At 36.0% G+C, this 72089-nt stretch overlaps 1 protein-coding gene and 1 long non-coding RNA gene across 2 annotated transcripts; one reads left to right on the forward strand and one right to left on the reverse strand.

Annotated features, from left to right (window-relative positions):
• Window positions 1–22644: 22644 nt before the first annotated feature.
• Window positions 22645–23672, reverse strand: LOC110736226. The gene is made up of 2 exons (XM_021916397.1): window positions 23030–23672; window positions 22645–22936 (listed from the first exon to the last, which is right to left on the reverse strand). Exons 1-2 carry the CDS (start codon window positions 23521–23523, stop codon window positions 22774–22776), a joined length of 657 nt encoding a protein of 218 aa, XP_021772089.1. The 5' UTR covers window positions 23524–23672; the 3' UTR covers window positions 22645–22773.
• Window positions 23673–26521: 2849 nt separating this feature from the next.
• On the forward strand, window positions 26522–29440 carry LOC110736234. Its single transcript, XR_002514219.1, has 2 exons — window positions 26522–28033; window positions 28882–29440. It is a non-coding gene; the product is annotated as an uncharacterized LOC110736234 (long non-coding RNA).
• Window positions 29441–72089: the final 42649 nt, after the last annotated feature.

A 72089-nucleotide genomic window follows, 5' to 3' on the forward strand; every position in this document is an offset into this window, starting at 1 on the left:
AAAGCATGCCTTGCAAAGAGTAGCCATTATATTATATGAGATCTCTCTTTCAATTCAATTTAATTAATATCTTTAGTATGCTAAGTAATCAATGTTATGTTTGTAACTATTGTCTACTACCTCCTTTTATGAGGCAAATAAATGTTTAAATAAGTTATGAGAAATTATGATCAATTTATTTTACAACATATTTACACTTTAGGATCGGAATGGTGGTTCACATATAGACTTCGTTTGTTATAATAGAGAACAAATTTCATCAAAAATTATTTTTAAAAGTAAACAATTTTCAGTAGGGTTCTTTTTTGTTTGATTAAAGAAAAACTTATGAAGAAAAAGAAAAATGAAAATAAAAGCGAGGTGAAGGATATATATAGAGGAGAGAAATAGAAAAATGAAGTGTAAAGAGAAAAATATAACATATCTTCATAACAAAACGAAAAAAAAAAGGGTTTTCCTCATCTAAAAAGAAACTTTCCACCTGTGGGGAATTTGTTTACAACCCTATAACAAAACAAACAAAATAATGAAAATTGAGAAATGAAAGAAAACTATTTTCATGGAAAATGTTTCCACCAAAAGGGATCTTTGAAAGACAATTTTGGAGGTTCATAGTATGTCAATGGTCTTTTTCTTTGAGAAGGAATCAATGATACCCACCGTTAAGGGTATCGCATCACTTGAATGGGTGATTCAATTTGTGTTGTTAAGCCCTAACCGCTTTGTTTTCCTACCCCATTTACTTAATGTTATAGGCACTTGGTGTCCTTTTCAGCTCGTTAATATGTTTGCCATTTGTTTGTTCGACGTTCTCTATGCATTCTCCAAGTTCAACGGAAAGTTGAATACATAAATAGGATGGTGTGTTCCTTGTCGCATGCTCGAAGGCAAAGGTCAAATTATTTAAACCAGCAAGATCAAATATGGAAGTACTTTAATTTAATATATTCTCGATGTAATAGAGGAGATAGTAAGACTCGCAGGTTTTTTTTTTTTTTTTTTTTTTTTTTAAAGAAAACAGCCGAAAGAGGGTCAACTAACTTTCATTCATAGGAAGGTCCAAAGACAATAAATTAACAATACAAGAAGGAAAATGATCAAGCCAAATATGTCTACATACAGCCCAAGGCAAACAATGAGCAAGCTCATGGGCTACTTTATTACCCTCCCTACGAACAAAGCTCCAAGAAGCATGGTGCCATAATCAAAATATGGTGCCATAATCAAAATAAGAACAATTGTTTATAATTTCGATCTATTGCATGAGATTTTTAGATGAGCATCTGCTTGACTCTTTTCACAAATACCACATCAAAGTAGTTTTATTGATAAGTGTTAAGATAAGTTCGAATAGATTTAGATTATCAAGTTAAATTCAAACAAGTTTAAGGAAAAGTTTAGGTTGAAAAGATGTATCCTAAGTGTGGCAAGCAGGGGTGAGCATGGGACGAGTACCCGTACCATTACTACTAACGGTTCGGGTAACCAATAACCAATATCACTAAAAGTGATATGCATAAACCGAACCAATAAGTTCGGATATCCGGTGTTCGGGTACTCGTATTTTGGATCGATTATTGGGTACCCAATAAGATATCCAATAATGTTAATTAAACTTAATAATATAGTTATTTTGATATCATTTAACACTAATTAACAACAATACCATAAGATCTTGACCAAATTATTAATAATATTACTAATCATTGATATTCAAGTGATTATGAAGTAAAGTAAGAGTTTATATTTTGGAAAAATAGATTTAAATGTCAAAGATTCGGCAAACTCATACACCGTCCGGCCACTAATCTGACGGCCATCCACAACCCAATACCATTCGCCAAATGGGGCATGGACGATCTAGGTCTGTATACGCCTGCTACAGGCAGACGGAGGTATATCTTGGTTGCTGTTGACTACTTCACCAAATGGGTAGAAGCAGAGGCGGTCAAAGGCATTAAGACAAAGGATGTCATCTCCTTCATCTGGAGAAATGTTATCACCCGGTTTGGGGTACCTATGTCTATGGTCTTTGACAATGTCCCTCAGTTTGAGACGCCTACTCTCAAGAATTGGTTGGGAGACCAAGGGATCTCTCATTGCTTTGCATCAGTCGGTCGTCCCTAAGCAAACGACCGGGTGGAAGCCTTCAACAAGTTAATCCCTGATGGCATTAAAAAGAAAATTGAAAGAGCTGGTGGTCTATGGACGGATGAGTTGCCGCATGTTCTATGGGCCATCAGAACAACTGAAAAGGGTCGACTGGTGAAACCCCATTCTTTATGGTTTATGGTGCTGAGGCTGTCTTTCCCATTGAGCACTATGAGCCGAATCTTCGAGTCATGCTATGACGAAGAGGCTAACTGGGAGGTCATGCAGCTAACATTGGACTCACTCCCGGAACCCAGGGGCAATGCTGTCTTGTGTCATGAGATTTACCGTCTGAGAATGACGAGAGCCTACAACAAAAGAGTATACAAGCGGCCCTTGAAAGTAGGAGACTTTGTGTTACGGAAAATGGAGGCAACCAGTAGGCCAAAAGCAGGGAAAGCTGACCCCCAATTCGGAAGGCCCCTATCGGATCTATGAAGAAGTAAGAGGCGGCGCCTACCGCTTGAAAACACCAGATAACAAGCAGCTAGCCAGAATTTGGAACGTAGATAACTTGAAAAAGTACTACTTCTGAGCCTTGTAAAATTTTTTGTAAATAAAGGCACATCAATAAAAAGTTGCTATTTGTTTTCAATACTTTTTATGCATCCTCCCAACAGGAATGCCTTCTGTGCAATGTGCAGACGGCCTTATTTAACCCTATCATCTACTTCAACATGAGGAGATATAAGCTAAGTTCAATACTTAGCAGCTATTAATGAGGCTAATGGCCAGATGATATTTATGAGGCCAATGGCCGGATGATCTTTATGAGGCTAATGGCCGGATGATCTTTATAAGATACGTCCGCTTCAATATGAGAGGACGTCCGGCGACGTCCATCTGGGTGAATTCGTCGCAGAGTGCATCTCCCATTTGGGTGACACATTGCTCTATAAACTTAAAACAAACGGCCCTACCGACTGTCTAGAATAAGATAAGTTCAAAGCTGTTTGAATTGTCAAATGAGACTAAGTTAATGAAACTGCCGACTGTTTTAATACAAGCAGTACTCGGTTACCATCTTGGTCAGATATCGCCTGCTATTGCTCAGGGGCAATACAGACGACTAAATTTGAGGATGTAAGCTAAGTCCAATACTTAGCAGCTAATTGAAAAATAAGCTAAGTCCAAAACTTAGCAGCTAAACTTTAAAAGCAACTAGATGCGGCCACATGCCTTCTGCTTCTTGAATAAAACCCAAATCCGTCTACTCCAACATAAGTAGGCATCCGGTGACAAAGACTGAGTAACCTAATAAGGACTAACTCATAGTCATTTGACCTGAATAGCCTAAAAAGGAATCTAAACAGTACGAACAAAACCGCATGTCTCATTAACACCAGCCGGTATTCGGCCATTTTTCCCACTTAGGTTAATGAAACCAAGAAAACTAAAAGCTACCGCCTGTAATATAACAAGCGGTCGCTACCTTGGTTGGATATCCCGTTTGACCCCTGTTATTGTCCAGATGTAATACAAGAGGCCAATTTACAAATAATAAAATAAGCTAAGTCAAAAAACGTAGCAGCTAAGCATGGTTCGTCTTAGAACTATAATGAGGCCAATGGCGGGATAATATTGAGCGCTTACCCGCCTGTGCAATGGCCGATTGTCTGCCTAGTTTGGGGCAATCCGAAACATTTGGCGCCATCTGTGGGGAGAGTTACAACACCAAGACTGGACTCCGGACGCCTATACCTGCAAAACAATGGAGACTCCGATTGGGTGGAGTTCCGCCTCCGACGATCAAGTTAGTACGTGTTTGGAAGATAAAAAGTGCGAAATGTAAAGTGGGATCAGGTTTCTCTATGGTGAGAAATGATCATCCAGCTATCATAGACAACCTCAATATCTGAGCATTTACTCTCGTAATTCGTGTGTATTGAATGTATTTCCTCCATCCCGTTCCTTAAGGGGGAACATCTCCCTTTTATAGGGTCTCGAAGTGCGTGCCCATCCTGGGTTACGGAAACTTGGGACTGATTGGGCTGCCTAGGAGTTTAGGCCTTTGAAAGCCGCCTTTCCTAGTTGGATATCTGTCTGCCACGTGTCGTGCCCTGATTGATCCACTTTGGACTCCTCCATGGGTGACATGTGGCAGACTCTGGTTGGTTCACATGTCGGGGTAAAAATCCCCTAATCATTTGCCCTTCACAGGGGAGACGTGGCTTGTCACGTGGCGCCTGTGACATGTGTCACACGCAGATAGGCGAACGGTTTTTACCGTTTTTTTTTTGGAACATTTCTCAGGGATGCCCTTTGAAATTCTTACCCCCCTATATAAGGGTCATGCCCCAATCATTTTTTTCGCACATTCTCAAGATTTTCGGACATAGAATCTTTGAATTTTAGAAAAGAACTTGTCTTCTTCTGAGAAAAGCACCTGTCGCCTGTTACCTGACCGCCTGCTTTTCTCTCGTATTTTACTTTGTTTCTTTTCTTTTTGAAAATGGTTTCCCAAAAGCACACGGCACGACCTAGGTTAGTGATCAGCCGGTCACCGGGGACGGCTGAAGCTAGAACTAGGAGTGCCGACTGCCCCTTGCTGGACCACCCTTTGCAAACTTCTCCGAGTCCGATTGCCTCTATGTCTGTGCAGGACACCATGGCCAGAATTAAACAAACAACCAAGCAGCAGAACCCAGACGGCTCCTTTAGGGCGCCTGTTAGTGAAATCTCTGATGTGCCACCTAGCACCCCAAGTATCCCTAATGATTCTATTTTGCAAGAATCAAGGGAGGAGTTTGAGAGTGATGCTTCTGACTCTATTCTTCAGGCCCCTCAGGCGGACACTAGGTCCGACGGCTCAGGCAATGAGTCCGAGCCAAGTACTTCTGGCAGATCCTCCAATGACTTTGAGGAAATGCGCTCTCGGTTGGAGACAGCGAGAGAGTCCCTTTCTGTAGAGAAGGGCGATGGCTGGGCCGAGCCATCTGCTTCCCGCCGAAAGCAGTTTGTTGCTTACTATCATCATGTTCCCGTGGGTAGGCGTAAAACTATGGCTGACAAGGTGGGGAGTTTCAGAGCTGACCATGTCATGGGACATGGCTTTATTTTATGTGTACCGGATGTCGAGGACACCGTAATCTGGCCAGAAGGGTCCAGCTACGGGGACAAATGCTTTGGCTGTTATGAGGCGGCCATTCAAGCCGGCCTTAGATTCCCCCTCCATCCGGCCGTTGAGAGAATTTTGGACGGATACCAGCTGGGTGTCTGGCAACTGGCCCCAAACTCTTGGGTAAATATTCTGGGATTTGTTGCCGCCTGCGAAATGCTGGAGGTGGATCCCAGCTTCGAGGTGTTTTCCCATATGCATTATCTCAACCGGACCCCTAAAGCAAGCGGGTCTGGATGGTACAATTCGTCTAGCCACAAAGGCTATAGGATGACAATACGAAAGGAGAACAAGTGGAAGGACTGGAGAAGCAAGTTCTACATTTTCTCTTCTCCTAACAAAGTGAAGAACAAAAAATACAAACGGTGGAACCGAAACCCTCCTCTGTTATCAGGCGGATCTGAATTGCCGCCTGTACCCAGAAAAGCCAGGGAGGAGATCTTGGACAAGGGCCTCTTTAAAGTGACCATCTGGCCCAATGAGGAGATTGGGGTGAAGGAGGTCATTCCCCAAAGTTATATTCCCCGATTGACTGGCTGTCTGATGGGGATTATGTAATTCTAACTGGCTAATACAAGGGGGGGGGGTGAATTGTATTTGAGGAGAAGTCTAAAACTTTTTCGGAATTTAGCTAAATAAAACAGAGACAAGAGAGGATATAGGCTTTTCCAAATTTCCACTATGTAATCAAACTCTTTACAAGTGAAATTTCAAACCCGTTAACAAGTTCCACAAATTTGGAACTTGTTCCTAACTCTCATGGAAGACTTCGACTATGAAGTTTCCTTAACCTCACCGTTACAAAACTCACAATCCCAAAACCCCAAGTACTTGATTACAAATTGTAATTACAAATACCTAGTACACTCAAGAATACAAGAACAACTAGGAACTCTCTTACATTATTTTGTTTACTGGAATTATTGAAGCTCAAGAGATCTGCAATGAATAACTTCGTGGTTCTTATAGAGAAGAATTAATCCTCAACTTCCACATTAACCACTAACCCAGTCAGCACCCACTATCAATTAGTGGAGGATTGTGACAGTGATCAACATAGTGGAAGTTTCCTAAAACTTCTCCAATTACCACGTTAATAACTAATTGCTAAAGAATAGCTCATGATAACCATTTACTGAGATATTCATGCAACAAGAAACTGATTATTTGACTTCTTCAAATATTCTGTTTTTAAAAATATTTTCTTTAAAAAGATTTTATTTTGAAAAAGATATTTTATGAAATATTTATTTATTTTAAAAGCTAAGATAATGAACTAAAGTTAATTATCTTTATTCGAAATATTTATTTAGATAATTTTAACTTTTAAAATATCTTTTCCAAAAATAAATCTATTTATTTAAAAACAGTTTTATATAAATCTTTAAAACAGTTTTATTCCAGTAACATTATTTATAACGTAAGTCATCGAGTTCCTAACTAACTTATATTTTGAGTGCTTACATATAATAACTAGAACGTAAGATTTGCATGAGGCTTTTTAGAGAATGCTCCTCCGTATCCCTTGAATCAAGTTCCTACTCCGGAACGAACTTTGCTTGAACCCTTTATTCACCAAAGACTTAAAACGTTCATTAGTCAAGTTTGTTAGTTTGTCCATCAAAACCAAAAGGGTCGACAGGTTATCTGGCCGCCTGCGGTCTAAGTGTAGAGAGGCCGAGAGACCGACTGTGTTTAGATTTTTAGTAAGACTTAATTGTTTTGTCTCACTTACTTAACCATTTGAATCTTCTTATGCAGACAAAGCAATGGAGAGGCTCTCGTCCACCAAGAAACTAACCGCCTACTATCGCTCCTGTTTGGGCAAGCGGAAGGGCGAGGAGCCACAAGCTGCTCAGGCGCCCAAGGTGAGCCTTTCTTCAATTTGGCTAAGTTTTGATTTATTTTTCCCGCTTGCTTCTTACTCATTTTGGTTTATATGCAGAGCGGTTCATCTAAACCTTCTCTATCTTCACAGCCGGACTCGAAGCTTCAAAAGCAAACGGCCGGCGTGGGTCGACTCCTTGTAGACCCAGGAATCATGTGGCTCATAGGCCAGGAAAGACCCGTCCTCCGAAGTCCCCAGCCGGCCCTGAGAGTAGTCGACCCCAAAAGGAGAAGGAGGCGGCTGAAGGTATTACAAGCTTTAATCCTTTTCCTTACCCTTGTAGGGTTAAATTCAATCAGCAGTCGACCAGTACCTCTGAAAGCAGCCGGTCTATAGGTCGAATTTACACCAAGTATTTACAAAGTGTTGATTGTGCAGATGCCCCTCAAAGGCCGAATCTTCAACAACTAGCCAAGACTATGCTGAGGGCCACCTCCCTTGAGGACAAGGAGTCGGCTAGAAGAGTCGGCACCCTCAACCTTGATGCCATTCTCGCTCTTCTCGCTGAGGTATTTTAACTTGTAATTTTTTACTTTTTTCACGCAACTCTTTGAGCCGCTTGTACTAATGTTTTCTCCTCTTTGCCGAATGCAGTCTATGTTGCGAGTGCATGGACTTTGAAAACCAATCAGCGAGAAGACCAAAGAGGTAAAAGCTGCGCATGCTCGCTCCGTCTCTTCTTTAGACACGACCATGTTTCAAATTGCTCAAAATGAATTATTGACCACTGACATACTATATTCTCAGGCGACCGCCAATCTGCAGGTCAAGGCCGACTTGGACGCAGCAAAGAGGCGGGTCTCCAAGTTGGAGAAGGAGGTCAAGGACCTCAAGGCTAAGCTTGAGCCCCTAAAAAAGGCGGACATAGAAGCAGACGGCCTCTGTACTCGGGTGGAGAAACTCAAGGCCAGGCTGCAAAACCAGGAAGTCCAACTCGCCAAGAAGTATACTTCAAGGGATGAAGAGGAGAAGGAGGCCCTGGTTAAACAGATGGTGGAGGATTGTGATGTCATCATGGAGATGACTTGGGGGCTCTTTTCCCGGATGCCAGCTATGACGGCTGGAAGAATCAATTTGCCGCCTCCTCCACAGAATACAATGACAAACTCTTGAATCAAGCTTAAGAGGATGAAGAGGAGGAGGAGGAGTTTGATTCGACCGAAGGATCATCCGGGGGGTCCGATCAGGAGGAGGAGCAGGATGGCGAAAAAGACCAGGAGCCGATTGGGGAGGATAAGGATGCGGCTGTCGATACTGAGAAGCCCCCTCCTGAAGTTCAAGCCTTGTGTTTTTGCGGCCTGATGGCCATGTATTACTTTCTCCGGCCTGCGTGCCATGTGTTTCCTTGTATCTTTTCTGACTAAGGAGTCGGGTTATTTGACAATTTTTGCCGGTTGTACCGGTTAACTCTTTTTAGTCGGCCATGAGGTCGACTAAGTTTATTTATGAATCATCCGGCCATTTGGCCAACCATTTTGCAAGATGTCTTTGAATTTTTGTATTTCATAGATTTTAGCTAAGTATTTAACTTGCTTTTTCCTATGGATTTTTTTTTTTTTTTTTTTTTTTTTTTTTTTTTTTTTTTATTATACCGGCTGTTTTTGCCCCTGGGCGGCTGTGCGCCTGGTTTTTAAAGGTAAATTGATTGACTTAGAAATTTTTGATACTTTAGAGAGTATGACTGATTTCCAAGTCAATCAATCACTATGGTGATTGCCCCAAACTAGGCGGATAGTCGGCCATTGCACAGGTGGGTAAGCGCTTAATATTATCCGGCCATTGGCCTCATCAATAACAATATACTAAAAGACACACCAGTAATGACACGTGTCATCTTCTGGTGTGTCCTTAATTTATTTATTTTTTATTTTTTTATTTATTTTTATTTTTATTTTTATTTTTTTTTTGCTTAATGAAATTCAATTAAAGAAACAAATCTTATACAAAAATAATTCCCTAATCTTATACAATATAATTACTTAAAATAAAAAAAAATATTTGACATTGTTTAACACAAATATTTATATAGCTATAAAAAAATTATTAACATAATTTTAATCATTCTACGTCATTTTATATCTAATATATCTTTTGTAATCCTTTATTATAATCAAAATTTGTCAATTATATATTTAGCATGTTTATAAAAAAACCAATTATAATCGTAGTTTAATAATGGTTATTGAAAATTACCGTGCATGGCATGAGAACTAACCTAGTTATAGTTCTAAGACGAACCATGCTTAGCTGCTAAGTTTTTTACTTAGCTTATTTCATTATTTGTAAATTGGTCGCTTGTATTGCATCTGGACAATAACAGGCGTCAAACGGGATATCCAACCAAGGTAGCCACCGCTTGTTATATTACAGGCGGTAGCTTTTAGTTTTCTTGGTTTCATCAACCTAAGTGGGAAAAATGGCCGAATACCGGCTGGTGTCAATGAGACAAGCGGTTTTGTTCGTACCGTTTAGATTCCTTTTTAGGCTATTCAGGTCAAACGATTGTGAGTTAGTCCTTATTAGATTACTCAGTCTTTGTCGCCGGATGCCTACTCATGTTGGAGCAGACGGATTTGGGTTTTATTCAAGAAGCAGACGGCTTGTGGGCACATCTACTTACTTTTAAAGTTTAGCTGCTAAGTTTTGGACTTAGCTTATTTTTCAATTAGCTGCTAAGTATTGGACTTAGCTTATATCCACAAATTTAGCCGTGTTGCCCCTGAGCAATAGCAGGTGGTATCTGACCAAGATAGTAACCGGTTACTGCTTGTATTAACACAGTCGGCAGTTTCATTAACTTAGTCTCATTTGATCAATTTAAATGGCTGTGAGCTTATCTTATTCTTGACAGTCGGTAGGGCCGTCTGTTTTAAGTTTATAGAGCAATGTGCCACCCAAATGGGAGATGCTCTCTCCACTGCCGGATGGAGGGGGAATCTAAGGCCGGCTTGAATGGCCGCCTCATAACAGCCTAAGCATTCGTCCCCGTAGCTGGAACCTTATGGTCAGCCTACAGTGTCCTCGGCATCCGGTATACATAAAATAAAGCCATGTCCCATGACATGGTCAGCTCTGAAACTCCCCACCTTGTCAGCCATAGCTTTGCGCCTGCCCGCGGGAACGTGATGATAGTAAGCAGAAAACTGCTCTCGGCGGGAAGCAGACGGTTCGGCCCAGCCCTCGCCCTTTCTACATAAGGGGACTCTCTCGCTGTCTCCAACCGAGAGCGCATTTCCTCAGAGTCATTGGAGGATCTGCTTGAAGTATTTGGCTCGGACTCATTGCCTGAGCCGTCGGACCTAGTGTCCGCCTGAGGGGCATGTCGAATAGAGTTAGAGGAAACACTCTCAAACTCCTCCCCTGATTCTTGCAAAATAGAATCATTGGGGATACTTGGGGTGCCAGGCGGCACATCAGAGATTTCACTAACAGGTGCCCTAAAGGAGTCGTCTGGGTTCTGCTACTTGGATGTTTGTTTAATTCTGGCCATGGTGTCCTGCACAGAGACAGAGACAGTCGGATTCGGAGAAGTTTGCAAAGGGTGGTCCAGCAAGGGGCAGTCGACACTCCTAGTTCTAGAGTCAACCGTCCCCAGTGACCGGTTGATCACTAACCTAGGCCGTGCCGTGTGCTTTTGGGAAACCATTTTTTTTAAAAAAAAAGCAACAAAGTAAAATACGGGAGAAAAGCAGGCGGTTACCTTTAGGTTGAAGGTATTGTTGGCGCTTGGAAAAAGTCTTGGGCGGCTATAGAAACAGGCAGTCAAGTAGCAGGCAACAGGTGCTTTTCTCAGAAGAAGACAAGTTCTTTTCCAAAAGTCAAAGATTCTATGTCCGAAAATCTTGAGAATGTGCGAAAAAATGATTGGGGCATGACCTTTATATAGGGGGGTAAGAATTTCAAGGGGCACCCTTGAGAAATGTTCCAAAAAAAAAAGAAGGTAAAAACCGTTCGCCTATCCGCGTGTGACACATGTCACAGGCGCCACGTGACAAGCCACGTCACCCCTGTGAAGGGCAAATGATTAGGGGATTTTTACCCCGCCATGTGGACCAACCAGAGTCCGCCACGTGTCACCTAGGGAGGAGTCCAAAGTGGACCAATCAGGGCATGACACGTGGCAGACATATATCCAACTAGAAAAGGCGGCTTTCAAAGGCCCAAACTCCTAGGCAGCCCAATCAGTCCCAGGTTTCCGAAACCCAGGACTGGGCACGCACTTCGAGACCATATAAAAGGGAGATGTTTCTACCTAGGGAATGGGATGGAGGAAATACATTCAATCCACACGAATTACGAGAGTAAAGGCTCAGATATTGTGGTAATCTATGATAGCCGGATGATCATTTCTCACCATAGAAAAACCTGATCCACTTTACATTCCGCACTTTTATCTTCTGAACACGTTCTAACTTGATCGTCGGAGGCAGAACTCCACCCAACCGGAGTCTCCGTTGTTTTGCAGGTACAGGAGTTTGGAGTCCAGTCTTGGTGTTGTAACTCTCCCGAGGGACACAGAAAACCCCGAAACAATAAGAATATGATGTCAACAATAGATTTAGACGGGAAATTTTTTTACCACAAGTTGACATGTGTACAATTTAGAGAAGATATGATGTCAGTGATTGTTATTTTAGTACTCCGTAATAATTATTTATAGATAGATTGTGTTTAAAATTGACTGAGATTGAACCTAATATGAAGGTTGACTTTAATCATTAAATTAAAGTTATCTAAGCTAAACCAAAGTGCACCTAACATTACACATTTCATAAGCCATGTTCATCCCATTTTGAATTTTAATTGTTACGTTTGTCAATGCATTATTTTGACCATAAATTTCTTTAGTTGTATATTAAAACAAAAGTATAATAGTTAGTTGAATATTAAATAATATACTTGAGACGAATTAAAAAAGATGTAAATATTACTATGTTATGTTTCATACTAATATATTGAGAGTAAATTTAAGAGATTATTTCATCTTATGACTAGCTAGTGTCAGAATTTCAAATGGATGAACAAAAAGGAATGAAAGGAGTAAGAAATACGAGTGATTGTAAAAGATACTCCAATCAATTGTGATGCTTTAAATTTAGGTCTAAAAGATACTTCAATCAATTGTGATGCTTTAAGTTAGGTCATAAGCAGGGTCTTCTGATGTTTCTTTTTGTTGGCGGAAAAAAAATAAAAATAAAAATTTGGATAGACATACAGTGAAGCCCCTGCAGTACCTGATGATTTTCGCTTGATTCCCTCATCCATTAAATTTAACTCCAGTAATTCCACTTCAAGTGACTTCATATTCATCCTGACCAAACTCAGTACTGCAAATAATTGTTATGTTGGACATGAAATTTATACTGTAAACCATATGCTAAAAGAAATTGACTCAAAAGATCATATTCGAGAAAGCACATGCATGGGTTGTAGAAATTAGAATATATTGCCTCTTGCCCAAAATAAATTATTGAATTTTATTTTTATTGATTTAATGATTTGTCCAACTAGGAAAACGATATGCATAATTGCATATATAACCAACAAGATATTAAACAACTGTCATACACATGGGATTGTCCAAAATCTACGAGGAAGATGTTTCATTAACCAAAATGTGGATGTAGTGGATCCTTGATATACAACTAGAAATTGAAAATATCTATTGCTCATTGGAGGTGGTAATTGAGTATTTTGGGTCGGGCTAATTCAAGTTAGGTTATTTTTGGTATAACTCATTCATGGAAATTTTGGCTCAAGTCGGACTATTTCGACTTTATTGCCAATGTGATTATTTTAATAAAATAATCACCGAGTATTAGAAACATTGATTATCAGGTCGAATTGGGTATATATTAAGGAGAAACAGTAATTTCAGTTAGACGCGAATTCGCATCTCATGTCAGGTATTTCGGTTATGGTTTTGTTTTACTAGAACTACGATTCATCATGATATCATCAAAATATATCGTATACGTTATGATATACACCTATTTCTTTAATTTCCTATATTTCTCTCCACCACTTCAACCAAAAACTATCGATATTATACGTACAAAATATAACAACGTACGAGCATCTCAAATTAGTATATGTTACTAGGCGACTAGCGGGTTACTAAAAAAGTTATGAAACGTGATAAGATGGGAGAGAGTCTGATGGAGCATATATGTCTTTTACTGATAAAGCCGTTCAAATCCTAAAAAATTAATGGTAGATGAGTAAGATGACACAAAAGCCCAGTTAAAATTTGCTGTACTCAGATTGTGCATGTGATATATGAACAAAGAAGCACCACAACTTTGGGAGGGAATATACCTAACTGTCTTCCATACTACATTAAAGAATTAGTTGCTTTGCTCGTGTTCATCTTACAAACTTACATGTTACCTCAGATAGTTTACTTAAGGAGACATTTGTTCTTTGTCCTTCGTGTGTGTGTTAGTGGGTTTTTTTTTTTATTTTTTTTTAAACATCATCAGTTAATTGAATTTTGAATGGTGAAAATGATTAATTGATGGGAGTTGGATTTTAGATTTGATATTCGATCACTTATTCACGCCATGTTGAAAGAGTGTAAAAGATAGTGATGTAGAAATGATTTAACTATAGATTTTAAGTGTCATATTATATACACTTGATAACGAAGTCTAATTATAAAATGAAGTATGTTTAAGATGAAGTTTATTTTTTCATTGTTATAACCTTTTTAATTAATTAGATTTAAGTTTATTCTTGATTATAAAAAGAAGAATACTGTTAAATTGGAAATAGAATTTGTTGATTTGAGTATGTATATTGTTCCTATATCCCTATTATTACCTTTAAAATTATGAGTAAACTCTTATAAATAGTGTTGAGATGATTATGTCCTTAAAAATGTTTACATAGGTATTTACCCCTTTTAAAAGTATGGTCACACTTTTATGAATAGTGTTGAGATGATTATGTCCCTAAAATGTATATTTACATATCTGTCTCATTAATGTCTTTTTTTTTTTTTTTGGAAATCTTAAGAATAGTGTGTAAACATTTATACCCCTAAAAATTTCTGTTTATATAGTTTCCCTCATTAATGCTATTAGCAACTAAAGTTATAAAATAATGCTAAATCGAAAGAACTTCCCAAACATGACTAGGTATGACGTGCGCATTTGCCACCTAGTTATAACCAAAAAATAATATGAAAATATAAAGATCATGAAGAGTAAAAACTCTTGAGCACTCCACAACACATGTAAACAACATTAATTTCAATAGCTACATTGTCTCAATGTCCACATTACTTCGTACAATCTACAACGTAATCTAGATGAATACCTTTTAATTGTATATGTCGTTAGTGTAATATGAGTAGTTATCAATTTTCCTGCTTATTTTATTCTTAAAGAATAATTTTGAGCTCAAAACCTCACTAAATGTCCATTAACATAGTACACTAATAACACAATTTATACATCTAAAATTCTCCTATGTGAGCAATTAAACAAATAATTATCCAATATATCTACATTTTCTTTAAAAGAGTTTGCGCTCTTTCAGGATTTCTCACATGTCAGCTTGACCTAAATATCGATAGATATTTTAGATTTCCTTTTCTTGCTTGCAATTAAAGTAAACAAAAGTGAAAATGTAAGTGTCACGCCTTAACTCCACTTTTCACGACAATGATTGTCCCACTTATATGTGTTTTTGAAGCTTATTATTGAAACTCCTTATTTAGTGGTACAAAACTACAAATAGTCATTTAGCCACATTCTCAAAGCAAGACTGCAAAGACGTTTAGGCTGATCTTATTGGACTGGGCCAGCCAAAGTCCAGGACGTGAAGAGGCCCAGTATATCAGACCCAATTTAAACCCGAACTTGAAACCAATAAACGATCCAACCCAAACAAATACCCAATTTGTTATCAACCCTCAGCAGTGTATAGTTGTATCTTGTATACAGTCTAATGATTTAGAATTATATATATTACCAAGTATATATATAAATAAATACATATAAAAATATAAATTTGCTACGATTCGTTGTATATTTTCTAAGTGTATTAGTTTAATAAATATATTTAGTGCTATAATGGAATTTAAAGGTTGGAGACTTGAAGTGTTGGGTTTAGGGAGATGGTTTGATTAGGAAGAGCGTTTGTAGAAGGGAACGATCGTGGGGTTTGATAGCATGATCATATGAGGTGTTGGAGGCTTGTTAAAGCATGGAAGCAAACTACACGATTATGTAAGTTTGAGGTACATAAACATAACCGTGTACCCTGACGCTAGAGGGAAGTTGCAACTTGCAAGCAAGACTACGACACGACCATTTGGTGTAAAATAGTGTACTATACATAGTCGTATAGTGGTATATCTCTTTAGAAACACGCGGCTAGTTGACTATGGTTAGGAGACTGTTATACCCTAATTTAAGTAGCCTATTAATTGCACAATTTATGAGTCCCCTGATTCTAACACGAAGAACAACTTGGGCTTCAAGTGTTAGTGATATAATTATGGATCATATGTTCATTATAATCTTCTTGAAGTTTTGGAGTTCTCAGTTTTATTGTATTTTATTTTTAATGATGACAACTTAAGTGGAACAACTAATAATGGGAATATTACCAACTAGATATTACATTAATATTATTTCTAGTAGATGAAGCATTATCAATGTTGACTATTTCACAAGATTTTAAGGGATGCTCCCATATGAATTGAATATAATTATATCATTATATGGTATAATTCCACATACTCCGGTATGTATTATTGGCTTAATTAATCGAAATTGTGAAGTCAACATCATTCCCAAATAATTTCAATTAACTGTTCCAAAAAATTATCATGTCTTCAATAACGTTTCCCACAAATTATACCCATTAGGCCACTACACAATAAACGATTTTAGGCCATATAATTATATAAATATAACAATACTTGTAAACACATATAAATAGAAATATATACTACGTATTTAATTTTTTTTTTGGTGAACACAAATATAAATTTAATGACTTTAGCTTTCTAGTCAGATAGTTTGACTTTCATAGTCAGGGAATTGATATATCCCTACCGTTAAAGGAAGATGAATTGAACTAAATTTTAAAACTCAAATTTCAAAATTCAGTGTTCAAGAAACACAAGGAATGTGTGATGAACTAAAAATTTTGTTGAGTATACTACTCTTACATACCAAAGAAATTAAAAATAGTCTATAAAAGGTAACAAATTGAATGAATTAATAGTAATTCTAGTAAACAATAGGAACATGGAAAATAAATTTATGGTATTACCCCGCCAACCCGCAGCCCAAATTTAATTGTCGCGTTAATAATTTAATTTAGATTAGTAATGCGACAACTAATTCTGGACATATTAGACATACAAAAAAAATAATACATCAACGATGTCAAGAACAAGCAACAATCATGGACGAATTCGTATTATAAACAGCCGTGTATGCAACAGCAACAGCCCAAGTTTTCAAGTGCTTCTTCATAGCATCACCATCATTAATACCTTCAACGTTACATGTAATACTCTGTCTTTGCAACAAGCTTTTCTTAACTCTTCGCTTCATCTTAGACAATCTATCCGCCTCTCGTCCCACCTCCTTCGCTCTAAGGGATTGATGATTATCGATATCGTGGATACCGGCATTGTCGGCTTTGCTAGGAATAATCTTTCTCACGGAAGAGGAAATTTTTGGTGAGTTTGATGAGGGTGTTTCTAAATTTGGAATGGTATGGTTTGAATTTTGGTTGCTGGTGATGGGTTTTTGTAAGAAAGACGAAGATTTTCGAGGATTTTTGGATGGTAGGATGTTGGAGAAGAACCAGAGTGAGTCTAAGTTTTGGATGACATTCTCTGGTTCAATGCTATCCATTATTGGAGCCTTGGAGGAGCTGAGAGAGCCTAACGGGAAAATACGGCAAATGCTCCGAATTTAGAGGACTAGAAAAGTGCACATATATATACTTGTATTTTTCTTTCTTTCTTCTTTTTTTTTTTAGAATGAAATGACCAAATTGCTCTTGCCTTTTTTGGTGGAACTTTATTATTATTATTATAAGACACAGTCATACAACCTACAAAAATTATTATTATTATTAATTAGCTCGCCACTAACAGAAGTACTTAACGTCAGGTTAACGGCAAGGGCATGTGAGTTAAAAAATTAAAACTGATGGGTACCATGTGTAATAGGGAAAAACAGTGGACACAAGGAAAAACCACTTACACAAAGGCACTATGTAGAATTTTGTTTTGTTTTTTTTTTCCTTTTTTAGAATTAAAAATATTTTTTTTTAAATTAAAAATAAAAATTGGCCAATAAGGAAGTGCCACGTGAATGGTAACCTGTAATAAAGGGTTGGGTGACCTACTAGGGTTGCTGGGAGAAATTAAATACAAGTAGTAAACTTAGGATTATTCAAATTTAATCAAACGGCAGGTTGAATTATTTTAGAAGAATGGAGTAAAGGTTGGATTATTATTATTAAATTTTCCAATAAAAAATTATGAGACGTATATGAATAAAGCTTACTCTTAATTGACACCCTATTTAATTATAGGTTACAATTCATTCTTTTCTCATATGTAAGTTTTATTTATAATTTGATTTTTGACTTTAAATAAATATAGTTTGAATTAATAGCATGCATATCAATTTGTTACACACCCTTTCTTTTATAAATTTGACATATTTTTTCCAGTTATCCTTACCTTTTAAAAAGTATAAGAAAATACTTATGAAAAGGGTGAGGACAATTATATCCTTAAAAATGTTTGTTTACCAATACGTCCCTATTAATATGATGTTAATTGCCTTTAAGCCTTTCATTGTTTGATTTAATGATTTACTCTTATGAATAGTATTTAGACAATTATAAGTTTATAACCTCTAGAATGTTTATTTACTTATTTGCCCTTATTAATGTTAATTAATTTTGTTAATTCTTAAGAATAGTGTGCGGACATTTATATCCATAATTTTTTTTAATCTATTTTTCCTCATTATGTTGCCAACAACTAAAAAAGCTCCCCAAATTTGGCTCGCATCGCACGTGTTAGCCACCATAATTTATGAAAAATTAGTATCCAATTGTAAGATGCCATTTATTTGTTTCTATATCAATAAATGCAATCATGATTTTGCTATTCTATATGAATTATGTTTATTGTTTTTTTGTCTTCCTTTTACGGAAATTATGTTTATTGTTTGAAACATCAATAATTGTATAAAATTTGCTAAATAAATGTTGATTTTTTTAGGAAATTTTGTATATTATCACATAAATAACACACATTTTGATATTACCACCCAAAAAAAATTTATTTTAAATTACCACCCCATAAATTAAATAAAAATTTAAATCACCACCTTTTGCCTCATTTTGGTCTTTTTTCCGATTGGGGATTCAAGCTAGAACCGCAGTTAGTAGTAGTGGTTCTATTTAAAATAAAAATTAGTGGTTCTATTTAAGCTAGAATCGCAATTAGTAGTAGCGGTTTAATACAGGCAAGGATTAAAAAAAAAAAAAAAAAAAAAAAAAACTGAACCTCGTAACCGAGCTGACGTGGACAGTACGGTGGGAATTATTTTTTAAACCAACGTATATACGGAATTAATTTTCTTTTTAACATTATCTACGGAAATCACTCGTGGTAATTGATTTTTTGGGTGATAATATCAAAATGTGTGTTATTTACGGGTGTTAAAATACAAAAATTCCTTATTTTTTTTTATTTATTTTTATTTTTTATGTTTACTGTTTGAACATCAATAAGTGTTGTTTTTCTTTTTTTTTTTGTTTTTTTTGGGTGATATATATGTTGCATGTTGATTGGCTATTGACCATTGGCAATGGGCCCACTTTGTTACATTTCGGATTTCCATTCGTCATTTGAAATGTGGTATGCATACCCGCTCGTAAGCATGTTGATCTTGCTATATATAGTGTGGGTGGGTAGGTGCTTGAGAGAATAAACAATGCATGAATATGTATAAATTTATAATTGGTTCACCATATAAACATGAGTTGTATACTTGTATACCTTATTGTTTGAAAACCGACCACTTCTAGGTTAGTGATCTAGGCAACGGTCAAATAAGTCGTAACATTTGATCTTTGGTGGCATCTAGCTTAGTGATAACAATTAACAAATCGACCAACTATGATAAAAACTAGATGAATTATAGCAACGTAATTGATTCTCTCTAATAACAACACTTAAGAACAGTGAGAATAGAATAGGAAAAAAAAAAATAAAGTTCAGTTATAATTGGAGATCATGAATATTTATAATATCTTGTGAAGCGCAAATTTTAAGGTGAACCATGGTGCACCTTCCTCTACATGGTCCAGGTATAAAACGACATTGTTTTAAATATCTTTTTTTGTCTCTCACTTTCTTTTTTAATTTGATCGAAATTACTCATCTAATTGATCAACGAATTTGAATCGGCACCGATACAAACAAGCGAACTGCTCGTAAATTTCAACGCAGAGATTCGAAGCTTGATTTTTGGAGTATGTGATTCATATTTTGGTGGAAATGCTCCCATTTTTTTATATCTATAAATTTATTTAACAATCAATTGGTTGTATTGAATAGGAGAGAGAAAAATGGAGGAAAGAGAAATTGAAGGACAATGAAAAGAGAAAAATGGAGGAGAGAGAAAATTGCTAGTTTCTTTTCTTTTCGTCCTTCGTGAAATTGTACATTTTTTAATCTTAATAGATGAGAGTAGATTTTGGATATAATTTAATATGATTAGGTACTATGTCAGTTTGTTATACTATGTATTTAGCCTTTACTATTTGAATCTGAAAACATAAAGCTATTACGAAATGAACACGAGTACAATATTTACAACATGTAGTTTTAGAGTGAACATTGTTCAATTTAATTTGAACATTGTATCATGTAGCTGTAAAATGAACCACATACAATTGGTATATGGGTGTGTATATCAACCAATTTAATTTTCCTTGCCTAATAGTTTAATTTATAGGAAAATTGCTTTAAATAATACCACATTTCACCTGTCCGTTAAAAAAAGTCGATCTTTTGATTATCTTTAAATAATACCACCTTTGGGAGGTGTCAGCTTTAAACAAGTTGTAACATGTTAGTATCAATTCCTGACATGGTATCAGAGCCTCTACATTCTAAACCCTAACCCTAAAAAGAAACTCTAATCGACATGAATGACGAAGGTAAGATTGATCCTTCTTCTTAAACTATTTTTGGTCAAGAGTCACCATTTTCTAAACTTAATTAATTAGGATAATTTGGTTTTGTAATGAATGGTTATGATTATCTACCTTTATTCGTAGGAAACTACATACCGGTTACACACTCGCCCGATCGGGAGAATAAACTGACAAAAGTGAAACTTCACTCTACCCGCGCCCAATCGAGCCTTACAAGTTACAATCATCAGAAAGCATGTTTGGGTTAATGTCTTACAAGTTACAACCATCACGAGATTTTGGGTGTGCGCCTAATCAGGCTACGATCAAACTATTTGTATTCTAAATATGTGGCGCATCCATTTGTGGTCAAAGTTCTTAGTTTGGCTTCTGTTAAAATTTGATCACGCTCCAAATATTTAAATTTATACACTTGTTTCAAGTTATAGTTCTTTTATTTCACCAATACGAGACTTCCTTCCCAACATTTGATCAAGTTAAATAGAATAAACTAACTTCTTCTATATAGACTAAACTGTATAAACCAATTTCTAATGGTAGACTTATTTCCCATCAATAACTAACTACATAATGCACTTATTATGAAGACTACTCTAACAAGTCAGGCACTTGTCCCAATAATTAAAAAAACTTTAGCAAATTACTCTACTTATTAGAAGCGGGCGTTGAGTCAGCAGATCGAGTCAAGCAGCTCAAGCGACGTGTGATTGAAGTTATCGGAGATGGAAGATACTATACTCGTATGACTTATGATGCGTTATATATTTAGCAATATCCACGCACTTGCATTTGTTGATTATTGAAGAGCACATCTGTATACAAATGGGCAAATGGGAGAAGGAATATTCTTGTACTAGTCAATTTATGGTTTAGTTGAGCATATATAAAGCCCCGAATCCATGTCATAAAGTCACAACCACACTTAAACCAAGTAGTGGACCTTGATTTTTCTGCCACCCAAATCCTTATCTTTTAATAAAACACCAAATTTTTGTAATGAGTATGAGAACACTACTAGATAGAAATCAAGAATCCAAAGAAATTAAGTGGACTTTTGAAAGCGACTTTCCATGATTATAATAGCTTAGGTGGCATCTTGTTGGCATGGAATTCTCTAGAGAATTAGACACTTTAATTTGAACAAAGAAAATATAAATTATTTTTGAAGCTTATCTATAATGTGAAAGTTTGAACAAATAAGGGTGAATTGTAAAACACAATACTCAAAAGAATTGATACTTTATATGCTTAGTATGGAGTAACAGATATGTATATACAAACATGGATTTAAAACGTTTATATACTTTCATATAACGAGATTAATCACACCAAATTTCATATATAGACAACTTAATTAACACAAGATGACAAGACCAATTGTGCATGCTTGCCTGCATGGCAGTGATGCACACAATCTAGACTAGCACATGTTTAGTGCCTAACATATAAAAATGACTTGTATGGAGTGCTTTCTACATGTTACCATATGGGGGGAGACTAATGTGTTTTGTGTATAGTGTCAAAGTGAAATTAATGTGATAATACATAACAATATCATAGTCACTTCATTACGAATCCAGATCACGTATACAATGTACAACTCGCACAATGGTACATGTATGTGAAGTGTATATATATAGAAGCAAGTTTATAAGACACACCACATTTGCCTACTTCCGGTTAATGAGGCTTAAAATTTGCAGTAAGAACAAAGTCAATGTAAGGATGTATTAGGTACTAATATAGTTATAAATATACTAAAAAAAATGGCTAATTACAAGCTGCTGAGTTAAGAAATTTATATTAATTTTCAGCTCAACTGCTGCATGGTTCACAAGCTTGTCGTCTAACAATTGTTTTTAATATCCTTCATCAGTTATGGTCAACCAATTATATTGGAATATTTGACAATTTTTCTTGCATATGACTCCTATCAAAACTATTGACCAATCATTTTAGCAGACCTTGACTTTTAAACAAAGAAATTTCTAAATTAGGAAGGTAAAAATTCAGTTGAATCCCCTTAAGAAAATGAAAACAAAGATTGCATTCCTCTATTTAATCTTACTTTTTGATCATCGAAATAATTTAATATTAATTCAATACGCGCAGAGAAAATAGGATCAACCTAATTCATCCTTTGAGAATTCTAGATGATTAGTAACAAATCTAAGTCAAAATCGAGCCGAATACAAGTGACATCTATTGGCAAAGAAGTAACAATGTACTGTATTTACAATTGCAACTTTGCAAGAAATATTACCCAAACAAATTGATCAAAAAAGAGAGTTACCATTTATAAAAACATAGAACAAAATTACAGGGGAAAAAGATTATATTACAAAAACACCCAATTTTTTTGTATAAATGAAAAAAAAAAAAAAATACTCCACATTATCATTTATTTAACAGTGGAAGCAACAGTGTGAGCCCAAAATCTGAGATAATCTTTCATTTGAACTTGATTTTCAGGAGCAGGAACCTTCCAATTAAACACATAATTTTCTCTTCTCTTCTTTTCCAATTCTTCCCATGCTTCTGATAAGTAAGGCCTTGAAATTGAACTACTGTCATGACTATTGTTATTATTATCGGTATCAGTACGGCTGCATATATCTTTATCCTTTTCGCGAGTCTGTTCGCTACAGTTTTTTAACCTATGTAACCCAGGAATAATAGTAGCCAAACTTGAATCCTTATCTTCTTCAGAGAAAACAAAACCCAGATCAATAAACCCTTTTAGCTCTTCAAATTCAAGGTCTGATAAACTTTTGCTCAAATTCTTCTTTTTCTTTATTCTTCCCAAATTACCCTTCAATGGAGTACACCCAGTTTTTGGGGTTGTAACGGTAACTTCTGGGATTTCAAAATCTGCTGAAATTCTCCCAGAAAATATAGTTTGAAGTTTTGGGGAAAAAAGTACAGAATTTGGAGATGCAGAAGAAGAATCACTTAGTTTTTTTTGTGGAGAAGAATTTGAGCTGATTTTTCTTTCAGCTGATTTGGTATGAATTGTTGGGAGGGTTGGAAGTTCTGGATTTGATGGGGGTATTTCTGGGATTTTTTGAATTTTAGTGGGTTTTTTCTTGCTGAATAAATCATGGTCAAACCAATAAGTGTCATAGAGTTTAAGGAGAGTTTCAGGCTCCATTAATGGTGAGGTTGAAGCTTTTTTTTGTGAAAAGAGAGAAAATGGTGAAAATTGGGTGTGTATTTTCTTGTGGGGGATGGTGGAATGAAGAAGGATGGAGAAAGGGTATTTATTTTGATAATTTTTGTTGACGAAAAAGCCCTTTTCGATGTATAATTTCTCATAGAAAGGTCAAATTGTCAACAAGTTATTAAGAGTAGGTCCTTGGTCTTTTAAGTTGATTACACGCTTTGCACTATGTGATTAGATTAATGGCCATGTGAAAAAAGTTTGGGTATGTTTTCTTTCATTTTAATGAACTTATTTTAAACAAAGCTTATACAAAATAAATTTAAATAGTAAGTTAAGACACACAATCGGTGAAACTAAGTTAATATTTGTTAAAACGAGTTAAATTAAACACACCAATTAGAAAATCCTGACAATTCGGTCATTCAGGTCGGTTATGGGTCAGGTTAAAGTGCAGTCAAGTCTTTTTGGGTTTCGATATGATTGGGCCAATATATAATCGAGTTAGGTAAGATATTAGGTCGAGACTTCGGGTTGGGTTGAGTTTCGGATCGAGTCGTTTTCAGTAGGTAATTTCAAGTCAAGTTCATTTCAAATCTAGTAAATCTCGAAACAAGAGATTTATTGTTGTCGTTGTTATTATTGATATTGTAGTTACTCTGTATTATCGTTACTGTTATCATCATTTTTATTTTTATTGTTTTAAAGGTTATTTTGGCTGTTAGGTAATATTCGTTTGAGTCTTTTTGGTCCACTTCGAGTATCAGGTTATTTGGGTGAATTAATTTGGGTAATAATTAAGTCAGGTCACTTCGGGTATTGAGTAACTTCAGGTTGGGTAAAGTTGAGTCACTTTGTGTATCAGGTCAAAAGTGGGCCAACTCCACTTCAGCTTGGTCAGGTCATTTTGGGGTTTTGGGCTGTTTTGGGTCCAGATTCGATTTCAGATTGCTCAGATTAGGTATTTCGGGTTCAGTAATCGGGCACAACTCTCTTTTACTCAACTTATTTTGACTATAGGTGCATTTTATTCACCTTGTTTTATTTTCACTTGTTTGAAATAAAATGAGCTAACCTAACGTACTTGGATTTGTTAGAATATACTAAGGGGGTGTTTGGTATAAACATTGTAAATGAAACGGAAAGGATTCAAATAAATAGGGGAAAGGGTAATGATAAATGTTACCTTACTATATGTTTGGTATTCTAGTGGAATGAAAACAATTTAAATGGATTGTGATTGAGTAAAGAAACGTATTTTGTTTCCACTAGTTTGTCAAGGGTAACAAATAAGGGAATTTGGTTACCCTTAGGAAACGCTATTTGTTACTTTTAACCCATACCAAACAACTAAAAATGAAAAAACTTAATTAAATCCGTTTCCTACGTCTAAAATTACTATACCAAACGCCCCCTAATTATATAATATATATTGTAAATTGAACTATTGAATCCTTATTATCTTTTGTGAGGAATTGTATTCATTTGATCGAAGAAATGTCAACAAATATATTTTGAGTATATATGTGCTAATTCTATTTGGGCAACCCTAGAGTTCAAGAAAAGGATAGATTCTTGAGTACGGGTCAATATCAAATCAAACAAGTATTAGGTTCGGGTCAAATTTGGACAAGTAATCGAGTCACATGGCTTTAACATAAGTAGCTATCTTGATTAGATAAATTATGAGTTCAATTAGGTTTGATTATTAACTGGTTGGATTAAATTGAATTTGCGTTATTTTGGGTCAACTTGAAGTGGGTTTGGATTACCTCGAGGGGATTTGGTTATCATATAAAATCGAGCTGAATTACGTACCAACAAATTCAATAGAATTTGGATTTAGGTTGACTTAGGATCGATTTAGAATAATATGGATCAGATTTTGGGTACGATTATATTAAGTTAGTTCCGATTGGATCTCGTGTTTTATAGGATCTCGGGTCAATTACATTTGTTCTCAGGTTAAATCGGAATTTCAATTTGTTATCGGTTGGATTAGACTTTTGTTCAAGTCATAATTGTCACATTCGAATTGGATTTTGGGTTTCTACAAGACGATTTGTTACGAATCAGGTATGACTCTCCAATCCTGATATTAAATATATTAACAAGAATTTTTATTGTTTCGATTTTTTTTTTGTCAACAATTTTAAATTTGTTCCCAGTACTATTAATCGTTTTCTATTAGAATAAGAAGAAGAATAAAGTCTAATGTGTTTCTTATATTGCACATTGTAGGTATTTCTTAGCTTTTATGGAGTAATAATATGATCCTCACTTATTATTTACACTTTTCTCCCATGTGTATAAATTGCTATAATTGCACATGTACACGGAGGGGTGTCAATTTGAATGATCGAATCTGGTTCGATGTGGTCGGGTTGGATCAATTCTTAAAGTTAAATCATACTAACTTAGTGTGTCCACACGAGTCGAAATATGAATCAGATATTTTTTGGGTCAGTTTCGGATCAGATGTAGTTTTAACTAACAAAAAAATCACTGATATAACCTAAAAGAACAGGGATCGAGTAAAATTTTTTGGACAAAATGCTTAGATAGGTTAGGGAAAACAAGGTCATTTTACTAGTCATACTAAACGTTATTACTGTTAGTCAGTGACAAACAAACTCAACTTTATATAGTCAGGGAATATTTAATAGTTCAGCTATTAACATGAAACACGAGCTGAATTGGTGCCATACAAATTTCATCTCTTATTGGTGTCGTTATGTCAATTGTCTTATTAATTCTTCTTCATGTCAACTCCAATAGTCATATTTTCTCACTTATTTTTTATTTTATATTTAATTCTAAAGAAAAGCCAGCCTGGCAACGTGACTCCAACAAGAAGAAGCATTATTGTTACCTTGACTTTTTAAAGGAACAAAAAGAAGAGGCATATATGCACATTGATCTTGTGAACTCAACGGATCTGAGGAGTTGTAGGGTGGGTTGGGGAGTAATATAATAGAGTATGTTCTACTCCGTTTACAAGAAACTTGATACACATCATACGAGAGTGTTAAAAAATAAACTAAACATACCAAATACCAACGAGATTTGTTTGGGAAAAGATATATCCTATCTTTTATGCTTTCCTAGTTAGATGAGGATTGTAAATAGGAAATTAGATAGATTTTATATATATAATCAATCTAGGATTATTTAGGCTTGAGAAGCAAGTAAAATATCCTAATTAATGTGGGTTTCTATGTTAGCCTATATAAGAGGGTTTAGGCTTACTAGAAAATTATGATGGTTTTATTGAGGAGGAAAATCATCCAGAGAGTTATTATTTTATTTTGTAGGAACTTAATAAAACAATATTTTGTTTGAGGGGGAGGAAATCTAAATTTCTCTCATACACCTTGTCTCTTTTATTAATGTGTGACATGCTCGTCTAGGACATAATTCTTCTAGGGCCATAGGACATTTGTGTTCAAATAATTTTATTACCTATAGTTTTAAGTTTAAAGATGATTGTGGTTGTTGCAAACTTGGAAAAATTCACAGGCGAGGTTACCTTTAGAGAATGTTGATTATATTTTACCTTATCCTTTATATTTGATTCATAGTGATTTATGGAAATCTCCTATTTTATCAAATCAATCCTTTAAATATTACATATCTTTTGTTGATGATCTTTCTGGCTTTACTTACGATTGAAATCTGAAGCGTAGGAAAAATTTAAGGTTTTTCAAACGACGGTTGAGAATTTATTTAATTCAAAGATAAAAATTTTCCGGAGTGATGGAGGGCGTGAGTTTGACAATACTCTGTTACTTCAACATTTCGAGGACTCCGGGATTTTGTTCCAAAAGTCTTGCCATGGAACACCTCAAGTACCTACCCTGCTACCTCATTCTCCCCCATTGAATGAGTCCACCCATCTTAGCCTACCTCATTCTCCCCATTTGTGTGAGTCTACCCAGACTAGTCCACCTAGCCCCCCTCACGGGGAGATATCTCCTGGAACTTCTGGTCAGCAATCTGCACATGTTCATGGGATCCAATTCCCTGCACACACTTTGCAGTCCTCTGGCCACCACACCTTGCCCATGTCCCCTAGTTCGATCTTGTCACCTTCAACACCCATTTCCCCTTCTTCTGTTTCTACTGTGTCAGTTCCTTTAGCAGAGTCACCTCCCCCTTCCACTGGTATCTCTGCGTCATGTGCGTCAAATACTCATATTATGACTACTCGTTTTAAAAGACGGAATTTGGAAACCTCGTAATTTTCTAAATCTAAAAACAGGGGTCATTGAAACACCACCTAAGTCTTACAAAAAGGCAACTAAGGACCCTCGTTGGTGCGAAGCTATGGCCGAAGAGTATAATGCTATGATTACCAACGATGCATAGGGGTTAGTACCTCGCAATTATGATAAAAACTTGCTCGGTTGTCAGTGGATTTATACAATTAAAACTGATTCCAAAGGATATGTGGTGCGGTACAAAGCTAGACTGATCGTTCTCGGAAATCATCAACAGGCAGGTATTGATTACTTTGAAACCTTTAGTCTAGTTTTTAAGCCTACTACTGTTCGCTTAGTTCTTACTATTGCTGTCACTTTTAAATGGATAATTCATCAGTTAGACGTTAAAAATGCTTTCTTCATGGTTACTTGAATAAAGAGGTGTATATGTGACAACCTCCAGGTTTTGTTGATTCTTCCAGACCTCATCATGTTCTTAAGCTCAAAAAGTCCATTTATGGTTCAAAACAGGCCCCTAGGGCATGGTTTTCTAGTTTCAGCAATTTTCTTTTATCTATTGGTTTCAAATGCAGAAAGAATGACACTTCCATGTTTACTCTTAAATACAGGGGTCACATTAATATTGTTATTCTTCTTTTTTATGTTGATGACATTATTCTTACTAGTAGTAATCCATATTTGGTGTCTAAGTTTGTCAGACTTTTGTCTTCCCAATTTGTTATGAAAGATTTGGGGGATTTGCATTATTTCCTTGGTATTCAGGATGTGCGCACTCCTACAGGTTTGATGTTATCTCAAGAGAAATATGTCCTAGAACTAATTCGAAAATATCACTTGCACACATCAAAACCTGTTCGCACACTTGTTCAATCTACAGTCTATTTGTCTCTTTTAGATGGGGAACTCCTTGCTGATCCGACTGAATATCGTAGTATGATTGGTGCTTTGCAATATTTGTGTATGACACGTCCTATGCTGTTAATTTGGTGTCCCAATTTATGCATGCTCCTCGTATTACTCACCTTCATGCTGTGAAAAGAATTTTTGGATATTTGGTGTCCCAATTTAGGCCTGTTTCTTTATTCTACAGGCACTCCTACTATTGTTATAACATATTCTGATGCAGATTGGGCTGGATGCCCTGATGATCAACGGTCTACAACAGGTTATGCTGCTTTTCTTGGGAAAAATTTAATTTCTTGGCATTCAAAGAAGCAACCTACAGTTTCAAAGTCCTCCAATCCACTGAAGCTGAGTATCATGCAGTTGCATATACAATGGCTGAAACCATATGGCTACGACAATTATTAGCTGATCTTGGTTATTTTCTGCGTCGTCCAGTGATACTATATTGTGATAATGTATCAGCTACATATCTTACAGCTAATCCAGTCAAGCATGATCGCAGTAAACATATTGATGTTGATTATCAATTTGTTCGTGTACTCCTACCCATTTGCAGGTTGCAGATTTTTTTACGAAAGGCCTTACAAATGATTTGTTTGTAAATATCGTACCAATCTGTCCGTAGTTGCACCCCGTAAAGATTGAGGGGGTGTGTTAGGGTATTTATACATGTAAAGGACGGAATGGTATTTTCATGGTATTTTGTCTTATGTATTTATCTATATATATATATATATATTGCGAGACTCTCTATTGAGGGTGAGTCGTATTTTCCCAAACACTCGTACACATAGTTTGACTTAAATGGATTGTTTAATCCATAACAAAAATACAATTTTACAAAAGTGGATTGTTTAATCTATTTGATAGTAATGTGAAATATATATTATTGCTCCTGAGATGATACAAGTAATACTTTATGAAGTTTTTATTTTTATTTATTTTTATTTTAACATTACATTGTTATTAATTTGTATGTTGCCAATGGATAGTGATGACCCCACAATCTTTAAAATCTAAAGATCCGCCACTGACTACCAACATAATTTTGATTTAAAATAATATTTTAAAATGAAAAAATAGAATTATATATTTTTCAATAATGTTGGGCATATTTGTCAATGCATATAATTTTTTAAAATTATCAATTATTACTTTAAACAACACTTTGAGGCTAATTGAATATATAAAAATTTTAAGTAGTAATATTTGATTTTATATAATAGCTTAGTTGAAAAGTAAGTCTAAGTGAGGCATATGTGAATTAATTTTGTATATGTCAAATTCAAGCTTGTACACAATATTTATGTTTTTATAATATAATAAAAAAGAATAGGGTTATAAACAAAATTTAAACCCAAAATATATGTTATCACTTTTTAATACGGAGTACTTTACTGACTAAACCTAACTGACAATAATATATATATATATATATATATATATATATATATATATATATATATATATAATGAATGCACTATCGCATCGAGACTTCACTTCTGTACAAGTAGTATGTAAATCTCTTAACCTAATTCATTTTACTCAAGTACTTATTTCAAATAAAGCAAAAGCAAAGAAAAGGAAAGGTGACCCAATGAGCAAAGAATTACATGTTTAGAATGCGTTGCATGGACACATAAAAGTGGTATGTACCACTTTACATTGCATGAGTATACAGAGTAACGGTGTTTATGTTGTGGTCATCCACATTACCATATGTTTATTCATTGTCTCTATATCTTGGTTTTTATGTAGACATACTTTGTTAAAGGTGTCCCTCATATATTGCATGATGTTGATGTCTTAAACTTACTTGCCACAATTTATTAGTGGCCAAATTTTAAGTTGTTATGTCTCTATCAAAGTTGAGGGGTGCACCACCTAATTTAATCATGCAATTAAATAGTAGACAAATATGGATGGCTATATATTGATGATGTTTCTTTCTTTGAGTTTCTTTGAAGTTACTCTAGTTCTTTATAAAGTTTTATTGTGTTCCCACTTTTCAATTTCTTTGTAGGACTTGAGGGTGGTTCATCATTTTCACAAAATTGCATCTATCAATTAGTCGTTTTTATTGGTTATTAAGGTTAAGGGGGCAATGAGCTACTCCCCTTATTGCCATATAGTTTTGAGGTGAAACCTACTTAGTTGTATAAAGTGGATACTTGTGACGGGTGTGGCCCAGACCCGTTTATCAGCTAGTTGTCTCATTGATAGATCTTCCTCACGTAATGAAATAAATTATTCACATGGTTATATCCACTAATAATCACCATAATTTTCCCCATAAATGAATATTTTTGACTTAATTATGTAATTTATTAGCCTACATATATGAACCAATATATCTTAAAGTTGCGTATGAATAACGACCCCCCTTAAGTAGGCAAACAAGCTATGATGCCTTTTTTTTTTTGTAAATTTTTTTTTTTAATTTTTTTTTTTGTTTGTTTGTAATGTTTCTCTGTTCTTAATACCCTTGAGAGTGGGAAGGTAAGGAAATCCCTACCTCAAGGATTGATCTCATAACTTCATAATAGTGAGATATAATCCTTACACAAGCAAGAATATAACTGGAGCACTACTACAATTTCACTTCTTCTTACTTCTTCCTTCACTGATTAAAAAACTTTCTACCGGTAAAATCATTAATACATTATCAGCACCAATTCCTATTCAGGTATATTTATACCTACTTCTCAAAATTATAACAAATAAACACTATCTACTTCTAAATGTTTTGAGCAGTATGCTCTATAGTTGCCCATATTTTGGGATCCTCTATACCAAAAATTCAAACATTTACTGTATCAAAACAACGGTGGAGAAATTCTCTTATTTATGAATTAATTACTATTCTCCCTTGTTTTATTCATGTTGATGTTTTTGTTTAATTCATGCATGTTGATATTAGATGAAGCCTTTTTACACTTATTATTTTTCTTCTTTTACGTACTTTTTGTGTTTCTTTCCGTTTTCGAACCCATGATCTTTTATAGATGTTAGGGCTCTCGGGCCACTATGGCTTGCATTCCCAGTGTGATAACCTTTTACAATTATAAATACTTATATTTGGACCATAATTTTGCCAGTACATTAAACTATGATATGATATTTTTACAATTGTACAAAATAGTAACGGATAAACCTACCTCTATAAAAGACAGATTTTCCCCTGATTTTCACCACAAATCCGTTATCCTTTCCCATTTTTTTTTTCTTTATCCAAAAATCACCCAAAATTTTTCACCCCTTCTTCTCCAATATGTTCCCCGACAGCAACCAAAACACCCACACCTTCACCTTTGAGGAAGATTTAAGGAAGATAAAACAATATTTTCTTCTAATTATGGCGCTTGTAGTTCTGTTAGTAGCAATATTAATTTTTGTCATGATGTACAAGTGAAGTTTGTTTATTTTGTCGTTTTAGTAGATTAAAAGCATGTTTTTGTTTTGTTATGTTGTTTTGTTAATCATCATTGTATAATATTACCGTTATTATAATTATTATTACTACTGTTGTTGTTGTCGTTTTGCTGTTTATGCGACTAATATGATTTAATTTTGCCTAATTATATAAATTACTCACAATAATAAACCAAGGGGGAGAAAGAACTATATTATTTATGGTTTATTATTGTTAAATAAGTTTAATTATCACGTGTTTCATTAACAAACTATAAATATGGAAGAATTAAACATATGTGTTGTACATATGATTTATTATTATAAACTAATTATCACGTGATTTGTTGTAGTTAAAATGGGAGATCTTATGAAAAGACAATTCAACATCCTAGATTTATCTGGAAAGAAATTTTTGGAATGGAAAGTAGATGCCATGATGAATTTAAAAGCTCAAGGGTTGGAGCACACTGTTAAAGTTAATAAAAGTCCCTCTGGTCAAACAATTGATACTACCACTTCTGCAATGACGGTTGAAAAACCTGTTACTGAACAAGAAAAGGCAAAAGCCTTAGTGTTACTAAGGCATCATTTACACGAAGGCCTTAAAACTGAGTACATAATGGTTGAAGATCCCAAGGAATTATGGGATTTGGACACCACAAAAGGGTGCTCCTTCCTAAGGCGTTATTTGACTGGATAAATTTACGGTTCTAGGATTTCAAATTTGTAATTGATTACAATTCAACCATACATGAGATAGTATCTATATTGAGATACTGTGATCATCCAGTCACCGATGAACAAATGATTGAAAAAACACTCACTACCTTTCATCAAGCAACATACTATTGCAAGAATAATATCGTGAAAGAGGTTTTAAAAAGTTTAATGAATTAATGAGTGTATTTCTTGTTGCGGAAGAAAATAATGATCTTTTGTTGAAAAATCATAATCTTAGACCAACTGGGTCTTTGGCCACTCATCATGAAGCAAATGCAACAAGTTCTTATCCACCCAAGGCAAATGCTGCACGAAGAGGTGGATGTGGAAATTACAATGGCCGTGGAAATTATCGCGGACGAGGCCGAGGACGTGGTAGAAATAATTTTCAAAGAAACAGTAATTTCAAAAATTTTGAAAAAAGAAGGGACAGTCGTCTAGAAGCCACAAACAAACTCCTTCAAAAGGAAAAGACACATGTTACAGATGTGGCATGACAGGGCATTGGGGACGTACTTGTCGTACGGCCAAACATTTGGTAGACCTTTACCAGGCTTCTGTAAAAGGTAAAGAGAAAAATGCAGAAGCAAATTATGTTAATGAAGAAAATGCTCCATGTCCTACCCTTGATGTGTCCAATTTGTTTCAGGAAAATGTAAGCACTATTTTCGGGTCAACAAAATTAATTGAAGGATCTGGAAAGGCTTGTATAATGCTTTCAAATGGAACAAACTTGATGATCAATAATGCTTTATACTCGAGTAAATCTCGAAGAAATCTCATAAGTTTTAAAAATGTACGCCAAAATGGCTATCATTTAGAAAAAATTACAACGGGTCAAAAGGAGTATTTATGCCTCACGGTAGGAAAATATGGCAAGAAACACATTTATGAGAAATTGCCAGCATACTCTTCGGGGTTATATCGTATAAACATACGATCCCTAGAAATCAATATGATATCTAACCAGAAGTTAGATGACAAACATTTGATTATACTATGGCATGATCGTTTGGGACATCCAGCAACTGGGATGATGCAAAGAATAGTAGCAAATTTAGTTGGACATTCAATAAGAAATGTCAAAATTCCTCAATCGGATGAATTGACATGCTCTGCATGTTCACTTGGCAAATTAATAATAAGACCATCTATGAACAAAATTGCTATTGAATCTCCGAAATTCTTGGAAAGAATTCAGTAAAAATATTTGTGGGCCAATTAATCCGGCATGTGGACCATTTCGATATTTCATGGTTTTAATTGATGCTTATACACGATGGTCACATGTCAGTCTACTTTCAAGTAAAAATGTTGCCTTTGCAAAATTACTTGCCCAAATTATCAAATTACGAGCACAATTCTCGAATCATACAATAAAGAAAATAAGACTCGACAATGCTAGGGAATTTACATCCCAAACATATAATGATTATTGTATGTCAATTGGAATTGATGTTGAACACCCAGTAGCTCATGTTCATACACAAAATGGTCTAGCTGAATCACTAATTAAGAGATAGCAATTGATTGCAAGACCATTAGTAATGAGGTCAAAATTGCCATCATCTGCGTGGGGACATGCTATAATACATGCAACGACACTAATTAGATTGAGACCTACATCTTATCATAAAGTCTCACCACTACAACTTGTTTGTGGTCGAGAACCAAGTATCTCACATCTAAAAATATTTGGTTGTGCTGTATATGTTCCCATTGCTCCACCCCAACGAACAAAAATGGATCCACAAAGAAGGCTGGGAATTTATGTTGGGTTTGAATCCCCCTCTATAATTAAATATCTTGAACCATTGACTGGTGACTTATTTATGGCTAGATTTGCCGACTGTCACTTTAATGAAGCAGTATTCCCAGCCTTAGGGGGAGAGAAAGTGGACCCACGCAAGAAAGAAATAGGACTTATTTGAAATGCAACAAAACTGTTGATGTTAGACCCACGAACAAATATGTTTGAACAAGAAGTCAAGAAAATTGTTTATTTACAAAGTGTTGCAAATCAATTGCCTGATGCATTTGTAGACACAAAGAAGGTGACAAAATCACATATATCAGCAGAAAATGCCCTTGCACGTATTGAAATCCCAACTGATAATAAGGCCATTGAGAATGAATCTCAAGCACGCAGAAAGCGTGGGAGACCACTTGGTTCAAAAGATTCTAAACCAAGGAAATTGAAAAGATTGGATGGAATTGAGAATGAGACTAATGATGTTCCCCCATCAGAAGGTCAAGAAAGACTAATGTGGATGAAAGTAAAGAAAATGATGATAATCCAAAAGGGGACGAACAAGAAGACAATTTCAATGAATTACGTCTTTACCAAGACTCATTGGAATAGGAAAGATGTTATTGTGGATGAAATATTTGCAAATTCCATCGCAATCGACATTGTGTCTGATGAAAATGATGTTGAACCAAGAACAGTGGAAGAATGTCGACACAGGAGTTATTGGCCAAAGTGGAATGAGGTAATGCTGGCTGAGTTAAAGTCACTTGAAAAACAAGAAGTTTTCAGAAAAATAACTCTTACACCAACATGTGTAAAATCCGTTGGATACAAATGGGTATTTGTGAGAAAACGTAATGAGAAAATGAGATAGTTAGATACAAGGCAAGACTTGTAGCCCAAAGATTTTCTCAAATTCCAGGGATTGATTATGAAGAAACATATTCTCCAGTAGTTGATGCAACTACATTAAGATTTCTGTTAAGTTTGACAGTCACAAAAGGACTGCAAATGTGTTTAATGGATGTAGTGACTGCGTATTTGTATGGGTCACTCGATACAGACATTTACATGAAAGTCCCTGAAGGACTTAAACTATCAAAAACCATAAGCCTAGACAATTACTTTCCATAAAACTAAAAAGGTCACTTTATGGATTGAAACAATCTGGAAGGATGTGGTATAATCGTCTCAGTGAATACCTTGTGAGAGAAGGGTTCAAGAACAACCAAATTAGTCCCTGTGTTTTCATAAAGCGATCACAATAAGGATTCGCTATTATTGCAGTTTAAGTTGATGATTTGAATATCATCGGAACCCCAAATGAACTTGAGAAAACTGCAAAATACTTGATGAAAGAATTTGAGATGAAAATTTTGCCTTGGATTGCAAATTGAGCACTTGAGTCATGGTATTTTTGTCCATCAATCAAACTATACAGAAAGAGTTTTGAAAAGATTCTTCATGGACAAAGCAACTCCAATCAACTTCCCAATGGTTGTTCGTTCTTTGAATATGAAAAACGATCCATTCAGACCCCGAGAAGAAAATGAAGAAATTCTGGGTCCAGAAGTACCAGAATTAAGTGCAATTGGGGCCTTAATGTACTTAGCTAACAACACTAGACCCGACACAGCTTTCTCTGTGAACTTGTGAGCCAGGTACAACAATGCACCGACATACAGACATTAGAAGGGAGTCCGACACTTACTCCGATACCTACAAGGGACTCAAGACCTTGGTTTATATTATGAATCGAAACAACATGCTGCTCTCATTGGGTATGCAGACGCAGGATACTTATCGGATCCTCAGAATGCCAAGTCACAAAATGGATATTTGTTCACTTATGGCGGCACTGTTATATCATGGAAATCAACAAAGCAGACATTGACTGTGACATCCTCAAATCATGCAGAGTTGATAGCCCTTTATGAAGCAGGACGAGAATATGTATGGCTGAGGTCGATGATTAATAATATCCAAGAAGAGTGTGGGATGAAAGCAATAACAGAAAATCCAACCACCATCTTTGAAGACAAATACAACATGCATCTCTCAAGTAACTGAAGGATATATTAAGGGAGATAGGACAAAACATATATCCCCAAAACTATTCTTCACACATGATCTGCAAAAGAATGAGGAAATAGATATCCAGCAAATTCAGTCTTGTGACAACCTTGCCGACCTGTTCACCAAATCACTTCCTTCCAAGAAATTTGAGCAATTAGTTCACAAAATTGGAATGCGACATCTTCGTGAACTATGTTGAAATCAGGGGGAGCATTATATGCACTGCACTCTTTTTTCCTTCGATCAGGTTTTTATCCTACTGGGTTTTTCTTGACAAGATTTTTAACGAGGCAGTATACCAAAGCATATAATACAATATATTGTTGTACACTTTTCCCTTAGCCATGGTTTTTATCCCATAGAGTTTTATCTAGCGAGGTTTTTAATGAGGCAACATATATTTTTTCTTTTCTATATGAGTATGGCCATTCAGGGGGGAGTGTTAGAAGATAAGTCTAATAAGTTGAATGCCAATTATTGATTTGACTATACAATGCTCATATAGGTCCAAACACTTGTGAACTCATATGACTATATATGAGTAATTATTGTACTCTTAGTATAACTTATGGCTATATATACAATGCCATGTAAGTATAAGTTACACAAGCAAGAATATAACTGGAGCACTACTACAATTTCACTTCTTCTTACTTCTTCCTTCACTGATTAAAAAACTTTCTATCGGTAAAATATTTAACACTATCCAACTTATACAATGACAACTGTTGACAATAAAAAAAATACGGAGTAAGTAATTGTAACAATAACAATTCTTGAAAGTTTGAATCATTCAAACCGGCCACATGGTTATAATAAGTGTAGTCTAATGATATTCATCTAATTGTAAGTTTAAAAGTTCAATTTTTATAAATTTCAAACATGCAAAATTGAATATATCTATCTACCTATAACTATATCTATACTTAGTATTTAAGAACACAAACCACGTAAAAATCATTCATACGCCACATGTCATATCACAAATCACTTATATGCCACATGTCATATCACAAATCACTTATATGCCACATGTCACCTCCCTTAATATTTTCTTTTTTACATTCCCATTTTAATATAAAAATTAAAATAAATATATTATATAATATTAAAGTCTTTATGCATTCCGTAACTTGCAAATTTAAGTAGGAAAGTGAAGTGTTTCATTTCTAGTAAAAGAAAATAAAGTTGAACTAATTAAGTACACATTACATAAACATATGAAGTATAATAAAATATTCCTAAAAAAAAAAACCCTAGTCGTCTCCTCTCTATTTTTTCTCTCTAGGGTTCTTAAAAAAAAGGTGTTTCATAGGCCGAAAATACTCAAATTTCTCCGGAAATTTGGCTATTTCCGACCCTTTCCCTTTACTTTCTTTATGTTTTTGTTATTAAATTCAATAAATCTACACTCTTTGAAGGTAGTAAGTATCCTTATAGTGGGTTTGAGTGTAGAAAGTGCCCCTATGGTGGGCTTTGTTCAATTCTAGTTTTGTTTTTGTTTTTTGAGTTTAGTATGGTACAAGTTGATGGGTAAAGATTTGTGCGAGATCAAAAAAGAAGTTAATCCTTCGATTAGAATCACATGAATCAGATGAAAATTTTCTTCACGACTACAACAGATCGATAGACCCCCTTGTCGAAAAAAGTTGTAAATTACAGTGATATAAAAGTGAGTATGAAGAATGTACGATTTGCAACAACGATCGTAGCTCTGCTGAAAGGAAGCTTTTATTTGATTCAATTATCATGTATTTATTAAATTTAAATCTCTTTGTAGAAGTCGTATGACTTTTTATTTATGAACAAATCTTTATTAAAAAAAAATAAATAAATAAAATAAAAATAGTCCTTTCATCTTTTAAAATATAACTTAAACTAATATGTCATTTTATATCCCACAATATTCATGTAAAATACCTAACTAAATTCCTTGATCTTCTTCCACAATTCCACCCTCACTCTTTTTTTCGTTTAAGTTTTAGCAGTGAACTTCATTCAACTCAATGGTCATGAAACAATTACTTCATACATTATATCAAAATTTCCAACTATTGAAAAACATACCTACATATAAAAATAGCCTAAGTAATAACACGTGCATCGAACGGGCCAAAAGGCTAGTTAATGATAAAATATGAACAATGAAGACCATGCAAATGACAAGTTGCTCTCTTAAAAACAAAGGGACTATAATAAATGGCTTTATCATAACCTTACAAGAGTGATGGCAGAGGGTCTAGTTAATAGGAGACCTGCCCCGTACCCGTCCCGCCCTAGTGGGGTAGGGATGGAGGATGATTGGCGGGTGATGGGGCGAGGATGGGTATAAAAAGTGTACCCACCACGGGTGATGGATTGGGTATGGACTTTAGACTAGACCCAATCCATATGGCCATACCTACCCCACATATACCTGCCTTAGTGACTTATAATAAAATAGTTTAATATATAACATATTGTATAAGTAAGCTTAGTATAATTGTATAAATAAGTATAATTGTAAAATATTTAGTAGATTAAATTGAAAGAGTCTAGCTAGATACTATTATAAAAAAAATTATAATCTATGGAAACCCTAAAGCCTAGTAAGACACTCTATAGTGGCAGCGGGTATGGGGCGGGTTTGGGGTAGGCATGGATATCCAAGTGGGTGGTGGGAAGAGTACGGATATTAACTTTTATTCTTTGGGGCGGAGATGGATGTGGGTATTGTACCCGCCATGAAAGGTGCGTGGGTGAATATGAGTATAAGACTTTTAGGTGGAAATGGATTTGGAGGTACCAACCTCTGCATCGAACCTGTCCCATTGCCATTCTTAGATTACAACAATAAAATACTAACAAATTACATGAGAAAAATGGATTTACCTATAATAATTTTGTTGGAACAAAGTGTGTTTGGGTGTGAATTTTGTGAAAATCACAAAGTCTCACATTGGTGGGAAATGAAAGTTTTACCTACTTTATTATGTAGAGTGTGGTATACTTGGGTGTGGCTCAAGGGCTACCCACATTTTGTGGAGAGGTAAGACTTACCTACCGAGCCTACCTAACACACACACGCGTGCGCCAAATCGAGCCGGGCTGGGCTGGATCGGGTAGGGTGATCAAAACAGATTTTAAATTTTTGAACAAGGTTTAGTTATGTAATTTGTTTAAACTGATTACTGAATTAATTCCTTGATTTTTTGTAACTGTTTTGATTGATTCCCTACTATTATTCATAACCCTTTTTATTCCAATTTTAATTCCACATTTTCGTTTTTTAATTGGCTGTTTTTGACATTAATTTCGCTGGTTTAAGAATGGTTTTAATTGCTACCGTTATGCTACTGCTTTGGCTATAAAAAGAACACTTTGCTCACTGTTTTAGAATACAGGAAAATTATTCTAATCTTCTTCCTCCTAAAATACAGAATTCGAGCAGTTTCTAAGTAGTGTTGGTGTTTAGTTGCCCGGTGGTTTTGTGCAAATCCATCGGTATATTTTTATTTCGAGAGGCTGTTTTATCTTGGGGGACATCCGGTTGTGGTTCGATTTGCTTGCACAAATTAGAGGCAGTACCGTGAATGTTCTAAAGAGAGCGACATAATCCGCAACTCAGTCTCATTCCCGGTAACATTGTTCTTATTATTTTTGTTCCTGCAGTTCCGTTTACAACAATTTTAGAACAATTCTTTTCTGCCTTTCGTGAATATTATGTCTACCGAAGAAATCACTATGTCCAACGACCTCAACAAACCCTTCCGTTTTGAAGGTGCTTACTTTAAAAGATGGAAACAGAAAATGCAATTTTTCTTGACTGTTAAAAAAATTTATTCCGTATTGACTGTTCCTAGGCCTGTTAATCCTGATAATGCTGATGAAGATGAAAAAGTTTTTCTGAATAGTGAAATCGAAACCTGGAATGAAACTGATTTTATGTGGAAAAATTATATTCTTAATGGCCTGTGTGATAATTTGTATGATTATTACAATATGGAAAACTCTGCTAAGGATCTTTGGGATGCCCTGCAAAAGAAATATGATACTGAAGAAGCTGGTGCCAAAAAGTATGGTGTCAGTAGGTACCTGAAGTTTCAGATGACTGATGAAAAGTCCGTGGAAGTGCAATCCCACGAACTTCAGAAAATTGCCCATGATATAATTTTCGAAGGAATGACCCTTGATGAACAATTTCAAATTGTTGTTATTATTGACAAACTGCCCCCTTCTTGGAAAGATTTCAAAAATAATCTCAAGCACAAGACTAAGGAATTCTCCTTGGAGAGTTTGATCACTCGTCTTCGTATAGAAGAAGAATCCAGGAAATAGGACCAGAAGGAAGAAATCTTATAGGTCACTACAAACAATGCTACTAAGCGATCTGCTGCAGTATTCAAGCCTGTTGGTAAGAATTTCAAGCCTTAGAACCGGAAGAATAACTCCAACAGAAACAAACAAAATGTTCAAAAGAACAATGGACAACAACAGTCTCATCCTCCTAAGAATGGTTTTGGTCAATTTCTATGCTATAGGTGTGGAAAACTAGGTCATATGGCACGAAAATGCGGGAACATGCCTAACCCTGCAATTGTGCAGGCAAGCATGATTGAAGAGCCCCTTGTGGCTATGATTACTGAGATAAACCTTATTGGTGGATCAGATGGGTGGTGGGTAGACACTAGTGCTACACGCCATGTCTGCTATGATCGTCGGATGTTTAAAACATACACTGAAAAGACCGATGATAAGAAAGTGTTGTTGGGTGATTCCCATTCCACTAATGTTGCTGGTATTGGAAATGTTGAGTTGAAGTTTACTTCTGGCAGGACTCTCATTCTGAAGGATGTATTGCACACTTCGGAAATGAGAAAGAATTTAGTCTCTGGTTTTCTTCTTAATAAGGCTGGTTTTACACAAACCATAGGTTCTGATTTGTTTACTTTGACTAAGAATGGAATGTTTGTAGGAAAAGAATATGCTACTGATGGTATGTTTAAACTGAATGTTGAGATTAATAAAATTTTTGATTCTGCTTATATGTTGTATTCCACTATTAATGTTTGGCATGCTAGACTTTGTCATGTGAACAAAAGACTCATCAAAAATATGAGAAATCTAGGTCTTATTCCTAAGTTTTCACTTAATGACTTTGACAAATGTGATTTTTGTAGTCAGGCTAAGATTACAAAAACACCTCATAAGTCGGTTTTGAGAAATTTAGAACCATTAGACTTAATTCATTTGGATATTTGTGAATTTGACGGAAAGTTCACCAGAAATGGACAACGATATTTTATCACCTTTATTGATGATTGTTCTGATTATACTTGTGTTTATTTGATGAAAAATAAGAGTGATTCTTTTGAAATAAGTTGTTTGTGACAGAATTTGAGAATCAGTTCAACAAGAAGATAAAAAGGTTACGAAGTGATCGTGGAACTAAGTATGGTACTAATGCTTTTATAGAATTTTATAATTCACATGGTATCATACATGAAAGATCTGCCCCTCATTCTCAGAAATGAATGGGTAAGGCTATAAGAAAAAATAGAACTTTTACTGAGTTAGTAGTTGCTATTTCCTTAAATTTTGGTGCTGCTGATTATTGGTGGGGTGAAATCCTTCTTACCGTTTGTTATGTCTTGAATTGTGTTCCAAAGACTAAGAGTAAGGTTTCTCCTTATGAAATTCTTCGTAACAAATAACCTAATATTTCTTATTTTAGAACTTGGGGTTGTCTAGCATATGTTAGGATTCCTGATCCTAAAAGAGTTAAGTTAGCTAGTAGAGCTTATGAATGTGTGTTCATTGGATATGCTGTTAATAGTAAAGCATATAGATTTTTTGATCTAAATGCATGTGTAATTATTGAATCTAATGATGCTGATTTTTATGAGGACAAGTTTCCTTTTAAATCTAGAAATAGTGGGGGTTCATCCTCCTCTATTATTCCTGAAGTTAGGTTTAACTCACAAGACTTGGATGCTGAACCTGAACTAAGAAGGAGCAAACAGGCTAGAGTAGCAAAAGACTTTGGCCCGGACTTTGAAGTTCTCAATGTAGAGGAGAATCCATCTACCCTCCAAGAAGCCTTAGCCTCAGTTGATGCAGACTTATGGCAATAAGCTGTAAATGACGAAATGGACTCACTTGAGTCTAATCGAACTTGGCACCTAACTGAGTTGCCACCAGGTTGCAAGACAATAGCTTGCAAATGGGTCCTGAAATGAAAAATGAAAGTTGATGGCACCGTTGATAAGTATAAAGCTCGTTTGGTAGCTAAAGGCTACAGACACAGGGAGAATGTTGATTTCTTTGATACCTATTCACCTGTAACTAGAGTAACTTCTATTAGAGTGCTAATGTCTCTTGCTTCTGTTTATAATCTTGTAGTGCATCAGATGGATGTAAAGACTGCATTCTTGAACTGTGAATTGGAAGAAGAAATCTACATGGACCAACTAGAGGGCTTTGTCATCCCAGGAAAAGAGCATCTGGTATGTAAGCTAGATAATCTCTTTATGGTCTCAAACAAGCACCTAAACAATGGCATGAAAAATTTGATAACTTAGTCATTTCACATGGTTTTAAGATAAATGGTAGTGACAAATGCATATATGTAAAATTTGAGAATGACATTTGCACTATAGTTTGTTTGTATGTGGATGACTTGTTAATTTTTGGCTAAACTATTCACGCTATGAATAACGTAATGCTATTGTTGAATGTTGAGTTTGACATGAAAGATCTAGGGGAGGCAAATGTAATCCTTGGGATTAAGATTACTAGGACAGAAAATGGAGTTTCTTTGGATCAATTTCATTACATTGAAAAAATCCTAAAGAAATATGGTTACTTTGACTGTAAACCTGCAAGCACACCTTATGACCCCAGTGTAAAATTATTTAAGAACACTGGTAATGCCGTTAGGTAATCTGATTATGCGAGCGTCATTAGTAGCCTTCGGTATGCCACTGATTGTACTAGACCCGACATTGCCTATGTCGTTGGATTATTAGGCAGGTTTACTAGTTGTCCTGGTAATGAGCATTGACATGCTATTGAAAGGGTCATGAGATACCTTAAGAGGACCGAACCTAGGGTTACATTATGAAAGGTTTCCAGCTGTTCTAGAAGGCTATAGTGATGCTGACTGGAACACCTTATCAGATGACTCTAAAGCTACTAGGGGATATATTTTCTCTATAGCCGGTGGAGTTTTATCTTGGAAGTCTAAGAAACAAACTATTTTAGCTCAGTCCACCATGGAGTAAAAAATGATAGCACTAGCTACAACTAGTGAAGAAGCAGGTTGGTTAAGAGACCTGCTAGGTGAGATTCCCTTATGGGAAAAAACCATTACCGGTTGTCTTGATCCATTGCGATAGTACCGCGGCTATTGCAAAAGTTCAGAACCGTTACTACAACGGTAAGAGATGACAAATACGTCGTAAGCACATCACTGTACAAGAATATCTCTCAATCGGAACTATTAAAGTGGATCATGTACGCACTGAGAATAATTCGGCTGATCCTTTAACGAAAGGATTGGCTAGAGAGAAAGTCCATAATTTTTCTAAGAAAATGGGAATATTGCCATTGAAATGAGTCACACATAATGGTAACCCAACCTATGGACTGGAGATCCCAAGAAATAGGTTCAATGGGTAATAACAAGTTATGGAGTAATATGAGTTGATTATGTTCAAACGACATAAGTTCCTGAAGCGATCAAGGATGAGTTAATAGGAGCTCTTAATGAAATCTATACTCCATTTTGGAGTGGAGTACCTAGCTACAGGAGTACTCTTGGTAGATTCACCTATGTGAATATGGAAGTTAGGCCGCTTCTTATGAAATGTGCGGCAGCATTTCTAGAGCGTTCACTATATTGGGATGCCGTAATAGCACGGGTCTATAACAACATCAAGAGTAGGTCGTGTGTGGTACGTTGTCAGAGATAGGGTTCAAAACTTTGAGTTACCCTTGTTAAATCTGAATCATATTCACTACACCAAAGTTCAAGTTGAAAAACACTTCTGTTTATGCACAACCTATATGTGTAAGGATTCCGCTCGAAAATGTTTTCCAAAATTCAAGTGGGGATTGTTGGAACAAAGTGTGTTTAGGTGTGAATTTTGTGAAAATCACAAAGTCCCACATTGGTGGGAAATGAAAGTTTTACCTCCTTTATTATGTAGAGTGTGGTATACTTGGGTGTGGCCCAAGGGCTACCCACATTTTGTGGAGAGGGAAGACTTACCTACCGAGCCAACCTAACACACACACGCGCGCGCCAAATCGAGCCGGGCTGGGCTGGGTCGGGTATGTTGATCAAAACAGATTTTAAATTGTTGAACAAGGTTTAGTTATGTAATTTGTTTAAACTGATTACCGAATTAATTCCTTGATTTTTGGTAACTTTTTTGACTGATTTCCTACTAGTATTCATAGCCGTTTTTATTCCAATTTTAATTCCACATTACCATTTTTTAATTGGCCGTTTTTGACATTAATTTCGCTGGTTTAAGAACGGTTTTAATTGCTACCGTTATGCTACTGCTTTGGATATAAAAAGAACACTTTGCTCACCGTTTTAAAATACAGAAAATTATTCTAATCTTCTTCCTCCTAAAATACAGAATTCGAGCAGTTTCTAAGTAGTGTTGGTGTTTAGTTGCCCGGTAATTCTGTGCAAATCCATCGGTATATTTTTATTTCGAGAGATTGTTTTATTCTGGGGGACATCCGGTTGTGGTTCGATTTGCTTGCACAAATTAGAGGCCTTACCATGAATGTTCTAAAGAGAGCGACATAATTCGCGACTCAGTTTCATTCCCGGGAACATTGTTCTTATTATTTTTATTCTTGCATTTTCGTTTACAACAAATTTCTTATGGTTGGCCAAACATATTAAATTCAGGTTGTTTTTGTGGCAATGGTTATCACTTACTACTAAATAATGTTTTGTTATAGGCATTTTTTGTTAAGCTACTTCAACTAACTTCAATAATAAAGAGTATTTATATTTATGGTCTAAGTTTAGCTAGAATTTTATCGTATACATTTTACTAACTAAATATATAAATTTAAGGTGCTGAAAAAGAACTAATAAGGCCCTGTTACGTTTATTATTTTGACTTGTGTGACATATTAAAAACTAAGTAAAGATGTATGTATGTCATGTACCAATGTATGTGTCAGTTGTCCCATTGTTAAATTTTATTTATGTATGTTGTAATTTTATATGCAGACCATTCGACTTATTATGTATGTTACCATTTCATATGAATATCATATCTTTTTGAAAATTTTTGAACTTATTCAAACTTAATTGTTTTAGTTGAAAAAACTTTTTTTTTTTTTCTGAAATTATTTTATTTGTGTGTGATTTTGTCTGAAATACTTATTTTTATTCTAAACATGTTTAAATTAAGTTAAATTAAGATGAATAATATATTCCTTAACTCCAATCCCATCTACTTCTCCATTAACATAAACAATATATCAATGTCAATACATATATATATATATATATATATATATATATATATATATGGGATCATGTGAGAACACATCCCTTATGTGAGAACCTGGTATATGTGAGGACATATTACAACTGTTGGATCAATTGCATCCAATGACTACCATTTATCCCGGTCAAACATAATTTCAAAAAAAAAAAAAAGAAATTAGCGTTTTCTCTCTCCTCCTTCATTTTGCTAGTTATTTTCTGTCTCCTACTTCAATTTCTCAGTTCTCAGTTCTCTACTCTCTTTCTCCTTGCTATTTGCTCTGATTCTTCATCAATTCTTCTTCAAACTTCATCAATTCTTCGTCAAGGTGAGTTTCGCTTATGTTTTACTTTGTGTTTTTCGTTGATTTTAGTTTGATTTTCGTTTTTTCAGTAGTTATTAAGTTGATTTTAGTTTTATTTTTGTTATCTTACATTTTTTTTTCGTTTTTTTAGAAACCTAGATATCACTGCTTATTTGTGCTATTACGTTGATCTTAGGTTTATTTGAATAATTATTAAGTTGATGTTAGTTTGATTTTAGTTTGATTTGAGTAATTATTTTGAATTTCTGTTTTTTCCTTGATTTTTGTTTGATTTTTCGGCTTAATTTCTTCAATTGTATTTAATATTTCTGCTTAATTGTATCAGTTTGTGCTCGATTATTTCAACTTAATTTTATCAGTTTGTGTTCGATTTTTCAATTTCTTCATCAACTTTTCTGAAAGAGCCTGATTTTGAGAGTAGTTTGGAAGAGCTTGATTTTGAGAGTAGCTTAGAGGAGCTTGATCTTGAGAGTATGTTGGAGGAGGTTGTACCTGAGTGGAGAATGGAGGAGTATGATTCTGAGAATTAGTGATGAGTCATTATTAACTTTTTCTCACCACCCTCATCTGTGGACTTGGTTATTGTTTGCATAATTAGTGATGAGTCATTATTGGATTGTGTTAAGGACCAGTCATTTTCTTGTTCAAGTGGCGTAAACAAGTAACTAAATCGAACACCTTTTCTCCTATGGGCAATGAATCTTTCCTTAGATATTCATGCCTTATCCAAAATGAACAATCATATAGGAAATATGTGATTCTTGGTAGATTTTAGGACATAAAGTTACATTTTCTCATTTTTAAAATTTCCAATTCCCCAAACTAGGCTACTATGCTCAGTTTGTCTGCCTTTGCTTATATGTTAACATTGTCACAACTCATAAGGTTCTTAAAATGGGTAGTATAGAAACTACCCAAATTTGTTCCTTTTGACTTACTTTTTCTTAGTTGGTAGGACACTATTTTCTCACATTTAGGATCCTCTGCTTCTTGTTAGAAATGTGGTGAACCCCCCTTCCCCCTCTTTATTTCTCTTCATATTATGAGATATATTTTCCCATGCATGCCATCCTCCTTTGCGTTGATATATGAATACTTTTTTCACACTATTGTGCGCTAAAGGTCTGCATAGATAAGAATACAAAAGATTCACAACATATTCATAATATGCTTTTCAGGGTTTTGTCACTAGTTGCATTACTAGAGGCACCTCATAAATAAGTGTTTTGCTTTTTATGTTAATCCTCGGTGGTTCGTTAATGACTTGAGCCTAATATTCTTGAAGTGTTGAATTTAGTGAAAAATTTCGTGGTTGCATTACACCTAGTGTGCTGTCAATCTTGTGGCTAAGGTTGTGTGACGGATTTTAGCTTGACTGGCAAGAATTAGAATTAGTTAGTAGCTGTGACGGAAGATTACAGTTGCAGATAGTGTTTGTGCCTGTGTCTTGATGCTTTTGTTAGGCTAAGGGATGTTGTTCGGTTAAAAGCTAACTGGCATCATTGAAATTGATAATGACTCAAATACATCTTAAAAGGAGAAATAAGCATATCATTCATATGTACCTTGTGATATTTGGGCTGGTTATGCAACCATGTAGGATCTAAATATGTCTCCTCATTTAGAAGATCTTGGTTTAGGGTTTTCTTACAAATTTGCTTCTTAATTTGATTTTTTCTTTGTTTTAGTTAGTTTACATTTTATTCGTGTTTTTTTTTATTATTTTATAATTGTAGAACTGTTCAGTGCTATGGATTCTTCGGTTGCTATGGATTCTACTAATGCTAAAGATTCTACGGCTGTACCTTTGGAAAGGAAAATGTACGTGTTAGTCCGATGTCTTACTTAAAGGAATACAAGAGGGGGGTGAATTGTATTTGTAGCGACTATGTAAACTTTTTGCGGAATTTAAACTAAGAAAGAATGAGACACAGATGTAGGCTTTTCTGAATTTATTCACTATGTAAATGAAACGTTACAAAATAGCCTAGTATCAAGTTCCTTTAGGAACTTGAGCTACCCTGACTGTGATCCCTCAATCACAGCCTCTTCACTCTAGGTAATTCTACTCTGAATTACATACAGTGTTGTGACTCACTCAAGTCTAATTACAAACACTCGCAACCCCAATCCCAAATTACAAAGTAATTTACAAGGATTCCTAAAAGTACTTAGAAAGAACAATGCAAGAAAGTATACTCAGCTTTTTAGAAGTTAAAATACTTAAGACTCTTAAACTTGTTTCAAAAACGTTAATCAAAACTGCTTTAAATAATGAGTAAAAGAAACTGCCAACCAGAGTTCCCACTAACACCACTAAATCACGTATGCTATATTCTGATTATCAAGGTAGTGGAGTTAAAACTGTATAAAACATTTTCCTAAAAACTAGCAAGCATTTAAGGCAAAGCATGATCAAGTCAATGCTTATCTTATTAATTTCTAAAAAAAACATTTAAAATTTATCTTTTTTAAATCAAAAAGATAATTATTATAAAAGATAATTTTACTTAAATAATTATTTAATTTTAAAAACATAAGTTTTATCTTTTTAAAATTAGCTAATTATTTCTTTATTTTCAAAAAAACTGTTTTAATTCTTTATTTTATAAAAACCGATTATTCTAAGTTGAATTAAAACATTTGGAAATTATTTTGAACGTAGAATAAACTTAACCACTTTAAAGCTGAGTTCCTATTTTGCAGTAATCCTTCTAAATATTGTATACATTAAACTAACATGGGGTTGTGTCAATTTGAACGCTTATAGATATTTGCTTTGAATTCCTTGCGCTCCGATACTTTGAATAATTGTGCTCCTACTCCGGAACAACTTCATGAATATCTTTTAATCTACCACGACTCAAAAACATTATTAGTCTAAGTTTGTTTTGCAATTGTTATCATCAAAATACATAGAGGTTCAACAATATTCCCCTTTTTTTTATGATGACAAACAAAACAAACTTGGAGAGAAAAAATTATCCAGGCATAACTTTAAAAGCATCGTTATATTGGGAAGTCTAAATTCTTAACTTCTATACTAAGAACATAATAACCACACAAAAATAATAATAAAACTATTCAAGCATATTGACAGTAAAATTAAAGCATAGAAATCAAAGAAACTATACAGGTAGAAGCTAAGAAGAGAAACTAAGTAAAATAGATCAAAGCTAAGTTAAGTAAGAAGTCTGCATCATTCATGAAATGGAATTTGAAGTTATACCTTTGATTGAAGACGTCTTTGAAAAACTCATTGAAGAACTTGTATGATTTCAGCGATTTTCAAGTTTGGTTCCGTTTCCCCCTTTTGGCATCATCAAAAACAAACAAACACAGCCATACATAGCACTATTCCATAGAGAAATAGTAAATTCTAAATGCACATAAAATAAGAAGCACACGCACACGTTCAGAAATAAAGGAGAAGATGCAATATAGGATAGAAACCAGTCAAGATAGCCATTTTCAAAGTGATACAGACCAATAGTTTTAAAGATAACTATACAAACTTGCAAAAGAGAAGCTTAAAGATATAAATAAAATTGAATAATAGTCAGAAAAAGCTTGCAGAATATGTTATCACTAGATAGGCAGAAGATGAGATGGCTTTAAGAATCTGGAACTTCCTCCTCTACACACTGAAAACCAAGCTCCCTGACAGACTCAAGAGTTCTTGCATTGCTTTGTTCAATAGCTACCGTATGAGAGGTGACAGCATTCTTGAGTAAGTCTTCCATCTTTGCTTCCCATGACAGTACCTTTTCCTTCAAATCAGCTACATCCTTTTTTAAGTCCACCAGCCCCTGTGTCACACCTTGAACTTCTAACTCTAGTTTGGAAGGAGGATGACTGAAGGCTGCAAAACCAATAGAGGGTGAAGGTGAGGTGGTAGGAGCTTTCTGTGGTGAAGGATCAGGTTGTGGCGATGGGGATTTTTGTGGTGGAGAAGGTGGTTGAGATGTTTGAGGTGGTGATGGTTCATCAAGGTTAATATGAATGTGAGAGGTTGGTGGTGGTTTTGCAATATTGGCTATTTTTGTACTCCTCCTTCTTGCTTTAGCAGGAACCGAAGTCCAACCCTTAGGCAACCCTCTTTTCTTGCGTTGATCTTTCATTATTATCTCCTGTTCATCACTGCCAGAGTCCTCAGACTCAGTTCCAACATCATCAACTTGGGCTTGTATAGGCACTGCATTACCCTCTTCAGTTTCGCCCTCAGCTACTTCCTTCTCTTCCTCTTCTTCTCCCTCATCAGAATCATCTTGTTCCTCTTCTTTCTCCTTTTCTGAGTCCTCACTCTCAGCTTCCCCCTCAACAGAATCCTCCTCATCCTCACTAAGTACTTCTTTCTCCTTTTCACAAGGAGCATTCTTAGCCTTAGACAGAAAGCATAGAGTACCATTTACAACATTCAAATTCAGTTTTTTCAGGGAATCCTCCTGAACAATAAACGCAGGATTGATGTTGTAGTGAGGTTCATGTGCCATTTCTACCCCAAAAGATTTCATGATAAGAGTGCCAAAGGGGGCGTATGGGATTTTTAAATTAGGGATGCAATGAGATAGGTGAGTAATCATGAGAGCAGGAAAGTTAATTGATATCTTTTTGTCAAGGCAGAAGATTAATGAAGCATCAAGTAAATTTACTTGATTCTTCTTTTGGGATCTAGGTATCACGCCCCTTCTCACAAAATTAAACAGAAGCTTATGGAAAGGTTTGAGAATGTCTTGATTGAATGTGGTTTTCTTTGACGTAATCCCAAAATAACCCATAATGTCAATGGCCGAATTTCCATTAACATCGATTTTTCTGGAATTTTTAACATAGTTGTCATTACCCACATTTGGAATTTGAAACAGAGTAGCAAGTACTTCGGTATCAAAACGCAAGTTTATTCCTTTTACTTTGGCAGTACACATACCCCTAACACATTCGAAAGTGGAGATGAATTCATCCATTAAATACGGGTATATAGGAGTTTTTGCGAATGAATCAAACAATAAAGACCATCTTTGAAACTCAATTGAGGCCAATAACTCAGTAAAATTGACAGATTCACACCAATCCAAATTTAGAGCATAGCCAGGAAGGAAATTTTCCCTTTCAAGAGGGTTTCGTACCTTGCTCTTTGTGGTGGATTTCCTTGCTTGCATGGTCTTCTTAGAACCTTTAGATGATCCGGCTTTCGTGGTTGAACGCGACCTTGCTGTCCTCTTAGCTTGGGGCGCCATTGAAGGAGGAAGAACCATTGCAATTTGGGATGGTTCTTTCCCTTTCTTTGGTTTCAGATCTTTTGGAAGGGAAGAAGTGTTCCAATTTGTTCTTACCATGATTTTTAGTAAGAATTTTCAAGGAATTTTAAAGCAATTTGAAAAATTTGAGAGAAGGAAGGAGAATGAAGTTGGACGAATTTAGGGAAGAAGAAGGAGTGAAGAGTTTGTTGGAGTGAGAAAGTTTAATTTGAATAGTAGAAGTATTAAAAGTGGAGGATGAATAGTGAAGTAGTATGTTGGAGATTGTGAAGAAAAGTGACGGTTTATAGGGAAACCGTGTATCATAAGTGGATGGGGAAGTGGGTGAATTAAGAGTGTTTAGATTGATTTGATGGTTTGGGTATAAAGTAGATAATTATTAATTGCAAGCTTAATTGATCTTATTCAATTTAAAAAATATCTTTTAAGAAATAAAAAACAAAAAAATAAAATAAAATAAGATAATAAAAAATCTTTTTGGTTTTTAATAAGATAATAAAATAAAATAAAATAATAATCAAAGAAAAGGAAAATAAATTAACAAAATTAAAATACATAACAACGTAAAGTATGCATAACAATTTTCATGGCTCAATTTTCCAGTTCCTTCAACATCACATAATCTCACGTAGAATAGAATTGCATGCTTCCATATTTCATCATTTAAAATTATGCCATGCACACTACAGTTACGTATGGCAGTGTAGGTTTGAAAGTGACGTACCTTGGGATGTGAAGGAGACCCACCTCAATTTAGCTTGATCATACCAAGTTCCAACCTCATCTTTTCAAATTTATCTCTACTCAATGGCTTAGTCAAAATGTCAGCTATTTGAAATTCAGTGTTAACAAAGTCCATTTTAATCAAGCCTTTTTCAACATTATCTTTAAGGAAATGGTGACGTATGTGAATGTGTTTAACACGAGAGTGATGTACTGGATCCTTAGATATGCAAATAGCACTACTATTATCACAGTAAATAGGTACACATTCAAGAATTATGCCAAAATCTCTTAACTGTTGTTTTATCCATAGCAATTGAGAGCAGCATGCAACAGCTGCTACGTACTCAGCTTCTGCTGTGGATAAAGCAACGGTATTCTGCTTTTTGGAACTCCATGAAACCAAGCAAGAGCCTAAAAATTAAACCATACCTGAGGTACTCTTGCGATTTACCAGATCTCCAGCATAGTCAGCGTCTGCAAATCCCTTAAGATCAAAAGTGTCGCTTCTCGGATAGTAGAGACTTAGATCAGCCGTTCCCTTTAAATATCTCAATATTCTTTTGACGGATGTTAGATGGGATTCCTTTGGGTTTGATTGGAACCTTGCACAAAGACCTACACTGAAAGAAATGTCAGGCCTACTAGCAGTTAAATATAGCAAAGAACCAATCATACCTTTGTACTTAGTCTGATCCATACTAACTCCCTGGGAATCTTCATCCAATCTTACATTTGTCCCCATAGGAGTATTATTGATCTTTGCGTTTTCAAGGCTATATTTCTTCAATAGTTCCTTGACATATTTTTGCTGATGTATAAAAATACCTGTTTCAGTTTGTTTGATTTGCAGTCCAAGAAAGAAATTGAGTTCCCCCATCATACTCATTTGAAATTCACTGCTCATCAACTCAACAAAATACTTACACAAAGATTCGTTAGTTGCACCAAAAATTATATCATCAACATATATTTGTACAACTAAAAGATGAGTTCCTTTAGATTTTAAAAACAACGTTTTGTCAATTTTTCCACGTTTAAAATCATTTTCAAGAAGGAACTTTGAAAGTCTTTCATACCATGCTCTAGGAGCCTGCTTCAGCCCATATAGAGCCTTATCAAGCTTAAAAAACATGGTTTGAAAAATTCGGATTTTCAAATCCAGGGGGTTGTTCAACGTAAACATGTTCTTTTAATAAACCATTTAAAAACGCACATTTTACGTCCATTTGATAAAGTTTAAAACCCATAAAAGCAGCAAATGCTATTAGAATACGAATGGCTTCTAACCTAGCAACAGGAGCAAACGTTTCCTCAAAATCAATGCCCTCTTGTTGGTTATAACCCTTTACAACCAACCTAGCCTTGTTCCTAATGATTGTACCATACTCATCTAGTTTATTTCTAAGGACCCACTTTAAACCTATAACTTTCTTATCTACTGGCTTAGGTTCAAGATGCCATACCTGATTTCTTTCGAATTCGTTGAGTTCCTCTTGCATGGAAATTATCTAGTCAGGGTCTTCCAAGGCTTCTTTGTGATTGCGAGGTTCCAGAGTTGATAGGAAGGCTTTGAAAGTACATAAGTTTCTCATTTGTGATCTGATTTGTGTTCCTTTGCTCAAGTCACTTATTATTTTATCAAGGGGATGTGACTTTTGGTGCTTCCATGGTTTAGGTTGGAAGGATTGAGCATCAACACGATTCTCCTGTTCTTCTATTCCTTCAACCTCCTCATTGTCATTATTTTCTGGAATATTTTCTTCTTCAGGTTCCTCGTTTTGAGGTTCAGGAGTGGGAACTTCAGCTTGCTCAGTGAGTTCCTCCTCCTGATTTTCGATTACTCTTGTTGGCTGCTTATGGGGTACTTCATCATCTTGATTTGTTGAACGAACCAGACCAATCTCAAAACCTCCATCTTCATATTCCTGTATACAGGTGTTATTGTTAGTTTCATTAAAAATAACATGTATACTTTCTTCTACACACATAGTCCTTTTATTATATACTCTATAAGCTTTACTGTTAGATGCATATCCTAGAAAAATTGCTTCATCACTTCTTTCATCAAATTCTCCTAGATTTCTTTTATCATTATTATGAACAAAACATTTGCATCCAAAAGCTCTTAAGTGAGCAATATTAGGCTTTCTTCCTTTCAATAATTCATAAGGTGTCTTGTCCAACATTGGTCTAAGCATGGCTCGATTGATGATGTAGCATGCTGTATTTACAGCTTCCGCCCAGAAGTTCCTTGGAAGCCCACTTGCTATCAACATTGTTCGTGCCATTTCTTCCAATGTGCGATTCTTTCTCTCAACTACACCGTTTTGCTGTGGTGTTCTAGGTGCCGAGAAATTGTGGCTTATTCCCTGTTCCCTACAAAACTCATCAAACTTGGAATTTTCAAATTCCGTTCCATGGTCAGATCTCATATGAATAAGCTGATTACCTAAAGATTTTTGTGTCTTTTTCAAGAAGGTCATAAACATATCAAAAGTTTCATCCTTACTATGCAAGAATAAGACCCACGTAAATCTAGAGTAATCATCTACAAGGACTAAGACATACCTTTTTCCACTTCTACTTTGTATTCTAACGGGGCCACACAAATCCATATGAATTAGTTCCAATGGCTTTGTGGTGCTTACCATTTTCTTTGATTTAAATGACGATCGAACATGCTTTCCTTTAATACAGGCTTCACAAGTTTTGTCTTTTAGGAACTTGATAAGTGGTAGTCCAATTACTAAGTCCTTTGACCTTAACTTGTCTAGCAGTGAAAGACTAGCACGTCCAAAACGTTTGTGCCATAAAAGTGGATCATCCTCAATAACACTCAAACACGACAGATTATAAGTTGGAACTGTATTGAGATCCACAGTATACGTGTTCCCTTTACGAGTTCCTTCCAATACTAATTTTCCAGTGTTATTGTTGATGATTTTACATTTTTCGGAAGAAAAACTTACAGAGTTTCCTTTATCACAAAATTGTGAGATACTAAGCAGACTATGTTTCAAACCCTCGACTAAGAAAACATTATCAATTGCGTGGGAACTTGACCTTCCTACTTTGCCAATTGCAACGATGTTGCCTTTCTTGTTATCACCAAAGGTCACAGTTCCTCCTGGAAAGGCCGTGAGTGAGAGAAATCTTGATTCATCTCCTGTCATGTGCTTAGAACAACCGCTATCGAGGTACCACTGGTTGTTCCCCCTCACTACGACCTGCAAAAGAAACTAAGCGTTAGTTTCAGGAACCCCATCTTCCATGGGTTCCTGTGTTGATACAGTAATATCATTTTTCTTTTTCCATACATATTTTACATTTTTAGCAGATACTGTTTCCTTCTTTGTGCAATTACTACTCATATGACCAACTTTGCCACAGAAAGAACACACCATCTCGCTCGGAAGATCCACATATTTTTTCTTTTTCTCCTTTTTCTTGTGGTTAAAACCTAAACCTTCAGTACGTTTAGTTTTAGCCTCAAGAATCCATTTGGGAACTCCCATCTGTATTGCGCTTCTATTAATTCTAGCTCTTTTAAGTTCCTTTTGCAAATTTTCATTTTTATCCTTCGTTGTCTTGACCTCTTCTTTTAATTTTTCAAAATCAGTGTTAAATGAGGTCACTGGCAACGAAGATAAATTGCTAGAATCAATACTAGAGCATAACAGTTTGTATTGAGTCAGTTCTACATTTAATAAAACATTTTCGCTTTTGACTCGTTCAAGTGATTCTTTTAACATTGTATTAGTATCAAGTAATTCGAAGAATCTACCTTGAACATCAATTTTTGTCGAGCTTAAATACTTAACGTGATCTTAGCACACATCTAGAGCTTTTTCACTTGCATTGTATTTATCACAAATATTCTTAAAATCATCAAGTGTTTCAATAAGTATTGAAATCAATTTGTCTTTAGAAAGTGATTTTAGATAACTAGGCTTTAGAGTTACCTCATCAAAGGAGTCGGTAGACTCGGAATGTTTTGCCATAAGACACAGGTTAGCTGTTTCTTCTTCTGGAGGTTCCTCTTCATCTTATGAGCTCGAATCTCCCCATGCGGCAATCATAGCCTTCCTGTAATCAGATTTTGAAAAGTTAGGATTGTAATTTTTATTTTGATCCTTAACCTTACCTTTTCCCTTCTCTGATTCCCAGAGAGGGCAATCTTTTATGAAGTGATCCTTGTTTCCGCATTTATGGCAACCTCCTGTTTCTTTTGTTCTCTGACTCTTTCTGAAGTTCCTTTTCTGGTCAGAGAACTTCTTGTTCTTATACAGCTTTCTTAATCTTCTGACCAACATTGCGACTTCTTCTTCATCTGATTCCGTCTCTTCATCACTCGATTGGTCAGCTTTCAAGGCAAGTCCCTTGTTCTTGGGAACTTCCTGATTCTTGCTTGTCAAATGAATTTCATGTGTGATGAGGGAACCAGCGAGTTGTTCCAGGTTGAATTTGGTGAAATATTTTGATTCCTGGATGGCTGCAACTTTGGATCTCCATCGCTCATCCTCTGGGAGACTCCTTAAGATTTTTCTCACCTGTTCATCTATGGGTATAATTCTATCAAGAGAAGCTAATTCGTTAGTAATATTTTTAAAACGTGTAAACATATCTTGAATTGTCTCTTTATTACCCATTTCGAAACGTTCATATTTAGATAATAAAATATCAATTTTAGAACGCTTAACTTCAGTGGTTCCTTCGTGAGTTATCTCAAGTAAATCCCAAATTTCTTTAGCTGACTTACATCCCATTACACGGGTATGTTCATCAGGCCCTAAACCTCATACAAGGAGTTTTCGGGCAGTTCCATTTAACTCTTTTTTCTCAAAGTCAGCTTTGTCATAATCAACAATGGGTTTAAGAATTACCTTACCTTCAGCGTCTTTAGTAGTTACCTTACAATCACCTTCCTCGATCACTCTCCAGACTTGATAATTTTCTGACTAAATGAACATCTCCATCCTAGACTTCCAGTATGCATAGTACTTCCCATTAAACAGTGGAGGTCGTTGGGTGGAATAACCTTCAGCGAGTCTTTCGTCTTTAGACATCGTTTCTTCAGGAACTTAAACTCGACATGTGTCCTGCTTTCCCGAGTTCCTTGCTCTGATACCAATTGTTAGTCCGATGTCTTACTTAAAGGAATACAAGAGGGGGGTGAATTGTATTTGTAGCAACTATGTAAACTTTTTGCGGAATTTAAACTAAGAAAGAATGAGACACAAATGTAGGCTTTTCTGAATTTATTCACTATGTAAATGAAACGTTACAAAATAGCCTAGTATCAAGTTCCTCTAGGAACTTGAGCTACCCTGACTGTGATCCCTCAATCACAGCCTCTTCACTCTAAGTAATTCTACTCTGAATTACATACAGTGTTGTGACTCACTCAAGTCTAATTACAAACACTCGCAACCCCAATTCCAAATTACAAAGTAATTTACAAGGATTCCTAAAAGTACTTAGAAAGAACAATGCAAGAAAGTATACTCAGCTTTTTAGAAGTTAAACTACTTAAGACTCTTAAACTTGTTTCAAAAACGTTAATCAAAACTGCTTTAAATAATGAGTAAAAGAAACTGCCAACCAGAGTTCCCACTAACACCACTAAATCACGTATGCTATATTCTGATTATCAAGGTAGTGGAGTTAAAACTGTATAAAACATTTTCCTAAAAACTAGCAAGCATTTAAGGCAAAGCATGATCAAGTCAATGCTTATCTTATTAATTTCTAAAAAAAAACATTTAAAAATTATCTTTTTTAAATCAAAAAGATAATTATTATAAAAGATAATTTTACTTAAATAATTATTTAATTTTAAAAACATAAGTTTTATCTTTTTAAAATTAGCTAATTATTTCTTTATTTTCAAAAAAACTGTTTTAATTCTTTATTTTATAAAAACCGATTATTCTAAGTTGAATTAAAACATTTGGAAATTATTTTGAACGTAGAATAAACTTAACCACTTTAAAGCTGAGTTCCTATTTTGCAGTAATCCTTCTAAATATTGTATACATTAAATTAACATGGGGTTGTGTCAATTTGAACGCTTATAGATATTTGCTTTGAATTCCTTGCGCTCCGATACTTTGAATAATTGTGCTCCTATTCCGGAACAACTTCCTGAATATCTTTTAATCTACCACGACTCAAAAACATTATTAGTCTAAGTTTGTTTTGCAATTGTTATCATCAAAATACATAGAGGTTCAACAGTACGTGTTTTCTTATTTGCTTATTTTATGTTTTCTTGGTCAGTATATTAGTTATTGTTTGGATAAAACTTGCTCATTTTATGTTTTGTTACTCATTTATGAAATATGAGGTTTTTGATTTTGTATAATATATCTGATGAAATGTATTTTCTATTTGGAGTTGTAGTCATTTGTTAAATTAGCACTAAGTATTTGCTCATTTGATAAATGAGCAACTAACTATTTGCTCATTTGCTAAATGAGCAAAAAATTGATTCACAAATAGTTAGTTGCTCATTTATCAAATGAGCAAAAAATTGATTGCTCATTTCCCAAATGATCAAAGAAATGTTTGCTATTTTACAAATGAGTAACTAATTATTTGCTCATTTGACAAATGACCATTTCACAAATGAGTAAACTTATGTTTGCTCATTTCACAAATGAGCAAACTTATGTTTGCTCATTTCACAAATGAGCAAAGGAATGCTTACTGATTTTATGAATGATTAAGGAAATGTTTGCTCATTTAACAATTGAGCAACTAACTATTTGCTCATTTGACAAATGAGCATGTAAGTTTTTGCTCATTTGTTAAATTAGCAACACTATTAGAAATAGGCCGATTTCCGACGGAATTTTTCCGCCGGAATCAGCGAAAAATCTGTCGGAAAGCACCTTTCCGACGGAATTCCGTCAGAAAAGTTCCGCCGGAAAACCGTTCGTCGGAAAACTAGAGTTTTCCGAGGGAAATTCTGTCGGAAAGGTGCTTTCCGAGGGAAATTCTGTCGGAAAGGTGCTTTCCGAGGGAAATTCTGTCGGAAAGGTGCTTTCCGAGGGAAATTCTGTCGGAAAGGTGCTTTCCAACGGAATTATTTCCGTCATAGGAGGATTTGAGTTTCAACGTCATTCCGTCGGATTTTTCCTCGGAAAATGCCGTCGGAACAGGAATTTTTCGACGGAATATTCCGTCGGAACTGGAAATTTCCGACGGAATTTGAACTGTAATTTTTCGACGGAATTTTCCGTCTGAAAATTTAATAAAAAAAAAATCACCACCCACACCCCCACCAGCCCATCCCCTGCCCCACAACCCAGATCCACACCCACCACCGTTTTACCACATCCACCAACCACCACCAGCGTTTTATCACATCCACCACCCACCACCACCGTTTTACCACATCAACCCACCGAATGACCACATCAACCAACCACCCTAACCCAGACCTAGACCCACCAAACCCGAACCCCGAACCCACCCACAACCCACGAACCCACCAGACCAGACCCACCAAAAACCACCCATAACCCACCCACAACCCACGAACCCACCAGACCAGACCCACCAAAAACCACCCATAACTGCCCACAACCACAACCACCACCACCAACGAAACGTGTAAAAATTAAAAAAAAAAAAAAAAACATACCTTAAAATCCAAAATGTGCTTTGAATGTCACTCGAATTTGGTTTGATATGGCCAATTTTGACCATGAAATCTCTAGATCTAGAGGTTTAATGGTCGAATTTGACCAGAATAACCATTGCTTTCGGGAGAAGTACGAAACCTCCATAATGAGACGCCGGCGACAAAGCAAAGCGGGGATGTTGAGAGGGAAGGAGAAGAGGAAAGAGAAGAAAGAAAGAGAAGGAGAAGAGAGAAAGGAGGAGGAGACGAGCTGCGAAGAGAGAAGGAGAAGGAGAACAGAGAACGAAGAAGAGGAAGGGAATGAGAAGAGGAAAGAGAAGGAGAAGAGAGAAAGGAGGAGGAGAACAGAGAACGAAGAAGAGGAAGGGAAGGAGAAGAGGAAAGAGAAGGAGAAGAGAGAAATGAGGAGAGGATCAACAAAAGGAGGAAAGCAAAGAACGAAGAAGAGGAGAGAAAGAGGAGAAGAGGGGAGAAGCAAGAAAGAGGGGCGCTTGGGAAGAAAGAGAACCGGGTTTTATTTGGGTAGGGTTTTTTTTTTATATACAAATAATTCCGACAGAAATATTATGTCGGAATTGTAATTTTCCGACGGATTTTAATTCTGTCGGAAGTTTAATGTTCCGACGGAATTAAAATCCGTCGGAAATTAAAATTTCCGACGGAATTAAAATTCGTCGGAAATTAAAATTTCCGACGGAATATTCCGTCGGAAAGCCCATATATTCCGACGGATTTCCTACGGAATAAAAATTCGTCGGAATTTCTGACTTTTTCGACGGAAATACGTGTCTGTCGGAAACAGTCCGTCGGAAATCGGCCTATTTCTAGTAGTGCAACTAAGTATTTGCTCATTTGCTAAATGAGAAAAATATTGATTGCTCATTTGACAATTGTTCATTAGATAATTTATCAGCATATACTTCTCTATCATAACATACTCCAGACCCTCCCCTAAAGTATCCTCTTCACTACACCTCTAAAAAAAATCTATGTGATATTTTACTTTTTTTTTTTTTTTTTTTTATGATTTTGTATGAGCAAGAACTCTATTGAAAAGAAGTGTGCTGCCGATGTTGGTTCATCAGGGGCTGTAGTGGCTGTAGAGTCTGAGAAGTTCAGTGCATCTATAAAGTCAGAAAACAAGCAGAAGAGATTAAAATCAGTCGCTACTAAGGGTAAAGGAAAAAAAGGTTGAAAAAGGAGTGAAAGAAAACGGAATGTAAAGTTCGAGGATCCTGATGGTGAAGTTGGAGGATTGAATTTAGGGGATGCTGTTGATGAAGTGCAAGGATCGAAGTCTGTTTTTTATGGGAAGTTGTGTAATAGGATGTCGCCTTCATCTGTCGTTAATGTTGCTATGGATTTGAAATTAGATACTTAGTTTGAATCAAAATTGGATCTTTGTTAGTCTTTGAATGATGTAAAAATGATGTAAATAGGTAATTTAACAGGAGGCTACCCTTTTGATTATGGTAACTTTTGTGGTGATATTTGAATCGAAATTGGATCCTTTTTTAGTTTTTACTTGAAATACTTTGTCATTTATACCTAGTGTTTATTTTGAAATATTTGCTCATTTGTGAAATGAGCAACGAACTATTTGCTCATTTGACAAATAAGTAAAGAAATATTTCTCATTTCTCAAGTGAGCAAAGAATTGATTGCTCATTTCACAAATGAGCAAAGAAATGCTCGCTGATTTAATGAATGATTAAAGAAATTTTTGCTCATTTGACAAATGAGCAACTAACTATTTGCTCATTTGCTAAATGAGCAAAAAATTGATTGTTCATTTGCGAAATGATCAAAGAAATGTTTGCTTATTTACAAATGAGTAAATAATTATTTGCTCATTTGACAAATGAGCAACTAAGTTGTTGCTCATTTAACAAATGAGCAACTAAGTATTTGCTCATTTGCTAAATGAGCGAAAAAATTGCTTGCTCATTTGACAAATGATCAAATAGTTGTTTGCTTATTTTACAAATGAATAACTTATTATTTGCTCATTTGACAAATAAGCAAATAATTGTTGCTCATTCATTAATTGAGAAAAGAAATAAGAAATGCTTGCTCATTTGACAAATGAGCAACTAACTATTTGCTCATTTGACAAATGAGCAACTAACTATTTGCTCATTTAACAAATGAGTAACTAAATTTTTGCTTATTTATCAAATGATCAAAATATTGTAGGTTATTTATCATTGATTTGCAACCAAAGATTCATTTGATTCAATGATAGAATCAGTTGCTGCAAGTTCATTCAATAGCTAATTTGCTTATTAAATTATGAGCAATATAAAATTAAAAATATATTATTAAATATAAAATTCAACACAATTTCTATATGTTCAATAAATAATGAGGGGATGTGCTAAAAATATTAAATCTTATATGTATATAAAAGTATCATTACATTTTTTTTGGACAATTTCTAATATCATGATGACTCAATTCACCACAACCTCTGTATATTCTCTTCTTTTTCTGGTTTTGTTCTACAACATTTCTTTTTCTCCCTTTAGCCTTTTTGCACTTCTACCTCTTGTTTCAACATTTGACACATCCACTAGTAGAAAAAAAGAAATAGGCAACCCCCCTACGGCAACGGTTCATGAAAACCGTTGCTAACTTCATTGAGCGCCATTTTTAATATCCCCCTATGGCAACGGTTAACCGTTGCCAATTGATTTAAAAAAAAAAAAAACAGGGGTTAAGTTGGCAACGGTTAACCGTTGCCAACTGTAAATATTTTTTTTTTTAAAAAAAAGGGGGGGGGGGGGAAGAGTTGGCAACGGTTAACCGTTGCCAATTACACCACCTATGGCAACGGTTAACCGTTGTCAATTGTGAAATTTTTAAAAAAAAATAAAAAAAGGGGGAAGGGGGGAAGTTGGCAACGGTTAACCGTTGCCAAAGGCGTTGCCATTTTAAAAAATTAAAAAACGGGCACTCAACTTCTACATACGTACTGTAGCCTATTGCATTTCTCCATTTTCGCTTGAAACCTCCAAAAACGCGCGCCATTGAAGCTCCATTCACTACAGCATTGAGCTCTATTCACTCCATTGAAGGGTCCATTGAAGCCATTTTGGTTCCTCATCAAGCAAGCGCACTCACTTCTTCTGTTCTGGGCTCCTCACATATTCTCATCTCTTCTGTTCTAGGGTAAGTTCATCTCTTCTGTTCTGCTCCTCACGCGCACTCACCTCTTCTCTGTTCTGGGCTTGTTTTACGCCCCAAACCATTATAGCTTCAATTATTTGCATTTGATAAAGTTGTGGTGGTTCATTTGAATAAAGTTCTGTGCTTGCACTTGATTGTGGTGGTTCATTTGCGAAAATCGGCTATTTGAATAAAGTTGTGTGCTATTTGAGTAAATTTCTCCCTTTTCTTTTGAATGAATTAATTCCATTGTCTCCTGCAAACAACAGTGGCGTATACGGGTTGGTGGAAGTGTATGGGCATTTTGTTCGCTTACCATAATTTTCCCTCAATTCTTATAGCAGTGATATGGAAGGGGGGCAGGGTGGTAGAAAGGGGGTTTTGGTGCTTTTTACTTGGTTGGACAGGTATTTGTAGGGAGTTTCAGTTTGGAAGATACTTTTGGGATTAGCATGAGACTAATTAACTTCATGTAATTATGAATTATGTTTCTTACTCTGAGAAATGATGTAGTGTGTAGTTACATTCCTGAAGCATTTTGTAGTTAGTCCTTGATTTCACTCAGAAAGCTGGGCTGCATTTTTCCGTTAGTCCTATACTTAAAAGTGCAGTTCTGCTGCTTTCCACCAATATCTGTAGGACTGCAGGTCAAGTCTCTCTTTTTTACCTGGTGGAAATGAATTATATTACTGAATTGGTATCTTGATGCTGAAATCATTCATGATTTCTGTTTGTGAAATTTATGTGACCAACTTTAGCTTGTGGCTTAAAGCTTGGGTGGCTTTGTATATATGATGAGTGGGCTTTGTAGTTCATGTCTACTAGTGAGAAAAAAATTATGTGTACACTTTTCGATTCAAGTTTTCTAACTTTCTTTCAACTGATTTTTCTTATTTTAAAATAGTACTCAGGTATAAATTTTCTCAGGTGATTTAAATATGCTATCCAGACCCGTAATATTATGGAATTTTTATTTATGGAATTATGTATATGTGCAAGTGAAAGGTTTAAATTTGTATGAGTTTACTCTGTTAATGCAAATATGTTTTCTAGACTGTGTTGATTGCATAAATATGTTGATGGAGAAGGATCGTGAATGGATGTATGGTAGACGTGATACATTGGAATTCTTTAATGGGGTTCAAGAGTTTTGCGAGACGGCTTCATCTTATCAGCGCAGAATGGGTTTCGAGTGCCTCTATTGTCCTTGTGTTGATTGTAGTAATGTGAAGGTGGTCAATAGTGTTGATATCATTAGAGATCATGTAGTTTGTCGTGGGTTTAGGGTTAACTATCATGTGTGGATTTGGCATGGTGAAGAAGGGGAGTACAGTGGGGATGTTATTGGGTATGATGTGCATGATGATAGAAGCAATGATATCCATGTGGACGAAGAATACAAGAATGATGAACATATTGTTGATGATGGTGCTGAGGAGGGATTTGAGGATGATCATGTGGATGAGGTTGAGGATAAAGGTGTGGATGAGATGATGCGTGGTTTTGAAGGTGACGTGTTTGAGTCATTATTGGAGGCTTCTAAAAAGCCTTTGTATCCTGGGTGCCAAAAATACTCCAAACTAAGTGTCGTGCTAACGCTTTTTAACATTAAGTCGAAGCACGGGTGGACGGACAATAGTTTTACTTCCTTGTTGAGCGTGTTAAGTAAGATGTTGCCCGATGGGAATGAAATTCCAAAGTCTTACTATTACGCTAAGAAGCTCATGTGTCCATTTGGTTTGGATTATAAGAAGATACATGCATGTCCTAATGATTGTATTCTTTACCGAAATGAATATGAACAATTGGAGGAGTGTCCACGATGCAAGAAGTCGCGCTACAAGCGCAAGGGTTGCAATGCTGGTACGAAGGGACCTCCTGCTAAGGTGTTGTGGTATCTTCCCATAATTCCAAGGTTTAAGCGTCTGTTCTCTTTACCAAAAGACGCTAAAAACTTGAGGTGGCATGCAGAGGGAAGAAAGAAAAACAGAATGCTGAAGCACCCAGCCGACTCCCCGCAATGGAAGAACCTTGATATGAAGTTTGCGGAATTTGGTGACGAAGTCAGAAATTTAAGGCTTGGTTTGTGCACGGACGGGATGAATCCATTTGGCACTCTTAGCACCCAGCACAGCACATGGCCGGTACTTTTAGTGATCTACAATTTGCCTCCTTGGTTGTGCATGAAACGGAAATATGTAATGCTTTCACTGTTGATATCGGGGCCAAGGCAACCTGGAAACGACATAGATGTGTATCTTGCGCCATTGGTTGATGATTTGAGAAAGATGTGGACGAAGGGGTTTCCGTGTTTGATGCTCATAAGAATGAGATGTTCACATTGCGTGCAGCTCTTATGTGGACCGTTAATGATTTTCCTACATATGGCAACTTGTTTGGGTATAAGAATAAAGGGAAAAAGGCATGTCCAATTTGTATTGATGATACGCCAAGCAGACGCCTTGATCATTCTTCCAAAGAGGTGTATTTGAGGACAAGAAGGTTGCTCAGGCGCGATCACCCGTACCGTCGGCAGAAAAAGGCTTTCGATGGGACTGTGGAAGAGGGGACTGCTCCTAGGCCACTGACTGGTGAGGAGGTTTACGCTCGGGTTAAGGGTGTACGAACAGTATTTGGGAAATCTGAAAAGGCGGCAGAATCAGTTGCTCTCTTTAAAAAAGAATCAATCTTTTGGTTGCTCCCGTACTGGAAAGAACATGACGTTAGGCACTGTCTTGCTGTAATGCATATAGAGAAGAATGTGTGTGACGCTCTTGTGGGAACGCTGATGAATATTCAGAACAAGACAAAGGACGGAAAGGGTGCACGTTTAGACTTGGAAAAGATGGGGGTACGCCCAGAATTGTGGGTTCAGCAAATGTTTAGTAAGGGAAAGGAACAGGAAAAGGAAAAAGAAATGGGTTCGAGAAAAAGGAAAGGAGAAGAGCAAGGGAAAGGCTGCGGATGCATCGAAGAAGAAAAATGAGGGAAAAGCCAAGGAGAGGAAGGCCTACTTACCTCCGGCTTGCTACACATTGTCAAGGGTAGAAAAACGGATGTTTTGTGCATGTCTGTATGGCATTAAGGTTCCATCAGGGTACGCATCTAACATGAAAAGATTTGTATCCTTAAATGGAGAATTGAAGCTGACAAGTATGAAATCCCATGATTGTCATGTTCTGATGCAAGTTTTTCTACCAATTGCAATATGTTGTATTTTACCAAAGCATGTGAGGGAAGCTATTACAAGCCTTTGTTCGTTTTTCAATACAATATGTAGCAAAGTGCTTGATCCTTGTACACTTGATGCTTTACAGGCGGATGTGGTTGTGACTTTGTGCAAATTTGAGATGTACTTCCCACCCTCGTTTTTCGACATAATGGTGCATTTGATTCTTCATTTGGTGCGTGAGATTAAGCTGTGCGGTCCAGTGTTCATGAGGTGGTGCTATCCTTTTGAAAGACACATGGGTACATTGTAAGATAAAGTTAGGGATCGGGCTCACCCGGAAGGAAGTATGATTCAAGGGACCGTGGCCGAGGAGATTGGTAATTTTGTGGCCGACTATATAGCCGTTGCTGAACCTATTGGCATTCCTACTTCTCGACATGAAGGGAGACTTGATGGTCATGGCACAATTGGGTCGAAACGAATGTCACCTGATCGAGAGAAGTTCTTACAAGCACACCTATATGTGTTGCACCATGTTGCAGATGTTCACCCATATTTAGACGAGCACATGGCTAGTTTGCGTGATGAGTTTCCGTCGAAAGGTGAAAGAGCACTGATGCAGTTGCACAATAAGAAGTTTGTGAGTTGGTTTCGTGATCGAGTGATGGGTGGAATGGATGAGGGTGTCACACCTACAGTAAGGTGGCTTGCTTATGACCCTAGGGATGATGTTCGCTCATTTGAGGGATATGACGTAAATGGGTACACATTTTGGACTGAGCGTCAAGATTTGAAATCGTGATGGGTGGAGTGGTGTAACGGTTGTGGCATCGTCAAGGGAGTTTGCAAGTGCTAAGGATAAATCACCCGTTGATGCAGAGTTGTCATACTACGGTCGAATTCAAGAAATATGGGAGCTTGATTATTGTGACTTCACGATTGCTCTTTTCCGGTGTAAGTGGGTTGATAATATCAGGCGTAACGTCAAATTTGATGACTTTACTCTTGTAGATCTTGGCAACCTGAATGATAGTGCGGAACCATTCATCCTTGCATCTCAAGCTAAGCAGGTGTTTTACGTATCTGACCCTGCCGACTCAAAATGGTCTATTGTGCTAGCTGGCAAAAGAAGAATCCTTGGCGTTGGAGATGTCGAGGATGAGGAAGAATATGATGCCTTTGATGACTCGGCACCTTTCACTGTTCCTAGACCTGCTGTGCCAAATGAGATAGACGACCAAGCCGATTACATGAGATTAGACCACGATGAAGGAATATTAGATTGAGATACTGTATATTTTCTGTTAGTTTGAATTGCAGGCGTAGAAAGAATTAAAAAATCACATTTTAGGTGAAAATGAATGAAATTGTTGAATTTCTTGCCCATTTTTCTTATATTCTTTATAATGAATAAAGTAACTTGCTTCACCGTTTTCTATGTTTATTTGTAATATAATTCAGCAATTTATATATGATTATAAGTTTACCTTACAATTCAGCAGCTAATAACGTGTTATGTTTGTAATGACAGGTTTTCACATCTAATGGCGGACGATCAATACCGTGTTCGAGTTTAGGATGTTGAATCTAATGATGATGATTCATCTAATGATGGGGACCAGTTGTATGATGTGAACAAGGAACCTGATTTGGGTGAGCCAGAAGATCAGGCGCAAAATGTATTGGAGAGAATGATAGATGACTTTGAAATTGCATCTGAGCAAGCGCCTCCAATCGATAATGCCATTACGGAGCCGTTTCTTGAGGATCAAAGTGGAGGGGGGTGCAGGCACCAGCTAAGAAAAAGCTGAGGGGTCCGACGACAGCTTTCAAGAAACCTGTCGGTCCTATGGTCTTGGAGTATGACAGGGTAGACCAACCCTCAGGTAAATGGCGTCGTCAGTATGCTGGTCAAGTTGGGATTTGTGCGCGCAAAATCCCCATTACGCTTCGTATGAGCGACGTACCTACAGGCTTGATTGACACGTTTTGGAATGATACCAGGGTAAGAATTTTAGGTTCCACATTATTTATAAACAATTTCAAGTTATTGTTATGTTTTGGGCAAACTAATAATGCTTGTTATTTGTGCTTGCAGAGTCTATTTAACATTCCAAATGAGTATGCCAAGCGAAGGGTGTTTGAATCCTTACTTGCGGCAAGATTCAGAAGCTTCAAGTGTAACTTAGTTCGTCGGTTTATCACAAAGAAACTTGTGAGAAAACCAAAGAACAAGAAAGGAGATGCCAGTGATGATGATGTCATCGATGAAGAGAAACTCCCATGGCAAATATGGCCTAGCATCTCGAAGGATGATTGGGAAGCTTTCGTTCTTCAAAAATGTAAAAAAGAAGAAATTGTAAGTCTAAAGAACTCCGATGAAAATTGCGTTGTAATTTATCGTCTTTTGTATTAGTAATGAAACTAACCTATCTTTTTACGTAGGAAATGAGGGAGCAGAATTCCCGGAATGCAAAGCAAAAGCAATACCACCATCATATGGGAGCAATGACGTATGATGAATGGAGGGATACGTGGGTGAGTGAAGGAATATACCCCACTGTGCTTCTAGGGTCCTCAACAGCGCCATCTGACTCCACGACTAGTACTTTGGTGAGTCGTGCTGGGGATTTCTTTTGCTCTATGCATTCGCGGGACAAGAAAACCGAAAAATGGTCCATCAAGGCTCCGGAAACCAAACAAATGACAGATAAGCTAGTAAGCAACTATGAACTAGTGAACTAAATTATTCATTTGCATGTTTATCACTTTATATAAACACTTACTTCATGTTTCCATTTTGTTTTTGCTCAAGCTTGAGTACACCGGAGAGCTTGTTGAAGGCAAGCTCGTCCCGACGGTAGAGAAGGACCCCTTCACCTTGGCTATGGGAAAGCCCTACCATCCAGGACGGGTATTAGGTGCTGGGGGGAGCTTGCTAGGATGGGAGAAGGTAATGGGTCCCGAATATACCAAATCAGGAAGATCCCGAGCAAGTGTGAACTCGCCCCAGAACTTCGATGCCACGGTGGCATCAATTAAAGAACAAGTGCGCAATGAGATGCGCGAAGAGTTCAATGCATGGGCGAAGCAAATGAATTTGCCGACCATGCCCTTTTCCTCGACAACACCGGTGGACTCAAGGGGGATTGATACTCCGACACCTCATGACTTTCCTATTCCGCAGGTGATTATTCTGTTTCTGTTGTTGTTGCTGTTTCCTATTCTACTGTTTCTGTTCTCCTGATGTTGCTGTTTCTGTTGTTTCTGTTGCTGTATGCTGCTGTTTCTGCTGTTTCTGTTGTTGTTTCTGCTGTTTCTGTTGCTGTATCTGTGTCTGTTGTTGTTTCTGTTGTTTCTGTTGCTGTTTATGTTGCTGTTTCTGTTGTTTCTGGGCAGCAGATGTGCAGCCTACAGCCGCGGTGCAGCTTCTGCCCTTCCCGCTCGGTTTTTCCTTTTTTTTTTGGTCTGCACTCGTTTTGGTTTTTTTTCCTTTTTTTTTAAGCAAGCACCTAAGGTATGTAGTTATGAATATTGTAATGAAGTTGTTACCTATATTCCTAATTGGTGCAGGAAGAGACCCGTTGTGAACTTCTTCACCCGGGCGAATCATTTGATGGACCTTTGAAAGTTGTTGCCTATGGTAGTGCACAACCGGCAGAACAAGGTACGGTCCATTTGCGACCTCTTCAGCCTGAGCATTATTCTGTCGGGATCCATTATGTGGTTCCCGGGTTCGAGGACGTCTTAATACCTATGCCCCTGGAGGATGATGAGTTCACTACACTCTGGGCAGCAAAAGGTAGTTTTGTGCAATGGACATCCGCTTGGATACGGTTGATGAACCAGGTAATTAAGATTTAGATTTCACGCTTTAATCTATACCCGATTTTCTTCGCAAAAGTTAGATGGAAATCTTTTCTAACCATTTGTGTTATTTGTCTTATTAGCCATCAAGGATAATCCAAACTCCAAAGAAGAGGGTGGAGGGGCCAAAGGAGAGGAGTGAACATGGCTCGGTGAGTGGAAAAGCGTCGATGAAGGCAAGCTCACAAGGTTCAGCTGCGCAAGCTACTCCATTAGTTGAAGACACGGTGCTTCAATCGCTATCTCAGGAGTTAGCTTATTTGCACAACCGTGTTTGCATGCTGCCTGATGACAGCCCCATCCAAATTCAACTTCCTAAGGAAATGTTCCACTACGATGATGATGCAACCGCATGGCTATTCAAAGAAGATGTGAACGAATTTCTAAGCGGTTCAATGCTTAACATTTCCCTCATTCAAATATGCATGAGGTAATTCAACTTGTACTCAATTTATGTTATTCAGTTTAGTGGTGTTTGTCGTTTGATTTTCGATTAACATTTTGTTATCATGCATGCAGAGCACTCCAGGAGCAAATATGGGAGGTTGAATCTCCTTGTCAAGTTGGGTGGTTATGCCCTGAGCAGATGTCCACTGCTAGAATCTTAGGCAACTCCGCTGACGTGTTGTACTATGCTGAACGGGGTATCAGGCAATAAGTGAGTGCGGGAGACAAGTTTATATTCGTCCCGTATTATGAGAAGTACGTCTGATTATGCTAGTCAAGTTCATTTGTTTTCCCAGATTATTTGTTGTAATAGGCTAACTATTGATTTGTTTGTCTCGTACGTAGTTATCATTGGACCCTACTTGTGATTTGTGTTTCCAGTAACACAATCTTCTACTTTGACTCTGCTCGGTTGCCTCAAGTAAGAAAGCGCCTCGTGAGGTCCATACTACAAAAGTAAGTATCTAGTTTGTTTCAATTCTTGTTATTGATTTTCATATCTCAACTCATATGTATTGATTATACTAGTCAAATTTGAACTTATTACTTTGATTTTTTGTAGTACCATGAAGAAGATAAATCCTCGATCTCCTCGAGGTCCTACATGGAAAGCACCCAAGGTAATTCACCCATGATGTTGTGCTTTTCTTACTTTACAATGCTTAGGATGTTGCTTATTTGCTATGCATTTTGATTCATGTGCTTTGTTCCTCATGCTAGTGCGCACAACAGCAAAACGGAGTTGACTGTGGCCTATACGTGATGAGATTCATGTATGACATAGTGATGAGTCATTGTACAGACACACGTCAGCTTGAAGAGGTATGCCATTTTGGTTGAAATTGCGTCCCAAAACCTCTTACTTGCTCTTTTCTTGTAATTTCAAGCATTTGGCACCTATAAATAAGTGATAATGACATATTTTAACTAGTTATGAGTTCAATAGACAAGAAATATAGAAAATAGGCATCCTAGTAGCCAAAATGGCCTTACTTGAGCCATTTTGGTTGAAATTGCGTCCCAAAACCTCTTACTTGCTATTTTCTTGTAATCTCAAGCATTAGTCACCTATAACTAAGTGAGTATGACATGTTTTAACTAGTTATGAGTTCTGTAGACAAGAAATATAGAAAATAGGCATCATAGAAGCCAAAATGACCTTACTTGAGCCATTTTGGTTGAAATTGCGTCCCAAAACCTCTTACTTGCTATTTTCTTGTAATCTCAAGCATTAGTCACCTATAACTAAGTGAGTATGACATGTTTTAACTAGTTATGAGTTCTGTAGACAAGAAATATAGAAAATAGGCATCATAGAAGCCAAAATGACCTTACTTGAGCCATTTTGGTTGAA

This window comes from Chenopodium quinoa, unplaced genomic scaffold (assembly GCF_001683475.1).
Source record: "Chenopodium quinoa cultivar QQ74 unplaced genomic scaffold, ASM168347v1, whole genome shotgun sequence".
In the NCBI taxonomy this organism is placed as follows: domain Eukaryota; kingdom Viridiplantae; phylum Streptophyta; class Magnoliopsida; order Caryophyllales; family Amaranthaceae; genus Chenopodium; species Chenopodium quinoa.

Excerpts from the sequence above, each read along its gene's own strand:
- LOC110736226 (XM_021916397.1), bottom strand. The coding sequence starts at position 23,523 with ATGGAGCCTGAAACTCTCCTTAAACTCTATGACACTTATTGGTTTGAC. Across the intron at positions 22,937-23,029 it reads ATTATTCCTGGGTTACATAG|TTCAATTTCAAGGCCTTACT; the intron begins GTTAAAAAACTG and ends TCATGACAGTAG.